Here is a 64691-nt window from a genome sequence, read left to right as displayed (position 1 = left end):
AATAACTGATAAACTCATTTTTTTTTTAATTTTGACTTAGACCACTTTCATAATTATGGGCACATATAATTGAGACAAATTTAATTCATTCATTTTTACTAGTCAAAATCCATCCACAAAAATGAAAAGAATTTCGAGGTTCTAATTAGCTGTTGAAAGTCATATAGTTACGACGGAAGTGCCTTACGACGATAACTTTCAGTAGCCAATTTTGTCGTGGCGACAAACAGCAACCACTGAGCGAAGCGAATTGCCCCCCTCCATTTTGTTTCAGTTATTACATTTTCAGCTGGGCTACACTTCCTTGCACCAGTGTTGCATGAATGTAGAGTGAGTGTCATGAGCCTTTGAACGTAGGGGATTAGGCATAAAGTCGTAATTTAGACCAGGGGGGTGAAGCCACGGGATGGGACGGGGGGGGGCAGCCATATTACCACGTCCGAACGTGGCGCGAGATTTGAATAGGTCTTTCCATCTTTTACACTGGGACTAAAATGAAAAAGAAAGACTTTAAGATAAAAACTGTAGCAGCTTTAAAACTGGTAGTAATTAAGCACTTACAAAAACTATAAACGCAAAAGTGCATATCATTATCTACAGTTTGGTACCATGACATATGTTACGTGGCAGCCGAGCGGATGCGAGGCCGGGGAAATTTGGGTAGGGATTACCTGGAATTTTCGCGTAACGAATATCTCTTCAAAAAATACTTTCGGTGTAAAAAAATGTTGCCAAATACATTTCTATTTTCGATTTCAATTACAAAAATAGCTCAACAATGGAAATCAATTTTTGTTGCCAAATACAATAGTATTTTCATACTATTAAAATCTCTAATCAGTTGTTTTTCCCAAATGTCACTGCATATATTGCCCCATATAGTACAAGTACATCCATTCCAAAAATTGTGTTTCGTCTCTAAATAATATGTCTAGGAAAATGTACAGTTTTCTATTTCATCTAATAAAATAAAACATAAATATAAACTAAACCTAACCATATGAATAAAATTAGAAACTCAATTTGAAAGCAACATTTTATTTGGCGAGCTCTGGAAGTATACTCATACAAGAATGTTGTTTTCAAATTGAGCTTCTAATTTTATTTATATGGTTAGATTTAGTTTATATTTTTGTTTTATTTTATTAGATGAAATAGAAAACTGTACATTTTCTTAGACATATTATTTAGAGGCGAAACACAATTTTTGGAATGGATTTACTTGTATTATATAGGGCAAAATATGCAGTGACATTTGGGAAAAACAACTGATTAGAATTTTTAATAGTATGAAAACACTATTGTATTTGGCACAAATAATTGATTTCCATTGTTGAGCTATTTTTGTAATTGAAATCGTAAATAGAAATGTATTTGGCAAAGTTTTTTTAACACCGAAGGTGTTTTTTGAAGACGTTTAGAGCTTTATTTTAATCAACAGAGTACAGTGACGGGTTAATGGTTACTATGCATTTTTTTGGCGGTCCAGCCACACTCGTCGCATCGTGCGCAGTCATTACCGTTTTGTCTGCTGCGCGCGCATCGAGAGCACAAGGCTACCATCCTACGAATCTTAAAATTTCCTAGGCTTACATTTGTTTCAATATCCAACACTTTCCCTTTGAAACAAAAAACAATAAGAACAACGAGGCAAATAGCCCGCTACGATCTAAGTCCTAAATCCTGGATACATTTTTGGTGCTTGGTTACAGGCAATGCCTCCTTAGTCAGTACATCCGCAGACATGTCTTCGGTTCGCATATATGCAATGGTTTGTTATGCCTTGGGGTGATATTCTTGTTTCGAAAATTATTACAATTTCGTTGCACTCACTTTCTTTATTTAATTCGTGAAGTACCTTTAGTTCGGAGGGACAAATGACGACTGACTGTCCTCGGGAGCCGACAGAGTCGTGTCACAGTGAAACAGAGATGTTCTTAGGAGGCGATATGATTCTGCTGACCAGGGAACTACCGCTGTGAAGCGCTGTCCGGCAGAGTTCCCAGGGTCCGGCAAATGGCAGAAGATCAAAAGAATATTATAATATTAGGGCATAACAGGTATAGCACCGTTTTCAATCGCTTCTCGCACAAAATGATGCCTTAAATCTATGTGCTTAGTTCTACGGTGGTACATGGAATTTTCGGCTAACCGTTTGGCTCCTAAATTATCGTTATATATAGTTATTTGCGTTAGTTCTGTCAATCCGATTTCTAATAGAAAATTCCTTAAATACAGGCCTTCCGTCGCTGCATCCGTTAATCCCATGTACTCAGCTTCTGTTGATGACAAAGCTACAGTCTTTTGCTTACGGGACTCAAACGAAATCGGTGCAGCACTCAAGATAGAAACAGATCCCGTATAAGAGTGCCTATCATTTATGCAATTACCCCAGTCGGCATCAACATAACCCTTTATAGATTCACCATTAGGCTTGAACTCCAAATGATAATCCATAGTCCCCTTAAGGTAACGCAATACTCGCTTGGCTGCATCCCAATGAGCTCTACCATAGCAATCATTAAATTGACTTAACGAACTTATTGCATACGCTATATCGAGTCGAGTCGTCACGGCTAGATACATCAAACATCCAAGTAGTAATGCTATGGTAATTTCTCACATTCCTTTTCTTCAATTTGACTTAATTTTAGGCCGAGTTCCATTGGTGTTCGTATCGGATTTGCATCATTCATGTTGTACTTCTCCAACAGTCTTTCAATATAGTTTCTTTGACTAAGGATATACTTGTCTTCTTCCTTTCTAAAGTCTATACCTAAGCAATACTTTACTATCCCTAGGTCTCTTAATTCGACTTTACGCGATAGCTTTTCCTTAATACGTGATATATCAACACTGTTGCACGCGATAAGAATGTCATCTACATATATTATGATTAACAGTAATGTATTATTTTCACGCTTATAATAAATGCAAGGATTCGACCTTGATTGAGACATTCCTAATTGTTTCAGAGCTTTGTTGAGCATCAGATTCCACTGCCGTCCCGCTCATTTTAAACCATATATAGCTGTTTTAAGTAAACATACCTTGTTTCAGAGCTTTAATTCCTTTAACATTTTACTTGCCCGATTCGTAATTTCGGCTGATTCTCTCATTGATATTATTCTTTCAAGAGACTATTTGAACGCGTCCGGGACCTTCATGTATATAGGTACATCCAATCGACTGTTTAAGTATGCCGTTGTCACATCTACCTGGTGTACCTCCATCCTGAAACGAGTGGCTAACGCAACTAATAAACGTATAGAGCTTAATCGTGCCACAGGGGCGAACGTCTCATTGTAATCAAATCCGGGACGCTGACTTACATAGCTGCACTTTGTCTAGTCCACCCAGCATTACCTTCTACGATATATTGAGGATTCCTGTCAAACAATATGAATTAAGCTTAGAATTTGTAACATACACAGTAAGAAGGAAAATACAAACATTTTACATGTACAACACAAATTGTAATACTAACTTGAATTTACAGAAAGTTGTATTTATAAGAAAATATATTATAAATAACCTCTTCAATCCGGCTATCAAATTCGATCACCGACCACTGAATATGTATTATCTAAATGCAAACGACTCTTGGGTATTGACCGTATTCCTTAAATTACATTCCATTTGAATGTGCAATATAGGACGATTCAGAAAATGATTATTTTAACATGATTAAGAGTACACTGTACAAGTTCAACGTACATTCAATATTTACTCACAATCTGCACTTCTCTGCTTAATGACGATGCTGACAAATCATTCATCCTTCCTTCTTGTGCGTTTTTGGTCGTAGAATAAATAATAAAATTACGATCCATGCGTTCATTGGTGGTACGTGATCCACGTCTTATTTAATTTATTCATTCGTAGCATATTCCACTACATATTTGTACTACGTCTGTTTCAATAACTCTTTCAGTTTCTCATCCTTTGCTGAGGGCCTGGTACTATTATTCACTCCATCTGTAATAAATAATTCTCACAAAGAATCAATACTATAAAATCTTTATCTTTATAACAAATATCATACTTATCTAATAATTTTAAAGATAATTGGATACTTTTTTCCTCTTTACTTTTTTGTAAAAACACGTTCGTCCCCCAAATTTGGTTAGCAATCAATGATTGGTCTAGTACCTACGGTTTCTCCTAACCTTGTAAATGAACTTTATTCCATTTTGACAGCTCGGGCTGTTTTGAAAAGTTCATACTAATGTAGCACTTATACCAACTAATCTGAAGGAGATAAGATACTGCGGCACTCAGTGCCGCGGTTCGTTTTCACTCCGCGAGGGTCGCTGTAGAATGTCGTACCAAAAGTCGTACGAAGGTTGCCCTATCATGTGAGTGCGAAAATGGTAGTCCGTGACCGAAGGGACGACGATGACGATATCAGAACAACGATTCTGAGAGTGCTGAAAACATTACCATGCTATATCTTCACATAGGTAGCAGCAATTAGAGTCGGGTAAATTTTAAAAAATTCTTGATTTTTTTAGTTGGTCAGACGTTCATTTCTTTTTCTATAGCAACGAAGAAATTATATTTCTACTTCCCCCACTCCTGAAATCCTGATCCTTACTGTATATAACTCTGTAGCGTCTCGCTGGTATTCAACGCGCAGGGCGCGTTTCTCGCACCGCACAACGCAACGAGTTTCTTGATGTGAATCTTGTGAGGAGATGATCCGAGCGGCTAGATCAACTCTGGTTGGATCTGCGGAAATGAGGACTGGAGGAGAGTCCCAATGAGGGGCAATATGGGCTAGTGTGCTATGATTGTTATATTTATTCGTCAGCAAGGTTTCGTTTATAATCAGCTGTGAGGGGCACCCGAGGTGCCTTGACCTAATTTTCTCTGGGTTATTGTACTTCCACGTCGTGGCGGTTAAGTTATCGCAATAGCGTGGTTTAGTGGCGGTAGGTTACTGAACGCCCGGAGTGCTGACGCGGAGAATTTTTGCTGTTAGAATGGCGGACTAGGCGGGATTCTAATCTATCCCGCAATGCTGAGATTTCGAGCTCAGCTGTTCCAAGGGAGTTGACGAAGTAAGATTAGAATGAAGTGAAGATGAGTCGAGCTTGCGAAGCATCCTCTACTTGGCTTGATCAGTGGCCGAATTCGGTGACACTCTCCTTTGATCGACCCAGCCAGATGACTGCAGGGGGTCGACACTGCCATGTATTGGGGTGTAACGCTTTATGCACTACCGCCATCTTCGGTTGGAGTAAACCTTCTTCGCGAACTAAATTATTTGGCGGGCTATTCAAATTCATTTATTAAACGAAGGGATATTTTCGGGATTTAAAAAGAGACTTGCAATGATTAAAACAGGCGTTGCTTAAACTGACACACACAAATGTAAGAAAACAGTATATTGAACATAAAATAAGTAACAAAAGTGTCAGTGGTGCAATGCCTGTTTTAAATCACTGTAAGAACTGAAATAATTACATTAAACATTAGTTAAAAAGTCACATTTATTAAGAGAAAAATATTAATTATTATGAATGTATAAATGTACAAATTCTATACAAATTTAATTTTTGTTATGATTACTTGCATGATCTATAGATCGCATTTAATCCATTCAATTATTACAATTATTATAGTAAGAAACTACAAACTGTTCTTGATTTACACTATTACTGACAAACTCACGTTCGCGATTTAATACTCGAGGTAATCGAAACTTGTGAAAATATTGCCACTAATCGAGGTTAGGTTCACTTTGGTTCAGTTGTCCCGACTATTTTTATGCGCATCTACGCTGCGCCTCCTGGAGTCTCTTGCTATTGGTTAGACAATTTTTTCTCTGTTCTTCTCTTTCTATTAGACTGAAAAATCACGACACCAGCGCAGTCTTTGCTTGGAGTAGGTGAACTAACTTCAGCGTTACACCTCTCCCATAAGGAGTGTCGACCCCCTGGATGACTGCGCGTGAATACCTTCATCCCGTGGTGTGCCCTAAGGTTGGAGGTCTAGAAGCCTCCTGTCCAACGGAAGTCGCAGTGCCGCCATCTGTTTGTGGCTCGGTGCGCTTGGATCGCCGGAGTACCAAATTGCACTGGATGACACTACTGCGGCTCGCGGATTGCATCATCTTCGACGGGGAGTGCGATGGTCTCGGTCTCTGACTGGCTAGGAATGAAGTACCGAAGATCAGGAGTTCCGCTCGAAATCGTCGACTGACGTCGACGTTGACTAGCTTGTGGCGAACTTACAAAAAAAAAAAAAACATCTGCCGGGTTAAAGGCCGAAAAGCCGTTTTATAGACAGGGTGTTCCAATTGGTGAGAGGTCCGAGGGCCCAGGTAAAGGTGACGTTTCTGGGGCGCTCAGTGGGCTAGTATCCCAAAATCCTGGCCAAAAATCGAAAAACCAAGTTCGTTATATTCTGTTTTAATTCACATAGTTTTGTAAAGCCGGGTTTCCTGCGTGTAATACTGGACCTACAGCTACCTACGTTTTATACCTGCAGTTCTACCTTAGTCGGAACTTGGCCACCTTCGAGCGAGTAACGGTATGAGAATCGGTCCCGAAATACTCAACGTTCGTGTGTTGTGAATTTTTGTTGTCACCGGGTGTGTTTTTGACTACAAAAAATGAAGGCTACTTCTGAAGGTATGTAAAATATTATCTATGCATTGAAATTCAATTTTTTGTATTTCTTATTATGGAAAATAAGTATTAACTCTGCGCTTGTAGTACAAACGAGCGTGCTAATGTAGCGAAACAAAAGTAGAAAGATGGTTTGTATCTAAAGAGATCTAACTCTAATTTACAATTTAACATGTAGGAGATGTTTGTGGAATAAGAAATTCATAAAAATTGGCTGCCAGAAACTGCTTATTTCAGTGAAATATGCAAAAATAGAAACGCGCGTTCAATAGAGCGTTTTCGGAGCGATTCTATCTGTACCTGCGTCAAAGCAGGTATTCACTCCCGATACAATAGTAAGTTCCAACCAAGGGGGGAAATGTATATACCAGGTGTACACTATTGACCAGTGGAAGGGGAAATATAGGGTGTCCCAATTTTTCGTGAAATATATTTTTTTAGTTTATAATAGTTGAACTGTTTTGTAGTCATTTAATCTCAGGTTTTTGTTTTGATTTTCAGAATCACGTACCACGGAATATACACGTACAAAAAACACGTATACCTACATTGCTAGAAGAGCATATTAAAAAGCAAACGTGAGCATTTTTCTGTTTTACTGAAAACACAAAAAAACGATTAAGAAAATTCCTTTCCTACATAAAAAATGAATGGCATGAATCACGTCGAATAACGAACCAATTTTTAAATAAAAAAGAAAATTGATTAAATACTTGTATGACTGTTCAGGTGAATATATTTTCTTCTGAGTTTTTATTGCTGCCTTTGTTTTTATAAATATTTATAATATTCCGTTCAATTGCTCATTTATTCTGTGCTGAACGAAGAATCTTCATCGAGTGAACGAGGACGACCTTCAACATCTTTTGAAGACTCCAGTGAGCGAACAAAAAGAAGGAAAACCGCCAAAATTTGTGGTTCGACCAGTGTAGCAGAATTAACTTATGCTACTCAAATGGGTCTCCGTTCGCCAGGAGCCAATGACGCTGCTAATATTATCAAGGACATCACAATATCATCAATGAGAGTTTCAAAATATAAAGCTGCTATGAAATTGGCAAGCTTACCTTGCCCAACTGAGATGTCTGGAGATGAAGCCCTCGTGGATATTGTCGGATTGAAATTGACAAAACAGCAGTATTTAGATATTAGAAGTTCTCTGAGACGAAAACATTTCGATGCTTATCGCGCCTACGAAAAAGTTGCCGCTGCTAAAACCTGTTGTTATCTTACAGATGTTTCAATAACTGAGACATCAGCCGAAGTCAAAATAGTCTTTGTTAAACCATACGGGTGATAGAATTTTGATGGTTCAAACTGGTTATAAATTTATTAAGTCCTAAAGTTGCAAAAACGCTGAAAATGATATGCAAATGAGGCTGCAATGGTAGCTCAGGTCACAGCGAATACAAACAAAGTTTTTCTAAGGAGGAAAGTTCAGATAGCAATGTTTTCTTTACTTCAATGGTTCCATTACAAATTTTGGGCTCAGATGAATCCAATGAAGAAATAGTTGTTTGGAAAAGTCCCAGGCCTTCTTCCACGCGATTTTGTCGTCCAATTTGCGTTCAATTTTTGAAAGAAACTGTATCCTCTACGCTCAACGAAAAGCAGTATATTACAAATCAAATCGAATCTCTTGAGCTTTTTAAGGTAAAGTGAAACACGTCGAGGAAATTGATCAACGTCGATAAAGAAGATTTTTCTAAGTGCCTACGTTGCCGACGTTCGTTTTTATATTGACAGCTATGTCGAATTAAATTGGATATTGTACTAAATGGCATACTCCACCTGTCGTTTTTGTACAATAAATATCAAGAAATCGAAGTAAAACTTCAGAAATCCTCTGTATTCATGCTTTCTGGGGCCTTAATTGACTGCAGAGGGACCCCCTGCGCCATCTGTGATTACCAGGTCAATTAAATTTTCACTCCGAGACCTCGTATTTCCATCGTTTTAGCAAAGAAGCGCATACAACACTTTTTTTGCCTTTATCCCATTCAACTGCGAGTTTATCGATTACCAGAATGTTCTAAATTGTCGTAAAATTGTCCTGACCCTTTCGATTCTCATATTGGGGCCTTCGATAATTGTATATTGATCGAAATATGAGAGCTCGACGCCATTTTGGTTCTGGTCTGGATTGAGTTATACGCTTTTTTTGAAAAATCCAAATTTTTAATGTGTCAGGACAATTCTTAGATGATCAGGAGTGACGTGTCAAAGTTTCGGACAGTTTGGTCTAATACCCTCAATAAAAAAAAGTGTTGTACTCGAATCGACTGATTTGAAGGATGTTTCACTTCTCCTTAATACAATTATCGATGGGAAAGAAGTAACAGTCTTATTTGAACTTTTCTTTCCTATGATTGATGGGAAAGTTTGCAATTCAGTAACATATAACATCAGTCATGCGCTGATATTTGTGTAATTGTACGTCGAAACAGTTTAATGACCTTGACTTAATGAAAAAAGTGATGTAGAAAGACGACCTGGGATTATCAACGCTGCACACGTGGATACGTTGTTTTGAATGCTTATTGCACATGGGCTATAAACTTGGACTTCATAAGTGGCAAGCTCGAAATAGCAATGAAAAATCTTTGGGTGCTGAACGAAAGCGCATAATTCAAGCGGCATTCAAAAAGGATTTACATTTAATTGTAGACAAGACAAAAGAAGGGTTTGGCAGCAGTAACGACGGAAATACTGCAAGAATTTGTTTGAAAACACGACAGTTTCTGCGAGATTATTAGGAGTCGATGAAAATTTAATGAAAAGATTTCACACTATATTGCAAGTAATGTCCAGTTGTTTTACTGTAAATGTGAGTGCATTTAAGGAGTATTGTTTTGAGACAACTGAGATTTTCGTTGATCTTTATTCTTGGTATACCATGACAACAACAATTCATAGCTCATTAACCCTTTCGTTACCTTGGACGAGATATCTCGCGACCCAATACTGGCTGATTAACGCTTTTGACGAGATATCTCGCGACCCGATACTGGCCGATCAACGCTTTTGACAAGATATCTCGCAATCAGGTAGTAGCGGATTAACGCTTTTGACGATAATCTAGCTTTCTAGCACCAATATTTTGACATTCTAGATGAATATATTTTATAACTAATTCTATTCGTATAGCTAAAAGGAAGAAATAAATACAGCTACTACCGGATCGCGAGATATCTCGTCAAAAGCGTTGATCGGCTAGTATCGGGTCGCGAGATATCTCGTCGAAAGCGTTGATCGGCTAGTATCGGGTCGCGAGATATCTCGTCGAAAGCGTTGATCGGCCAGTATCGGTTCGCGAGATATCTCGTCAAAAGCGTTGATCGGCCAGTATTGGGTCGCGAGATATCTCGTCCAAGGTAACGAAAGGGTTAATAATAGAGTGGTCCTCGCTTCCAATCGGGCAAATGTCTGAAGACGCCCAAGAGGATCGTAATAAAGATATTAAAAATACGATGAGAGCTTTTCCCGCAAGTGTTCAAGGACCGCGACAATGCAAGATGTATTTCTTCATCGCCTTCTTGTAACGTCTGACCCTCTTGTATCTAGTTTAATTAGGAAATATACTAAAAAAATGCCATGAAATATACTAAAAAAAAGCCTATCACCGGAAGCTGTGAAACTTTTGATTCCCTCGAAAGGCTTCTCATCAGTGGTGTATCGTTTAAACGAATCTGCGGAATCTTCCTATGATGAAGCATTGAGTTCCACTGATAACGACGAAGATTTTGACTAATTGTAATCTTAACGTACTATTTTTCTTTCCCTGTGCACATGTTTAATAAACACTTATCAACTAACACAGGTTTCATTATTATCATACTTTCATGTTTATTGTTCGAGCCGAATGAACAAGGGCTCAATCGAGAACGAATTTCTTTATCTCAGATAGCAATTATCATGTCACGTGTGGTTTTCAAGCCAATACGTAAATTTCAATTATTTATTGCAAATACGGTCTAATCCATAATTTAATAATTATAACGCTAGAATTATTTGGAATGCTCTCTGCAACGGTCTGGGTGTTCTATTTCTTCCGTATTTCAAGTTCCGTTTATTCTTTCTCGTGTCTCTCATGTCATATAGCACCATTGATTCAGTCACGTATTATGCTCATAATTTAAATGGATGTCTAAACAGAAACTCTAGCGCTTCGCTCTCTTATCTACTACCGCGGTCCTTTAGCCCATGATTCGTTTACTTCTAGTCCTATAGCCCATTTTTGTTATTCCCCACCTAAGCCTTCTTAAACAACATTAACTTTTCCCCTTCTCAGTCCTCATGAACCAATCACTTTCGATTATCGATCCCACTTTAATTTCTCTACGCCTATCAGTAAACGCTTTGTAAAAAACTCCGCCCTAGAGGACAGCATCCGAAAGCGTTCTGGACCAAAGTTCCTCTGGGCATCTTCAGAATCAAATCTTCCACCGCGAGAGACGGACATCTCCTGCTCTCAGAGACAATCAAGTCTCTCCGCGACTCCAAATAGCCACCCGCGAATTTGTACCGTGCGACCGCCGCCGTTCATAGTGTCATATTTTACAATTGTTATCGAACTTACTCGTTATTGTTAATAAACTGTTTCTGTTACGAATTCAAGTCATGTGCCCGAACTCATAAAACAGACCTGACTTGAGATTTCGTCGAGAATTAATCAGTCCTCAAAATTTCTCTCACATCCAGTGCAACCCGCGTTCAGACTTTCTTTCGAACATCCGCAACATTTATATAACGTTTTTATATTAACGCAGCCAACATTTTTAATGGCGCCATAATTTATCCACCAACGGGAATTTTGAAGTTCTAGTATCAAAATTGGATTTAGCGACCACGAAATCCGTGAGAAATCCATTTTTATAAAAATCCTACTACTTTTACATTTTTTTTTGCCACATTAGGTCGGCTATTTTCAATCATTAAATTCTGTTTCCAGAATTGGGTTCAGCAAACTTTTGAAATCTTGGAAAAAAAAAAGGAAATCTTGAGAAACCCGTTTTTTTTTTTTTAATGAAAAGTGCAACAATTTTGTAATTTCTTGTCCGCCATTTTGAAATTCGGGATTTTGTTGTCAGATTTGAATTCAGCTACCACCACTACCGTGCGAAACTCATTTTTATAAAAACCCAACGATTTTTTACATTTTTCTTCACCATATTGGTCCACCATTTTGCATTTTAAAATTTTGTTTCCAGATTTGGAATCAATGACCCTAAAGATCTTGAGAAGCAATTTTTTCGAACAAAAGCCTAGTCATGATTAAATTGTTTACCCGTCATTTTGAGTTTTAAAATTCTGTTACCAGATTTGAATTCAGCCACCTCAAAAATCTGCAAAACACCTTTTTTCTTATAAAAATACAGTCATTTTGTGATTTCGTGTCCACCATTTTAAAATTCGAAAATATGTTGTCAGATTTTGATTCAGTGGCCACAACTACCGCGAGAAACTTATTTTTATAAAAATTCTACCGTTTATATATTTTAATCCACTGTTACGGGGCGGCCAAGCGGATGCGATGCCGGGGTAATTCAGATGGAGATTACCCAAATCTTGCGCGTAACGATTATTTTAAGTTTGTGAGGAGATTGATCCGAGCGGCTAGATCAATTCCTCTGGTGGGATCTAGGGGAGTGAGGAATAAAAAGGGGTGCGAACGAATGGCTATGTGGCTAGTGTATTTAGATTTGCATTTATTCGTACGTGAGGTCTGAACTACAGTCAGCTGGAAGGGCAGCCGAGGTGCCTTGACCTAATTTCTCTAGATTAATATACTTCCGCGTCGCGGCGGTTCGGGTGTCGCGATAGCGCGCTTTAGCGGCGGCAGGTTACTGGACGCCGGTGTGCTGACGCGGGAATTCTTACTATTTTAATGGTGGTCTGCGCGTGATTCTATTTCGCGATGCTGAGATTCGAGCTCAACTGTTTAATGGAAGTCGATGGATTCTTAATCTATCCGGTTAACCGGAGCAAGGCATGGAAATCGCGATAGTGGTTAGAATTCGGTTTTGGTCGGAGAGGAAGGGTTAATAAATAAACTAGAATGAAAATGAGGATGAATCGAGCTTGCGAAGGATCCTCTACCTGGCTTGTTCAGCGGCCGTAATCGGTGACAGTTTCTTTTGATCGACTCGGTCGGATGACAGTGCGTGAACACCTTCGTCCCGTGGCGTGCCCTAGGGTTGGAGGTCTCCTAGAAGCCTCCCGTCCGACGGAAGTCGCAGTGCCGCCGTCTAGTCCCGACTCGGAGGTTGGATCGCTGGAGTACCGGATGGCGCTACTGCAGCTCGCAGGATAGTGGTCCTTGGCAGGGAGTCCTTTGGTCTCGGTCTCTGACTCGCTAGGAACGGAGTACCGGGGACCAGGAGCTCCACTCGAAGTTTCAATAACGACTGACGTTGACTTATTGACAATTGACTAAAGACTTTCGACTAATGACATGCCGTCTTGATCGGACTGCTGGTTTTATTAGCAGGATGTTCCAATTGGTGGGGGTTTCCTAGGGCCCAGGTGAGGGTGGCGTTTCTGAGTCGTGCTGATGCGTTGCGGAGTCATCAGGTTGTTTGCCCCGGGTCGGTCGATGACTTTTGGAGCCGTTTGGCCGATGAACTCGTTGGATCCTTTCGCAAGAGTTTCCTAATCGCGTTTCTGTACTCAGATTTCCATGGCTAGCTCCGGTGATTGAAAAATAGGGTTTTTCCCTACGTTAGGGTACGGAAGGTGCCTACGTAACAAATCCCAAAATACAAATTTCATTTTTGAGGTTTTGGCCCGCTTTTTCGTCATTTTCTCCACTGTGCGGCGGCGGCGATTATGGTGGTCGACATTTGGTAGAGTTTTCCGTTAAATACACACAATTACAATAAGATGTGAAATCATGTAAAAAAACACCTTCATCGGGTGAGAAAAATTTCGCAGAACACAGATGTGCCCGTCACAATCTGTTCCGATTATAATTTCGGTTACATTATATTATTTATAAACTTAATTATTTAAATGGATACAAAACGCCTGAGATTAGTTACTATGTACCAAACACAAAAAATATCTCAATTCTGGTTCATTACTAACTTTTCTAATATAAAGTATTGAAATACAGAATGTATGATATAAAAAATATAAACAGTTTTTAAAACATTTTTATAGAACCTCATAATAACCTTTTAATAATGATAGGAATATAATAATTTTATGAAAGTATTATAACACGTGTGTTATTATAGCATGTTGAAAGAGGGGGGGAGAACACAAATATTATGAATATACCATAAGATTTACGCGAAGTCAGGTTTACGATCGTCAATAGAAAGTCGTATATTTGGTGACATTGACACAGTAAAGTTCCAATATCTTCAAGGTTATTTTTTATGTTTTTATGCTGTTTGCCAAAAAATGTTTAAAAACTATTTATATATTCTGTGTTTTAATATTCCAGCTTAAAAAAGTTATTAAGGGGATGTGAATGTGGAATCCGAAAGCTCAATCGTTCATAAAACTTTTCTACGAACTGGGTGTCTCAAATCGTTTCATACTTTAAATCGTGAATATGGAGGCCCTAAGGCAGGTCCTGAAACTCGCGAAATTTCATTTTTATAAACTATTTTCGAATACCTATAAACATATTTGAAAAGAATTGAAATTTCATGAGTTCCAGGACCTTTCTTATGGTCTCCCTATTCACGTTGTAACGTTTCAAACTATTTGGTAAATCGAGTTGGGAGAAAAGTTTTATAAACAAAGCCTCTTTGACGCCACTTTCACGTCACCTTAATGTTATTTATCAAAAGTGAGAAAGTACTCTTCCTGTATCTCTTCATTTTGGATTCCAAGCCTTCAAAAAGCGTGAAACATAAAAAACTAGAACGGAGGAAATCATGTTGGCTTTAGTCCATGATAAATAAAAAAGGTTTTATACAGAAAATGAAATCTCATGAGTTCCAGGACCTACTTTAGAGCCTCCTTGTTCACACGGTAAAATTTGAAACTAATCGGTACACCCATTTCGGTGAATACTTTCATGAAAGATCTGACCTTTCATATATACAGGGTGTAACAGTCTAAACTGGTAGTTTACGGTTTATACAGCGCTATCCTTGTTGAAAAAGTAGTCGAAAAGTCCTGTACTATTTTTTTTTTTCTACAGTGCATACATTTTCTGTAACAACTACTTAAATGAGGCACAGCCAGTCAATCGCGTTCTTGAAAAGAAGGCATAGCGGAGACGACGCCGGCAAGACTGCTACGCCGCAGACAGCGAACGCAGCCCTACCGACGTCCGCTCCGCTATGCCTTCTGTTCGAAAACTCGATTGATTGAATGTACTTATATTAGTTATTACAGGAACTTTATGCTCAATAGGAAAAAGTAGTACAGGACGTTTCGATTCCTTTTTCAACGAGGATAGCGCTGTATAAACCGTGACTACGAGTTCTATTATTCCCTGTATATAGGCTGACTCTTGCATATCACGTTAAGGTGAAGTAAAACACGTCGAGGAACTTGATCAACGTTGATAAAGAAGATTTTTCTAAATGCCTACATTGCCGACGTTCGTTTTTATATTGACAGCTGGGTCGAATTATATTGTGTATTGTACCAAATGGCATACTCCACCTGTCGTTTTCGTACAATAATTATAAAGAAATCGAAGTCAAACTCCAGAAATCCTTTGGATTCATGCCTTCTGGGGCCCTAATTGACTGCGGAGGGACCCCCTGCGCCATCTGTGATTTCCAGGTCAATTAAATTTGCACTCCGAGACGTAGTATTCCCATCGTTTTAGCATAGAAGCGCATACAATACTTTTTTTGCATTTATCCCGTTCAAATGCGAGTTTATCGATTACCAGAGTGTTCTAAATTGTCGTAAAATTGTCCTGACCCTTTCGTTTCTCATATCAAAACCTTCGATAATTGTATATTGATCGAAATATGAGAGCTCGACGCCATTTTGGTTCTGGTCTAGACTGAGTTAAACAATTTTTAAGAAAAATCCAAATTTTTAATGTGTAGGGACAATTCTTAGATGATCAGGAGTGACGTGTCATAGTTTCGGACAATTTGGTCTAATACCCTTAAAAAAAAGTGTTGTATTCGAATCGACTGATATGAAGGATGTTTCACTTAATCTTAAGGGAATGTGAAAGTGGCATCAAAGGGGTCTCGTTTATGAAACTTTCCTCCGAACTGAGTGTGCCGAATCATTCCAAACTTGACAATGTGACTATGGAGGCTATAAGGAAGGTTCTGACACCCATAAAATTTGAATTTTAGCAAAATTTATGTTTGATATTTTCCAAATTTTGTATAAAAAAATATAATTTCATGAGTGTCGGGACCTTCCTTATAGTCTCCATGTTCAGTTTGTAAAATTTGAAACGTTTGGCACACCCAGTTCACAGAGAAGTTTCATGAACGAGGCCCCTTTGATGCCATCTTCATATCCCCTTAACGCCATCTGGACCCCTCCACTCAATGTTAAGCGGGTATAACCATTCCATAAAACTTTTGGCACCTTAAAACCTTGGTCTAAAACTTCTTTCTCAAAAATGATCGAATTCAAATATTAGACCGTTTCCGGACTATCTTGACACCCTGTACATACGGGTCAAATTGAAATCTTTCTCCGTTTTTGAAGTCTGTTAAGGTGAAGTGAAACACGTCGAGGAACTTGATCGACGTCGATAAAGAAGATTTTTCTAAATGCCTACGTTGCTGACGTTCGTTTTTATATTGACAGCTGTGCCGAATTATATTGGATATTGTACCAAATGGTATACTCCACCTGTCGTTTTCGTACAATAATTATAATGAAATCGAAGTAAAACTCCAGAAATCATCTGAATTCATGCTTTCTAGGGGTCCTAATTGACTGTAGAGAGGCCCCCTACGCCATCTGTGATTACCAGGTCAATTAAATTTTCACTCCGAGACCTCGTATTACCATCGTTTCAGCACAGAAGCGCATACAACACTTTCTTTGCCTTTATCCCGTTCAAATGCGAGTTTATCAATTACCAGAGTGCTCTAAATTGTCGTAAAATTGTCCTGACTCTTTCGTTTCTCATATCAGAGTCTTCGATAATTGTATATTGATCGAAATGTGAGAGCTCGACGCCATTTTGGTTCTGGTCTGGGCTAAGTTAAAAAATGTTGTCCAAAAATCTTAATTTTAAATGTGTCAGGACAATTCTTAGATGATCAGGAGTGATGTGTCAAAGTTTCGGACCGTTTGGTCTAATACCCTTAAAAAAAAAGTGTTGTATTCGAATCGACTGATTTGAAGGGGGTTTCACTTCACCTTAACACGTTCGTGCCGTGTGGGACGTATACGCCCCACGGTCCATTTACGACAGCGTACTCGTCATTTGTTTCGGCACTAAACGTGTTAAAAGTGTTGCGTGCCTTTTTTAGTTTTATATTTTATAGAATTACTTCATCGTTTTTACTGTGTAGAACAAAATGGCCAGAGGAATTGAGGCATGCAGGAAGGAAATGAAAAATAATTTGCGACGACAATCATCGTATTCAATGACGTTCTTTTTCGTGGCAAGCTTTGCTGCTGGACCCATGATTGTTGATTAGATGGTCTCCTGTAGTTGATCGGCATTTTTTGCGATCGCTTGCAGAAGAAAAGCATACATTAATTAGCGAAATTGTCTTTACTATATAAATGTATATTATTATGTAATATTTATTATTATTCCAAATTTATAAACTGAAGTTTAGTAATAAATATGTAAAGTGGATAAAGTAGTCACGAGACTAGAAGGTTGCCATCATGGAAGCCTTTAAATATAACATATAAGTTTGACTTCAACCTGTTAGTACAGAAAAGAGCATTAGCGCTTTCTTGTACTAACGTTGTACTAACAGGTTAAAGTCAAACGTTCTACGGCACATACATTTAATGTTTAAAACATACCTTTAAGGTGATGTGAAAAGGTTATTCTACATATGTAAAACGTAAAAATATTTATAAAACTTTTCTCCAAATTGGGTGCACCGAATCGTTGGAAACTTCAGCATATGATTATGAAGGCCCTAAGGAAGAACGTGGTGCTCATGAAATTTTATTTTTAAAAACAATTTTTTTTATTTACCCCAGATGAGAATCAAGAATACATTTTTTTTAATAAAATTTCATGAGCACCACATTTTTTCTTAGGGCTTTCATAATCACGTGCTGAAGTTTCAAATGATTCGGTGCATCCGGTATGGAGAAAAGTTTTATAAATATTTTTATATTATACAGGGTGCCCCATAATAGATAATAAAACTCTCAAGAGGTGAAAGAGGGTGAATTTTTAACTAGAAGTTCCTTTTCCATTTTTTGCTCGGGACATATTTCATCGAATTATTAGTAGTAAAAGTTGACCAACGAGGCGACGCGCGGCCGAAGTCCGCAGGGGCGTGGCTCGCCGCAGGGCCCCTCGCTCATGCCTGACGTTCCTCCAGAAAAATGTCATTTTAATATGTCAAATTATTTAATAAATAAATAAGAATAAAAACAGTTATAAATCGATCAAATAATTAGTTTAAAAATCATTCTTTACATAATTAATCAACAAATTACTGAATGATCGACTAATTGTCTAATTAATTAATTAAGTCATTCAAAGCAGGGTGACGGATAAAAGGTTTCAAAACAAATTTGTTGTTTAAAAACAATTTATTTTTGCGAAAATTTTCGTGTTGGAAAAATTAATTGCTATTTAACAATAAATTTGCTTTGAAACTTTTCACCTGCCTCTCCACTTTCTCAAAAAATGAAATGTTTTCACGTTGAATTAAGCAAGGAATTGATTAATTAACCAACCAGTGAATAAATGGATGACAATTAATTATTTGATCGATTTAGAACTGTTTTTATTCTTATTTATTTATTTATTCATTCGTTTATTTAATAATTTGACATATTAAAATGACATTTTTCTGCAGGAACGTCAGGCATGAGCGAGGGGCTCTGTCGCCCGCTACGCCCCTGCGGACTTCGGTCGCGCGTCACCTCGTTAGTCAAGTTTAACTACTAATAACTCGATAAAAAATGTTCTGAGCAAAAAATAGAAAAGCAAATACTAGTTCAAAATTTCACCCTCTTTCATCCCTTCAGAGGTTTACTATCTATTACGGGGCACCCTGTATATACATAGAATGACCCTTTCATATGTGCCCATAATTATGAAAGTGGTCTAAGTCATATATTTTTTGTTTCGAAAGTACTTTGAATTAATTTATTATAGTTTAAAATAATGTGGCGTGAAATAACTGATAAACTCATTTTTTTTTTTCAATTTTGACTTAGACCACTTTCATAATTATGGGCACATATCACCTTAAGCAAGTTATTCAGTAACAAATACCATTCACCCTGTAACTTAAATTTATGTATCATTTTAAGGCACTTGCCTTAGATTTACTGCTATGCAAATCAAGAAAATCTGCAAAGAACATGTATCACATATGACTGCGAGCTTAAACGTCGAAAAATAATTGAAAACTACATTTTGGATTAGTTTTTCGAGTTACTACAAGATTGCAACAGCAATTAATTATTTTGGCAACCGGTGGTCACTTTGACCTCCTTTCCCCTACTCTTGGTAATCCTAGCATATTTTCTCAAAATTTTACGGACGTTTGTTCGAGTTACAAATCTTTGAAATTCATAGGCATTTTTATGAATATGGAACATGCTACCAAGCACAGAATTTGGGAATTTTTCATTCTAAAAGGATGTAAAAAACAGCACCATCGCGCTTGTTCGATTTACAAATCTATAAAGGGCATTAGCATTTTGATGAATATTTCTAACGTATACAGAATTACAAGATTCTGACTTCTGAAGGGATGTACAGAATAACGCATCGGAGTATCAGAAATCCTACTGAATCAACCTTTAAGGTGATATGAAAGAGTCATTCTACATATATAAAATGTTAAAATATTTATAAAACTTTTCTCCAAATTGGATGCACCGAATCTTTGGAAACTTCAGCGTGTGATTATGGAGGCCCTAAGGAAGAACGTGGTGCTCATGAAATTTCATTTGTAATAAAAAAAAATAGTCTATCTCAGACTAGAACCACTCGTACATTGTTTTTTTTTTAATTCCATGGGCACCACTTTCTTCCTTAGGACCTCCATAATCATGTGCTGAAGTTTCAAGTGATCCGGTGCAGCCAGTTTGGAGAAAAGTTTTATAAATGTAGAGTGTCACTTTCATATCACCATGAGTAGATCGTAATTTTTGGGTTTGTTCTTTCTTCAGAAGAACCAGTATACGACATTTAAGAAGAATTTCCAGATGAGTAATTTCTCGGTAATAATGTCGAAGGAAATTCTAAGTCAGAAGGATGAGCTGATGAACGTAAAGCGAATAAGAAACGTCAACGACAACACGGCATTAAGAAGATGGCGTCTTCTGGCAAAAGCTCTCACCTGTTCCCCACGGCTGATGAGCCAGACCAAGGATGATATATCCATACGTCGATTTACTACTTTCGGTTTGGTCTCCCCATTAGTCCTAGTGAACGTGGTCACCGATCCGGGGTCCACGTGGTGCGAGTATTCCACGGTGATCAACGACAAATTTTACGACGTACAGATCAGGCGAATTAATAAGAACTTTACGGCTAATGAACTGATCGGATTCAATAACACCGGAAATGTCTGCGTCTGGCCATCCGAAGAGTGCCTGGCCTATTATCTTCTGAAGAACGAGTGGATCTGTAGAAACAAGATGGTGTTGGAACTTGGTGGTGGAATGAGCTGTTTGGCTGGCATTTTTGCTGCTAAATATTGTAATCCCAGCGGTGTTGCCTTGACCGATGGCAATGTCACCAGTGTAGATAATACCAGGTGCATTGTCGCTAGAAACAACATGGCGGACTTCGTCAAGTGTGGCGTAGTGCAGTGGGCTAGAGCGGCCAGAGCACTCAGACAAACTGAGTATAGTGACAAGAGTGCACAGGTGATTCCTTGTTTCCGTTATAAAGCCTGCACACTTCCATTCGACTAAAATTTAATGAAAAAAATGGAGCTATTTACTTTGCTATAAGAAGACTAATATATTATTAAATTTTTTAAGGTGAAGTGAAGCCCGTCTCAATCGAATCGATTCGAATAAAACGCGTTTTTTGAAGGGTATTCCACTGAATTAGCTGGAATTGTAGTACACAACTTGTGAGCACCTGAGGAATATACTGACGCTTTCAAAATTTGTGTTACCAGAGAAACTTGTTTACTCAGTCCAGACCAGAACAAAAATGGCGTCATGCTTTCATATTTCCATCAATATACAATCGTATTACGGCCGTAATGTTACAAACGGAGGTCTCAGGACCGTCGGTTACTAATGTAGAACGATTTAAAGTAGGGTGAAAGGCTCTGAGAAATTTAATCGACGCCGATGAAGTAAAATCCATTTATACCCTTTTTGATGGTAATGCCATTTTGGACACTCAAGTGATAACATAAGCCGGCGCGCCACTTTACCGACATTTATATTTATGTTGAAGTCTGTTAATCTACGTTGAGAATTATACGAAATGAAGCGATATCTCATTTCGGTAAAGCAATGCTAAAGAAATCGATGTAAAATTGTCGAAATGCAGTAGATTTGTGATTTTTTATACTCTAATTTCCTGTAATAACTAATTGAAATACAGTCAATCAATGGCGTTCCCCTATGGGACGCATTGCGGAGAAAACGCCGGTAGGGCTGCGTTTGACTATCTGCAGCGTAACAGCCGTAAGATGTCCTCTCCAATATGCCTTCTATTCGAGAACGCGATTAATCGGCTGTGCCTCATTTAGTTGTTACGCAAAAGTTATGCTCTATAGGACGAAGCAGTACAGGACTTTTCGATTCCTTTTTCAATAAGGTTAGCGCTGTATAAACCGTAACTACGAGTTCTGTTATACCCTCTATAGGCTAGCCCTTAACCCTTTCGTTACCTTGAACGAGATATCTCGCGACCCAATGCTGGCCGATTAACGTTTTTGACGAGATATCTCGCGACCCGATACTGGCCGATCAACGCTTTTGACGAGATATCTCNACCGGATCGCGAGATATCTCGTCAAAAGCGTTAATCGGCCAGTATTTGGTCGCGAGATATGTCGTCCAAGGTAACGAAAGGGTTAATAATCGAGAACGTACATTCGAATGTGATAAAGGCAAAAGAATTGTCGTACAAGCGTCTGTGCTAAGATGAAGGTAAAACGTGTACTGCGCGAGATCTTGGAGAGAAAATTTAGTTCTCAGTGAATTCAACAGATGACGTTCAACAGGTTGGCGTCCTACCATCGATTAGAGTATCGGAAATTATAAATTCAGGAGATTTCCTGGTTATTTATCGATCAATTTATAATCATTGTACTGAAATGACATAGCGTATGCCGTTGCAAAAAATACTTAATGTAATACTGCACAGCTGTGGATGTAGATATGAACGTCGGTATCGTAGAACGCTGTTCCAGATAGTATGTTCGTAGAAGAAATTGGTGTTACCGACAACAATTAAGGTGAAGTGAAACACGTCGAAGAACTTGATCGATGTCGATAAAGAAGATTTTTCTAAATATCTACGTTCCCGATGTTCGTTTTTATTGACAGCTATGTCGAATTATATTGGGTCTTGCACTAAATGACATACTCCACCTGTCGTTTTCGTACAATAACTATAAAAAAAATCGAAGGAAAACTCCAGAAACCCTCTGGATTCATGCTTTCTGAGGCCATAATTGACTGCAGAGGGACCCCCTGCGCCATCTGTGATTTCCAGGTCAATTAAATTTGCACTCCGAGACCTAGTATTCCCATCGTTTTAGCATAGAAGCGCATACAATACTTTTTTTGCATTTATCCCGTTCAAATGCGAGTTTATCGATTACCAGAGTGTTCTAAATTGTCGTAAAATTGTCCTGACCCTTTCGTTTCTTATATCAGAGCCTTCGGTAATTGTATATTGATCGAAATATGAGAGCTCGACGCCATTTTGGTTCTGGTCTGGGCTGAATTAAACATTTTTTTCCAAAAATCCAAATTATGAATGTATCAGGAGAATTCCTAGATGATCACGAGTCATGTGTCAAAGTTTCGGACAGTTTGGTGCAATATCCTGAAAAAAAAAGTGTTGTATTCGAATCGACTGATTTGAAGGGGGTTTCACTTCACCTTAAGTTTCTTGATGAGTTTCATTTCATCTTACGAGGTTACGCCATAATGAGTGTCTGAAAATTATTACGACGTTTTGCAATTTTTGACGAAAATAAGCAAAATTAAATTCAATTCTTCTCGATGGATTTTTGCTATACCAGGATAAAAGGACATGTTAATATCTTTTTTTAAACACAAGGTGACGGCTGTAGAGGAGTTTTTTCGTTAATACTACTTCGGGCAACCCTCGTTGTGGTGACGTCGCACAGTGGCGAAAATGGCAAAAAAGTTGATTAAAAGTATTTGTTTGCCAGAATGTGAAATTGTTGCATTCTAATATTATATTTCATCACTTTTACCTTCCGTTTTTAATTCTTCAGAAGAAAAAATTACAAAAAATGTTTAAAATAAAACAAAGAAGAATGCACTAACGAAATGTATGCATATTTACAGTAAAATTCTTTTAATTTTTTTAATTACTTATTTTACAGCTATTTTGCACATTTTTTAGTTCTAAAACTACATTGCTAAATGTAAAACTGTGCGCGCATGAAACATAAGAAGTACAAAAAAGAACATACATATAGTAAAAGAAGATCTTTAATTAGGAATAATTTCTTGCTCTTTCAGAAGTCCAATCATGGAACCAACAATGTGCATTATGAAGATATCTTACTTCTCTCTACTCGTACAAGTAGAACGCCAGATATCAGCAGCCAATTCTTTTTAATTTCAACGAACAATAGTACAAGCTAACGATTCTCATTTGAAACACCGCGGAATATTACGAGATTCATAACTATTTCAGTAATTGAAAATAAAGTGTAAGAATATCTCATTGGAGAAAAAGAATAATTTCATGCAATATTTAAAATTTTTGAACCTATGTAAAATAAACTGTCAAAGTCTTAAAATATCCTACAATTTACAGAATTGGGAAGATATATTTCCTTAAAAAAATCACCCTTAAACTCGGTAAAATCTTCCTTCTTAGTGACCGATTCCAGTAATTCGTAGGAATGTCATTTTTAGATCGACTTACAGAACCGTACGTAATAATTACGCTTCCGTCCTTTTGGCGATAAATGTCCGAATCAGCCCTCTGCCCAATCTGGCAATCAATAATCCTAAAATCCGAATTTCTTTTTTCATATTTTAGCCAGCTTTTTCGTCATTTTCGCCACTGTGCGCCGATTACGGGCCACTCTTTAAGGTGGAACGGAAAAACAAAAATATCATGTTTCTATACAGGGTGTAATAGAACTCTTCACGGTTTATACAGTGCTATCCTTGTTTAAAAAGGAGTCGAAAAGTCCTGTACTATTTTTTCCTACAGTGCATAAATTCCCTGTAATAACTAATAGAAGTACAGCCAATCAATCACGTTCCCCTACGGAACGCATAGCGGAGAGAACGCTGATAGAGCTGCGTTCGGCTGTCTGCGGCGTAGTAGCCTGTAATAGTACGGATTAGGCCGTGCAATATGCACCGTCTTTTCCACACTGTCGTGAGTCCGAGCCGCTTCAGAATTTTCCGGGAAAATTAAATCACCGATTTCCGAGGTGCGAAGACCCGAGTAAGAGAGAAGCAGGCGTGCGAATTAGAGAAGGATCGCGACGTCTCGTGCCGCGCAGACAATGTTTCGGTTTCTTATGCGTCTAGGCTTCGCTCGCTCAGCTGATCGAGGCCGAAGTTCCGAATCGAGTTCGTGTTTCGATATCTCGAACGCTCCAAGATTCTTAATCACCTTTGATTACGGATTATCTAATCGTTTTCACTGTTGAGATGGATTTAAGTTGGATAGGAATTGAGCTCTCAGATTGACGATTTATCTCACAAGAGTACGCCAACTGCTCATCATCGAATCCGGATAAAAAGGATTCAAGGTGTGGGTGCAAATGAGTTGGTTTCCTTCGTATTTCGGAATCCCGTTAATCCCGTAATTTCTTATTTTGTTCAATTCTCAAATTGAGTTGAATTAATTTATTAGATTCCTGGAGCACTGCTCTACAGGTTTAGTCTCAACTTAACTTGGGTTATCTTGCTTCGGATATTCACTGGCTTACGGTTTTTTAGGTTTGGTAGGATGTTTTGTCGTAGGTTTTTATTCACTTCTTCGTACCGCGATTCTTTTATTCAACTGGGAAAGCTGGGCAGATCGGAGGCAATCACAATGATAGAGTCCGAGCTGTCTTTCACAATTGAAAATAGTGTTAGTTCCTGCTTCAGAGTTGTCGCATTGACAAGGCCGAAGGTACGGATCTACACTTCCTTTCTACTCTTTTCATCTCAATCTGCTTCGATTGATTTCTGTCATGTATGGCTCTTTTCTTCTTATTTTCACGTTCTAATTTTCGTATTTTTGGGAGATGCTGCAATAGCACAGTCCCAGGATTGTGTTTAAAAGGACTAAGAATTAGGGATGCGATGGCTACAACAATGGCAGAGATCGCTGGTTTTGGGATTTATTTTAGAATTTTTCCTCTCTGTGAATTTTATTTCATAAAAGATCGTCGGATTCCGACTTACTCCGGTTTTTCCTCTATCTGCTCGCGCTTCTAACTCTTGTCCAATTTAGGGACTTGAATTTCTCCTAGTGCTATTCGAATTCTGGTATGTCTATTCCTATTGAAAATCAAATCTAATCTGTCTTTGTTAGTGTTTTTGTTACGTTCCGCTCCACGACCCGGCTCAAAGGACCAGAAAATGATGTTGCGGATGTTCGAAAGAAAGTCTGAACGCGGGTTGCACTGGATGTGAGAGCCAAATTTTGAGGACTGATTAATTCTCGACGAAATCTCGAGTCAGGTCGGTTTTATGAGTTCGGGCACATGACTTGAATTCGTAACAGAAACAGTTTATTAACAATAATGAGTAAGTCCGATAACAATTGTAAAATATGACACTATGATCGGCGGCGGTCGCACGGTACAAGTTCGCTGGTGACTATTTGGAGTCGCGGTGAGACTTGATTGTCTCTGATAGCAGGAGTTGTCCGTCTCTCGCGGTGGAAGATTTGATTCTCTTGATGCCCAGAGGAACTTTGATCCAGAGCGCTTTCGGATGTTGTCCTCTAGGGCGGAGTTTTTTACAAAGCGTTTACTGATAGGCGTAGAGAAATTAAAGTGGGATCGATAATCGAAAGTGATTGGTTCATGAGGACTGAGAAGGGGAAAAGTTAATGTTGTTTAAGAAGGCTTAGGTGGGGAATAACAAAAATGGGCTATAGGACTAGAAGTAAACGAATCATGGGCTAAAGGACCGCGGTAGTAGATAAGAGAGCGAAGCGCTAGAGTTTCTGTTTAGACATCCGTTTAAATTATGAGCATAATACGTGACTGAATCAATGGTGCTATATGACATGAGAGACACGAGAAAGAATAAACGGAACTTGAAAATACGGAAGAAATAGAACGCCCAGACCGTTGCATAGAGCATTCCAAATGATTCTAGCGTTATAATTATTACATTATGGATTAGTCCGTATTTGCAATAAATAATTGAAATTTACGTATTGGCTTGAAAACCACACGTGACATGATAATTGCTATCTGAGATAAAGAAATTCGTTCTCGATTGAACCCTTGTTCATTCGGCTCGAACAGTCTTTTATACTTTGACTCGGAGTCTCGCGGTCTCTCCCTACTTCTGGGCCTCTTCCTACTTCTCGGCCTTTTCGCACCGCCTAATTCTTTGGTTATTGCGCACGCGTCGATTTCGGTATCGCGCAGGCGCTCCCAATTCGCCCCGTTACAAGCCTTACCGTCGTCCTTTCCGCAATGCCTGTTGTAGCGGGTAAAGCAAATGGATAGAGGCGTCGTACTCGATCAGAAAAACGAGAAAGGCCAAATTTATTTACAAACCTTTACTACGGTAATAAAACAAGCCACTCGCTGGGGCGAGTGGAGGCGTCCTTCGGTGATAAATATATAGGGAGTAAAAATTATACCGCGAGGTTTATATTCGCATTCGATAATATGGAACCTCACGGTGTAAAAAACATCTGGATAAAACACCTGCTGTTCGGAAACGCGATTGATTGGCTGTGTTTCACTTAATTATTACAGGAAATTAATGCATTGTAGGAAAGAATTTTATACGACGTTTCGACTCCATTTTCAACAAGGCTAGCGCTCTATGAACCGGGACTACGAGTTATGTTACACCCTGTATAGCATTTGCAAGATCGATAGCGTAAAGTGAAACCCCCCTCAAATCAGTCAATTCGAATAAAACACTTTTTTTAAAGGGTATTGGATAGAACTGACTGAAATTTTGACACATGACTTGAGAGCACCAAGGATTTATTCTGACACTTTCAAAATTTGAATCTTTGAAGAAAATGTTTTAACTTAGTCCAGACTAGAACCAAAATGGCGTAGAGCTCTAATATTTCGGTCAATGTACAATTACTGAAGGCTCTTATATAAAAAACGAAAATGTCAGGACAGTTGTACGACAATTTAGAACACTCTGGTAATAATCTTGCATTTGAACGGGATTACGGCTAAAAAGTATATTATGCACTGCTATGCTAAAACGATGGTAATACGAGATCTTGGATGAGGATGGAGATGATTGATGGAGAAAATTTAGACGCGGAATTCAGATGGCGCAGGGTGCCACTCTGCAGTCAATTAGGGGTTCACATACCATGAACCCAAAGGATTTCTGGAATTTTACTTAGATTTCTTTATAATTGTTGTACGTACACGACATTTGGAGTATGTCACTTAGTACAGTACCCAATACAATTCGACAAAGCTGTCAATATAAATACGAACGTCAGTAATGCAGGAATTTAGAAAAATCTTTTTTACCGACGTCGATCAAGTTTCTCGACGTGTTTCACTTCACCTTAACAAGGATATTTTAAAATATTGATTTTTATAGGCACAAGATGAGATTAAACGAAAAATTTCATTTATTTTCAAAAGAATCTTGTATAAACATATCTACAACAAACGCAGTTTTAAATATATCGCGAAACTACTTTGTACCAACCCAGATAATTTAAAAAGAAAGATCATTTGAACGTTTCAAGTAAGCCGGATAGAAATTATAAGTGAGGTCGACTCTACTGACATTAAAAATGGTGTTTTTAGAGTGTTACATAGCGGCCGAGCGAACGCAAGGCCGGGGAGATTCGGGTAGGAATTACCTGAATTTTGCGCATAACGAGTATTCTAATCTTGCGAGGAGATTGATCCGAGCAGCTAGATCAATTCCTCTAGGAGGATCTAGGGAAGTGAGGACTGAAAAGGGGGGTTGAATGAATGGCAATGTGGGCTAGTGTGCTATGATGGTTACATTTATTCGTTCGTGAGGTTTAGGTTATAATCAGCTGGGAGGGGCACGCGAGGTGCCTTGACCTAATTTTCTCTGGGTTATTATACTTCCGCGTCGCGGCGGTTCGGATGTTGCGATAGCGGGCTTTAGCGGCGGCAGGTTACTGATCGCCGGAGTGCTGACACGGGAATTCTTTGCTGTTTAATGGCGGTCTACGCATGACTCTAATTTATCTCTCGATGCTGAGATTTCGAGCTCAACTGTTCGAAGGAATTTAATGAGGTCTTAATCTATCCGGTTAACCGGAGCAAGGTATGGAAATCGCGATAACGGTTAGAATTCGGTTTGATCGGAAATGAGAGGTTAAGAAGTAAACTAGAGTGAAAAATGGAGATGAGTCGAGTTTGCGAAGGATCCTCTACGTGGCTTGGTCAGCGGCCGAATTCGGTGGCACTCTCTTTTGGTCGACCCAGCCGGATGACTGCGCGTGGACATCTTCGACCCGTGGCGTGACCTAGGGTTGGAGGTCTAGAAGCCTCCCGTCCAACGGCAGTCGCAGTGCCGCTGTCTGTTCCTGACTCAGTGCGTTGGGATCGCCAGAGTACCGGGTGGCACTACTGCGGCTCGCAGGATAGATGGTCTTCGACAGGGAGTCCTCCGGTCTCGGTCTCTGACTCGCTAGGAACAGAGTACCGAGGACCAGGAGCTCCACTCGAGATTGTCGACAAACGTCGACGTTGACTTAACTTGACGAAATTAACTGGACTGACTCAATGACATACCGCCCCGAGCCGAAGACTGGTTTTATTGGCAGGGTATTCCAATTGGTGGGAGGTCATAGGGCTCAGGTGAGGGTGGCGCTTCTGGGTCGTGCTGACGCGTTGTGTGGTCATCAGGTTATTCGCCTCGAGTCGATCGATAACTTTTGGAGTCGTCTTGGCCAATGAACTTGTCGTGTCAGGTGATTTAGTGTTGGATCCTTTCGCACGAGTTTCCTAATCGCTTTTCCGTACTCGGATTTCCATGGCTAGCTTCCGGAGATCGGAAAACCGCTTTTTACTTAGGTTAGGGTACGGAGGGTGCCTACGTAACAAGAGTAATGCATTTAGTTTTTTTTTTTTTATTTAGTCTATAAGATGTAAGAAAAATTGATATTTACGTTTAATCTAAATCCATTGAACAGTGAGAATTTTCTTTTAAAATCGATTGTTTGTAAAAGAAAATTATATTTTTACAACATTTATTATGGTGTAACCCCTTAAATGAAGACATCGCGTCTTAATACATGTACGTTTAGTTCATTGACCAAATAGGGTATTGAACATATTGGAAAAGGTTTATACCGCTTGATATTTTATTTCTGTTAGCACACTCTGTTAGCTAGGTATATCTTCCTATTTTCTATTGAATGATTTCATTACATGAATGAGTTTTGCCTAATCGTGGGTGCTTGAGTGTAAATGTATTTCTCCGACAGTTGCAGGCACTTAGGCACGTAGAGATAGCAAATGAAATGAATTTTCCGGTTGCGTACGAAAGAAATTTGCATCTCTTGCCTCCCTCCTAGCATTACATAACTTACACTACTCTTTTGACTTTAGCAAACCGCAGCTTATGCAGTCGCGGTGTTCGATACCTTTTATATTTATTTTTAAGTTTGTATGTATTTACAAACATTTCTTAACATTTTTTCAAACTTTTCTATGATTATAATGTTTATTTTTTCCACATTATATTGTCTATATTTTTATTTTTATTATTCTATTTATGTACAGATTGTACCGAAATAAATCTACTGAAATCAGACAAAATGTATTTGTGGTATTGTTTCCTTTTACAAAATGTTTACATTGTTCATCGAATTATATGAAAACGAAACATATTTACGACTACCTAATAAACCACGGATTTTATTTATACATGAATTTATACAAGGTGTCCCAGATCATTCTTTCACTTCTATGAAAATGAAGAAGAATGGTTTATATGAAAATCCCCCAAAATTCAGATAAATAAATTCGATATGCTCTGGCGAATAGTGATAATTTCAAGTTCCAGTACTGAACGGAAATGAGATGTCGGTACCGGAAGTCGAGTGTTTCAAATGGTATTTAGTATTTTTCATTGTAGTTTCAGAGTCTACGTATGAAAATAACGATAAAAGGTTATCATTATTACATTAAAATATTTTTTCGAGCAATTTGCCTTTCAATGATTGAACTAAACTTGTCTCACCAATTACAGAAAAGTTTCAATCTCCAGTTAACCAATTTGGATTACCGAAATCATTTGTTTAATTTATCAGTGTATTGCACCTATATGCTGCAACAAATGACATGAATGAGGGGGATAGGTTCCGGGCCTGCAGCGCCCGCACGATCGCTCGTCACCTTCTCCCGATCGTATAAATGGATCAAAGTGGATCAAAATGGATCGGATAAATGGAGACAAAGAACGCTGAAGTTTCGCGGCCAAACCATAGAAAACTTGTAATTATGCGCTCCTACTGAAAATGGCGCGACACAAACTTACCGGGACCTGGAAAATGATGGGACACGACGCAAAAAGAAAAATTGCTTTTGTGTCCGCTCGAGGAGTCCCGTGGCTTCCCGAGAGGCTAACCCAAAGCCCGATTTTCGTCCGCCGTAGTCCCCACTAGGGAAAACCAGAAGATCGCCCGTGTGAGACTTCTCAAGACCGACTCTGTGGTACGCTTTCGCTCACCGGCGCGACACTATCCGGACCCTACGGCTTCACGAAATTTTCTTGGTGATTCTAACTAATCTCCCTACGATGGGAGTCCTCGACCGGACACGTGGCAGTTACTCTTGTTCATATAATTCGCCGCCGATCGCCGGCCCCCCGGCTGTAGTCCCTTGCTGAACCGGGAAGTTCTTCGGTTCTCGGCGACGAAAGACAATTAGACAAGGTTCAGACAATCACAGGTTGAATAGAATTGCTTGAAGCGTGGATCCGGTCGGTCCGACGGTTGAAGGCAGAGAAGATCGGAGCTCTTCGTGCGCTGTCCTAAGTAGGGATTCGGCTGGCCAGCCCGAATCCTAATCGGCGCCGTTAATTGGTTGAGACGCTCCTTAATTTCCCGATTTTGGGGGACTCGGCGTTGCGCTGGCCCAGTTCCTGGGGCTGGGGGTTGCGGTAGCGTGGTTGCTGGGTAACGGCGCAAGTCCTGCGCGCGTCGAGACGCCGGCGATGCCACGGCCATCGCGAGCGGTGGTCCATCGGGCTCCGACGCGCCGAGATGTCCGCGGCGGTCGAAATTGTCCCCTCTGGGTACTCCGCTGGAATGTGGTCGGGTCCTGGCCCGGAAGCCGGTGCTCCTTCTTGGGGCATGGCGTTCCATTCTCTCCCTGTCGTTGGCAGCCAGGGTTCTCTCGGGAGCTCCCGCCTCCTGACCGGGTAATCCTGGGGCTCCTGCGGGCGGCCGTACCTGAGCCGCCAGCGCCCGTCTACGACTCACCCCCGGAGGCAACGCCTCCAGGGGATATAACGCGGCCCACACCACCCTCCGAGTGAGCCCGACGGGCTGGCCGTGGAACCTCAGTCGGTGTTGCCAGTCTTCGTCTTGTTCCTCGCGGACTTCTTCGACGGCTTCGCTCTTGAAGCCGGGGCGACGAGCGGTAGCGCGTGCGCACGACCTTCGAGATATCGACGGTGTTTGATACTTCGGCCTGACGACCGGAGTCTCGCCATGCATTACAGAAATTTTGCGAGCTCTCGAACACTTCGCCAAATATTCATTTCAAACATTCCTGGGAGTGCTCGAGAACGCGCCCGGGAACTCAGAAAATGTATGGATAATTCCCTTACAGAAAATTGGGGAGAGTTCCCGTGAATTGTTAAATTAACCTGCAACAAAAGATGCAATTAAAATTAATTAATAATAGGTTTGCTTTCCCTCTCCCCCGGGTCGGCGACCGTCAGACCTTGGATCCTGTAATTCGCGAAAAAGCAACTGTAACGATAGAACACGGGGTGCGCGGGTTAGGTGGCGTCCTCGTGCGCTGCGGTCCACATTCAGGTTTCCTCTCGCGACAGTGGCCCGCTCGGAGCGTTTGAGTATCCCTGAGGAGTAAGATCTGAGTGCAGCAAAGTCTGCAAGGTTTAGTAACGATAACAATATTTATTCTTGGACGGTCGACGGTTGCCGGTCGGCGTCAGTTGGTTGAGGTCTGAAAGCGAAACGTTGGAAGCAGACCGGATAGACACAGTATCGTACTTAATTCTAATTGTCACGGAATCTCTACTTAGTTAATAGAAGATACAAATATCGGTTAAGTACTATTGGTTTACAGTATGGCTTATCAGTTAATTATGGTAATGACTCTAATCCTACTGTTCAAACTCCCGGGTCGGAGAGGCGACACGACGGTACAGGTCTGGTTCGTGTCGTCTCTGTCGGAATTGTTTTTGGAGATGCAAATTCGCGCTTACAGTGATTCAAGGTCTCGTCCTGCGAATCGGTTTTGAGAGTCAATGTGGTGGCGCGTTCCTTCCCTTCCTACGACTCTGCCTTGCTTTATTTTCCCGGACCTCTTATAGTGCTCAGGGGGCTCGGGCGCCTGCGAGAGAGCGGAAGCCGTGGGTCGCCGCGTAGCAGCCGCGGTGCTCACCATCCCGTCGACGCCGCGCTCGCGGGGGCTGGGCGCCGTACTGCGGGGCCCGGCGGTAATGCTGTGCGAGTCGTGTGGCTCGGCCTCGGACGCCCTGGTCCAAGGCACACGGCTCGTTACAGAACCATCGGCATAAAGTATGCGGCCGTCGTGAAGCGGCAATAATTGACCACGTCACGATGTATATCTTTCATCTTCACTTTTTTTATTTCCCAAATAATTACTTACCAGTCCCGAATTCATGTTTTGAATTAATAAATTTGATTTCCGAATTTATATACCTAATCCATCGATGTATCGCGCCTCCCCCCTCCCTGTATTTATATTTTAGTGTGGTATTTCTCGTTTTAGAATTGTTTCTGTAATTAAGTAAGTCATGCCCCACGTTTTACATCTATTTTTATAGCAAAATTTTCCAGTGTACAATTAACTTGGTTTATTGGATAATTGCAAATGTAGAAGGGTACAAACTGTGATCGAGTGCGCGTGTGTTTCGCGGTGTGAGTATTCTAAATACCTTGATACGATATTCTGCGGTGCTGTTTTCCTCAGTGTCGAGCGCGCAAAATGGCGCAGTTCCGCAGAGATCTAAGAATTGTGACTGCGAGAAGTATTTGAACTTTTAATATTATACTTTGATAGTCGAAACAGAGGTTGTAGTTGAACTTTGAATATTTCACGTCGAAGATGGATAATAGAAAAAAAGCTACTACGCTGCTTAGGTTCTACCTTACATATGTTTTCCGCCCCCGACGTTTGAGTCCCAAAATTCTGGTAGTGGCAAGAAAACCTACTTGGTCCCTGATAGTGGGGTTCGGAGAGAATTTCTCATTGGAGAAATGAGTTGCAGTGGGGTTTGGAATAGCGTCCGATAGGAGAGATGAGTTGAAGCGGGGTTTGGAAAAATCTCTCATTGGACAGAGGAAATTGGAGGGAAGAATTTGAGGAAGTTTCCTTAAGGGAGGAAGGTTAGTTTTACTTTTTTGAGAAAAACTACTAATGCCACCTTTACACCGGAATTTATGAGCTGATAGTGAGGTTTGGAGAGAATTTCTCATTGGAAAAATGAGTTGCAGTGGGGTTTGGAATAGCGTCCGATAGGAGAGATGAGTTGAAGCGGGGTTTGGAAAAATCTCTCATTGGACAGAGGAAATTGGAGGGAAGAATTTGAGGAAGTTTCCTTAAGGGAGGAAGGCTAGTTTTACTTTTCTGAGAAAAACTACTAATGCCACCTTTGCACCGGAATTTATGAGCTCGCCCTTGCAGGCGTGGTTTCGGATATCGCGAGCGTGCTTTTTCCTAACTTATTGAGTGTGGTCCAAACTATCGAGAACCCGCTCTTATTTATTATCTTACGGTTGGATCGATTAGCCGCGGGGATCGAGGTAGAGTGACCATTGGCTATTTGAAGCTAAGCAAAAAATGTAAGTTATGGTCCCTTTTGAACAGCATGGGCCTCCCGGTCCTAGTCCAGCGAGCCGATGCACCTGCAGGGAGCGTTACGCGGGACGTAACAACTGGAACTCCCGAAATTTCATTTTTATCAAAAATGTATTTATTTTTCGTGGACTAAAACCAACGTGGTCCGTGCACGTTTTCGCTGTTTTACGCTTCTTGGAGGCTTAGAATCGAAAATGAAGAGTTTCAGGACCTAGCTGGAACACTATAGAATACCGTAGAAATGCAATATTACAATGGCAGATGGGAAAATATGGAAAATACTTTCACCAATGATTGCAAGAGAAGGCTGGCTTGTCTCGCGACTAATCTGTGTTTTTAGAACAAAAATCTAGTTGCAGCTAAACGTCACACATGGCGACGTTAATGCCAAATAGTCGTTAGAATAATGAATTCACAAGATTTCGACAGTTTTCCATCGCTCTTCATCATTACTTTATTGAAAAGACATATGGATCGCTTCAGTTCGTATAATTATTATGGTGAAGTGAAACACGTCGAGGAACTTGATCGACGTCGATAAAGAAGATTTTTCTAAATGCCTACGTTGCCGACGTTCGTTTTTATATTGACAGCTGTGTCAAATTATATTGGGTATTGTACCAAATGGCATATTTCGCTTGTCGTTTTCATACAATGATTATAAAGAAATCGAAGTAAAACTCCAGAAATCCTCTGGATTCATGCTTTCTGCGGCCCTAAATGACTGCAGAGGAACGCCCCGCTCCATCTGTAATGTTCAGGTCAATTAAATTTTCACTCCGAGACCTCGTATTACCATCGTTTTAGCATAGAAGCGCATACAACACTTTTTTTGCCCTTATCCCGTTCAAATGCGAGTTTATCGATTACCAGAGTGTTCTAGATTGTCGTAAAATTGTCCTGACCCTTTCGATTCTTATATCAGAGCCTTTGATAATTGTATATTGGTCGAAATATGAGAGCTGGATGCTATTTGGGTTCTGGTCTGGGCTGAGTTAAAAATTTTTTTTGAAAAACCCAAATTTTGAATGTGTCAGGACAATTGTTAAATGATCAGGAGTGACGTGTCAAAGTTTCGGATAGTTTGGTCTAATATCCTTGAAAAGAAGTGTTGTATTCGAATCGACTAATTTGAAGGGGGTTTTACTTCACCTTAACGTGGACTGTGAAAGACTTCAAGATGAACATAAATGTCTGTAATGGGACGCGCCAGCTTATGTTCCCACTTGAGTATTCAAAATGACGTTACTACCAAAAAGGGTATAGATAAATTTTAATTTACCGACCTCGATTAAATTTCTCAGCGCCTTTCATATCATCTTAAGGGCGTTCACCACTCCAGCGATTTCGTAGGGGACAACGATTCCGACGTATTTTTCAACCGTCCGAGTTCAACGAGTGCTTATATTAAACATAAAACGTTGATTCGTGTTCACATGGGAGCAATTTTCGATAAGTGGTCATTTCCAACTAAAAAAAATGCAACAACATAATTTGAATGCTCTTTTAACTAGGAAGGAGTCGCTTCAGCGAAACTCGCTGCCATGTAAACACGCGTCAACATTTTATCTTTAAAACGAGCACTCGTTGTACTCGATCGATTTAGAAATATGTTCACAATCGGTGTTTCTGTGGAGCACCTGTCATGATTTTCGGGTTCCTTGCGAGTAATTGGAACTCTCCTTAACAACCGTTGCCGAATCAAGGCGGATCGTCCAACTGGCAGGTGCGTTCGTGCATGTGTCAACGCACGCTTCTGCGCCTAGTCCAGAGCCGTCTCACCGTTGTGAGCGCCATGTATATCTAAGGCAACGCACCCATTTTATGACAGTCGCCTAACACCGACCATTGCGCGTCGCGTCTCACTCCTCCGAGCGAGAAAGTACGTTTTGGTTATCTCCCACTGAATTCGATGCTAATGCCATCTAGCGGTTGAAGTCATCGTCCCCACTTTGGTGGTGAATCCCCTAAGCGTGGGTCTGTTCAGATCCTATTTTCATTCTCCCAGTAGACGCTGGTTCTCGAGGGATTAACCAGTGGAGAGTGAAAGGTCCCGAAGGCGTAGTTCTCTTCTTGTGGTGCCAATGGGAGAATGGCCTAGACGGGTAACCAAGGACAGGTCCGTCCCACAGGAAATGATAAATGCAGCGACTTTAGACCTTCCCTGGGTGCATCCCAATGCCCTTACAGGCAAGCGACCAAACCGATCAGCACCCAAGGATCGTTGTTTTACTATTTGATATATCGCGGAGATGTCCGAAAATTTGGGACTGAAAAAGGGTAATGAGTAAATGTAGAGTAAGGCGATATGAAAGACGCTGAGAAATCCATGTCGATAAAATAGGATTCATCCATGCCATTTTTTGTGATAACGTCATTTTGAAAACTCAAGTGGTAACACAAGCTGACGCGTTATGTTATCGATATTTATACTTATGTTGAAGTTTGTCACCCTCTACATTGAAAATTATACGGAATGAATACTCCATGAGTCGTGTAATAAAATGGTGCAGGCGCCAACGTTTGGAAAATGTATATCTCTCACCCAAGTTTGAAAGTGAACTGTAATTATGTATACTGCGACGGGATTCACCCTTCCGACCGTCAAATAGTCCTACGCCCGGTATCAAGTCCTGACCAGGGGTCGAGCCCGGTCTTCGGCCCTTCCGACAGCCCGATTTGTTTAGGGCGCCAGGTGCGCGCCCGCACCTCAGGCTGTCGGGACCAGGTAGCCTGGAGCACGATGACCCCGCCTGCTGGTACCGGCCCCCGGGCGTAGCCAACCGGCCACTCAGCCTCGCGAGGACCTTACGCCCTTCGCGGCACGGCAGTGGCGAGGTGTTCGCCGCGGTACTCGTCGAGTGCGAAGGTGTCCCTTCAGGCCCTGCGGCTTGCGACGGGAATCACGGAAACGGCAAAAGAAAAGGTCGCGGTGGGTGAGGATAGGGCGCCGCCCCGCGGTCGGCACCCTATCCTCACCCACCGCGATCTGCACGCATGCAGCCTCTAACTCACGCTCGGTACGGGGCTCGGAACTATAGGCGGGCGAGGATCTCTTCCCGACGTTCGCACGGAAGCTAACCCCGGTACGCGACCCCGAACTCCTTCGGCCCGTGCGGACCGGAAGGTGCCGCCCGGCATGAAACTGGCGGCTCAAACCCGGCCCGCCACGCGGTCGCCGGTCGGCCGAACGCACCGAAACCCGGGGTGTCGACACCCTCCGCCCGACGTCGGGATTCCGGCTTACAAACGAGACTTATTAATTGGCACGAGACGGACGCGGAAAATGACGGGAATGACTCGCGGCACGATAGGCGGGATTTAAAAATGGCGCGACTTAAGAGGCCCCCTGGGCAGGCTCGGGCTCATCGGTCGTCGGTCGTTTTGGGACGGGACCTCTCTCCACGTGACGGCGGTGCAGCGGTTGTTCGACAGTGGGCCCCCTTCGGGACGGGACGATTCCTTTCGACAGCAGGCGGCGGAACGGGACGGCTCCTTACGACGGCAGGCGACGGAACGGGACGAGACGGGACGGTCCTGATCGGGACGGATCCGAGTGTGTAATCCGCTGTCACCGGGAGGTCCTCACTCGTGGCTGGTCCCCTTGGCAATGGCGGTGTCGTTGACCGGACTTCCGCTCCCGCCTTGATGTCCTCCTAGCGGGCTCCACCGAACCTAAGCCCGGGAGCCGACCTGCCCGCTGGCCCCGCCGAAGTGGGTCACTAGGCCGACTAATTAGGTCGGCCACCGGCCGGCAGCAGATCCTCCTATTTGCGGGACGCTTCACGCGTCTCCTTGGGATCGTTCAACCGTCGGTGCTCCTCAGCCGACGCGCAGTGTCCCCGTACCTAATGTCCTATTGCCACCTTTTCCATCATTTTCTTATTTCCAGTCTTAACCTAATGATTACCAAGGGGACCCCTCCGCACTCCGGCTTTACATACACCCCTTGTGACGTGTGGGGGAAATTCACCACGTCACAATACATATTTTTAAAGATAATGTAGTATACCAGTGCGAGTGCTGTATACAGTTCAAATTTTGACAATTTTTCAGTACCTGATGTTAATTTTCCAGATTTAGAAACGGTAACATATACATTATTAGGCCTGAATAATGTTTCTTGTACTATTGGATCGAATTCATCGCTTTCTTCCTTAAGAACAATATAAAGCGGCTATAGAAATTTACAATCACCTGAAATTAGTGGCTGAATTGTGTAACTATGTGTGGTAAAAGCAACTGATTGTACCAAGTATTGAATTTGGTTTTCTCCTTCAACTGCTAGTGTTCGTCCAGAATGTATTTATAACGAAAACCCACTTTAATCAGAATTAAAAACATTTTCTATTCCTTTTTCATAAATTAGCTGTTTCATGTCATCAGTGAAATCATGAGCGGTTTTCATCAAGTATTCCGCGTCTTCTAAAGTTTTTTTTTGTAATAAATTTATTTATCCTCCTACTTACAATTCTGTGAGCTTTTTTAAGATTATTTACCCAATATTTTGAGGCTTTAAAACGAAAACTTTCATGTCCAATTTCTTTTTGAGCTTGTAAAGCCCACTTCGATAACACTATGTCATAAATTATAAGACCAGATTCCACCGCAGTTTTAAAATTTTGAAGAACATAAAAATGAATTCTTCCAATTTTTTCTCGGTCGGTACCTTCTTTATTTAATATATGCGCCCAACGTTTTAATTGCGTTATAGACTGAACATTCCGAAATCTGTTTTGAACCGTTTTTAGAACCAGATTTCTTGTTATTTCACTACTCCAGAATTTTACAACTCTGGTCTTATAGCCATAATTTAATCCTTCATCATCTGACGTGCATTGTTGTAAATCTCCGTCGGTAATCCAAATTTTTCCATTATCTTCAATAATTTGCTTTTCAACATTTTTATACAGTTTGTAATGTTTAGGGTTCTAACGAACTAAAATACGCCAATATACTTATCGAAGTCAGTCGATTTATTACAAGAAAATGCGGCCTGTTGGTGGGTCGTTTGGGGGAGTCGCGAATGGGTTGGTCGGATGTTAGCGGACTTGCCGATTTCGGAGAATCCCGTGGAGGTGTGTTACGTCTGGGAGGGAAGAAATGAATTGATTATTTTTATGAAGTAGATAAAGATGATTTTATTTCATTCTATGGTTATAACAATTGGCTTGGAGTTTCTGGGGTCCCCTGGTACCAACGCCTGGGCGTTATAGTCGCTAGATTCGGGAATGTCTATGGGGATAAGTTTAGAGGGGAAACCAGGCAAAGGTCCGGTTTCCTTTTTATATTGGAGGATAGGAGTTAGATGAAGAGGGGAAGCTAGACCAAGCCCCGCGCCCTCTTATATCAAGGAGATAGTAGGAGTTAGATTTAGAGGGGAAGCTAGGCCAAGCCCCGCGCCCTCTTATGTCAAGGAGATAGTAGGAGTTAGATATAGAGGGGAAGGTAGATCAAGCCCCGCGCCCTCTTATATCAAGGAGATAGTAGGAGTTAGATTTAGAGGGGAAGCTAGACCAAGCCCCGCGCCCTCTTATATCGAAAGGAATAGTAGGAATTGGATATTGTTGTTGTTTCTCCTTTCAAAAGAGAGAAGAAAAGAAAAAGTTCGTATAAGTGTGAATGATTGATTTTTTAAAACATAGAAAAAATATAGTACCTTGAATAATAAGACTGATTTTTCTTCCTCGCTTGTACTTGTAAAGAAACTGGAACTTTGCGAAACGCTCGTCGTCTATCGATAAACTGTTACTGAACTCAACTGAACACTAAGGACAAGTGTGCATAATAGGTGCGTTCCTTTTTATACTGTTCCTAAACTGCATTGTCTCAAAATTTTCGTAGAGGGAGGACACTGCCCTCAACTTAACATTATCCACTTCTATGAGTTTTCTTACTTGTTTTAACAATGTAGGTTCGAAGCCCTAAGTTGGGCTACCACTGGCCCGGGTCATCGTTGTCCTAGAGAATTAAGAACAAGGGATTCTCGTTCTTATCACCTTTCGCATGGTGACGGTTACCTATTTTGAGCACGTTGCCAACACGTGTTCGGTAGAAAATTGACAGACGAGCGAGGACGATATAACACGATATTAGTAACATAGTATTTGAGAAAAGTAATAATTACGACGCTTAACTTAATTAATATATGTAGTTGGAGGGGTGACGTTACGTGGGACGTAACAGGTGACGGTGGCCATGGTATCGGCCCCTGGTGGCTCTGCTTGGTCGTATGTCGGCCCCTTGGGACCCAGTCGGAGGTCGAACCTTTGGCGGATATCGGCGTCATGCGATCCTCAGCTTCGGCTCCGGCATTGGTCATCGCCAGGTCAGGTGTTGAGCGGTCAGCGATCCAGGAGGCGAGAGAGATAAATTCCGCGATTTCGCTAATATGAGGATACTCCCTACCGAGCGCTTCCCTTCCCGATTATATAGTGCCGTGTCGATTACGAATGGCCGCAATCCTTACAATCATTATAAGTTCTTGAAAATCTAATGTTTCATCTTCGATTATTTCAATCTCATTAAATTCTTTAATAACGTTAGGGAGAATTTTTGTATGCTGTTTTTTAAATCGATTTCTTGCTGCGTTATTCAAGTATCTGCTATATTTAGCGTTTGAAATGAAACTAACAGTAAATTTAGCACGTTGATTGGGTTGACAATCATTTTAACAAAAAATATGTTGTCGACTCGTGGGTGCGCGATGGAACCGCGTCGGGGTGAGTCGAGAGGGTTGTGGTTGCCAGAAAATAACTAGTACTCGGAATAGTGAGTTAAGCTAAAGGTTTATTTGTAAAGAGGTGCTCGTGAACCTATCCCTGAGACCAACCTGCCCGTTTCAGCTTTCGATATGGACTGTTGATTTTCCCGGTTGTAATTGCCAAGGTTGATGTCCCTGCGTCTGCAGTTTCGCTGCCATGGCCATATATGGTCATGCCGCCCAGCTCTTATTGTTAGTACCATGTCCACCTTGTCCATTATGCCCATTGACTTATTATAGTCTATAACGTATACAGGCTTCTGGACAGTCTGTTCCCCTCCATATTTCGATACTGCTTAAAAATATACAGTATGCATAGTTGAAATCATATAAACTTCCTTCTTATCCATCCACTTCATCACTAACAAGTTTTTTGCTGTACGAAAACATGCCTCTCCTTTTTTCAATCGCTCTTCCATCTTCGGCATTCCCTGTCGTCTTTTTTTCACAGTGCCGCATGCATTGGTACAGTTATCGTATATAAAGTTGAATAACGCTGGACTTGAATAAAAATAGTCTGTGTAAAGTGTATGACCTTTCCCTAAGTACGGTTGCAAGAATGATAAAACTATTGCACCCGATTTTCCAAATCCGGTGATTGCGCTTTCTGTAATCGTTGACTTTCCTTCTTAAACTATCAGGTCTTGGACATAACCTGTTTTGCAGTCACAGAGCATATACGATTTTATATCAAATCGATTCCTTTTCGAGGGAATGTACTGCTTCAAAGACAGGCGGCCTTTGTACAGCATTAAGTTTTCATCAATGCAAACCTTTTCATAGGGATTAAATGTGTCGCAGAATGACTTTCGCAGCATGTTTATCAGGTCACTTATTTTATATAGACGATCATCAGCGCGCCCTTGTCGACGGGTAAAATGTATCATCTGTAATATCCAAAGATAGCGATCTCTGGTCATTATTTAATTGAAAATATTACTGCGTAAATATTTATCTGTACTCCAGTACTCGTGTAATGCTAGTTTTTTGTTACATGTCAAGGAGTAATGACGCAAAGAAACAGTACATTTCGTCTAGTGTCGTGTTTTTTTAGTATCCTCGTTGTTATTGCTCTTCTGAGCCCAGTAATAATTTGTCTCATCTACAATGTATTCTACAAGTTCCTGATAAATGAATAGCTCAAAGTAGTCGATAATTTTCGAGGATCTTCCTATTTTCTTTTTCAGTCCCGAATTTCTTGAGGAAAATTGATGGATCTTTGGTATGAAATTTTTCGATGTCCATGTTATGTTGCACTGGGTGTCCTTGGCATTATCTTCAATTGACTCTGTTTCCGATTCTGATGTGCTGCATATATTTCTTCGTCGTCTTTTACACCGGCGGAAATTATTTCCATTTTCTGAATCAGTTCCCTCAGTTTCAAACATAATACTTTTTTTATGCTTTGTATTCATTCTGAAAGGGCCTAAACTATTTTTGTAAATACATTTTTAAACAAAACCCTAACTTAAAAATTCGAATTTTTAAGAGATTATGAATTATACCTCAAGCCGATCTATTCCTAATTCCTGTAAAAACCTAATATGAAAAATCGTTTTACTGTCAAATGGATTTGATAGATTATTTGATATAAAACAGTAAACGATCGTTTTGATGTTTGAAGTTTATTGTGAAATACGTTTTGATGTTGTTTCAACAAGGAACAGTTTTAAGAAGTGATTAATCCAATACGTCAATAAAATCAACATAAAATGTTCAGCTGATAACGAAAAATGTTGTCATCGACTACAGATGGCACTTGTATACACATCATTTCAATGCCGCATCTATGCGGCGCTCATACCCACAGGTCGTGGCGTGGATGCCGCATATATGCGGCGCTCGGCGCGAAAGGGTTAAAGCATAGGCGATGACAAAAAAACTAATAGCAACGCACCGCCAAGAGCTTGTAGGTCAACTTGCCCCGCATGAAGTAAGTCAATTTGTCCCGAAGGTCATTTTAACAATCGAAAGTATATTGACAAATGACAAACAATTTTATTAGAAAATATATAAACGGCAATGCAAAATGAAATAGATGCTCTTTTAATTTGCCATATTTTCAAAATTTTAAAAAGCAATGTATTATCCTAAAAAAGAAAAAAAGTGGGACTGAACAAATTTACTTCCCATCGTACTTTTTGTGTTTTATTGTTGTGTAACTCAATGATGTTGCAAAAAATGATGTTCAGTACTGACAAAAGTGTGGGACACAAGTCAATCAATTGCGTTCTCCAACGGAAGGCATAGCGGAGAGGACTCCGGCTGCGGCTGCTACCCCGCAGACAGCCGAATGCAGCTGTTACGTCCTACGTAACGCTCCCTGCGCGTGCATCGGCCCGCGTATCGAACTAGCCCGGAAGGCCCAAGATTTTTCTTCTCCAAAGTAATAGACTCATCGAGTCTGAAACTCGTTCTTTTCAATCCAGACAACCGAGGGCCCCCCCATTTTAGTTCTCGCGACAGGCTGTCGCCACGCTACGTAATTAGTAGATAAGTCGAACGGGGGTCCCGAAGACCTCGAGCCTAGCTGCTCCCCGTAATATTCAAAATATTTAAGAAAAGGGGACCCCGCGACGACGGACACCACCCTTGCATGGGCGAGCTCGTGAGTTCCAGCAGAACAGCGACATTAACAATCTATTCCCAGAAAAGTAAACATTAACTTCCGTCTCCGGAGGACACTTCTCCCAAATTCTTCGCTCCGAACCACATTCCCTAAAAACATATTCTTCGACCCCTTCCTCCAACAGGAGATTTTTCCTAATCGTACTCCTCTCCCTAGAACATATTCTTTAACTCCTTCCTCCAATAAGAGATTTTTTCCTAACCCTACTCCTTTCCCTAAAACATGGTTTTAACTCTTTCCTCCAATTGGAGATTCTTTCCAAGCCCCACCATTGGGGACTTAAGTCATTTTCATGCCCCACTGCCGGAATTTCGGGAGTCAAACGTCGGAGGTGGAAATCCTATGTAAGTTAGAATTCAAGCAGCGAGCGTCACTTAACTTATAGACTACTTCTTGCTTATTACGTATTTCCTATTCCGTTAGATTTTTCAGTCAAGTTTTGGACTCATAGTTATTCAGTTCAATTTCCGAGACTTACACATTATTACTTATCCGCCAGATTCTTCAGTCAAATTTTCGAGACTACTCGAGTCACTTTTACTTCGCGCGCTCACGCATCTCAAACTTAGTGCGACGCCAGCAAACGGACAGCAAATCCAGAAAACGAATTAAAGTATTTAGAAATATACACGCACACACACATGCAGACGCGCCTAATTTGTTGTTTTTTATAAATCTTTCATAACTTTTATCCAATAAACTAAGTAAATTGTACCCCAGATTCTTTATTTCGTAATGTTCATCCCCATCAATATCAACAAGTCCGCATAGGATTCGCTGAGAGGCCCACAAAATTTCCATTTCCACAATTCCTTTCGACTTCACCGAGGGCGCGGGGGCTAGGTCTCGCCTCCCCTTCCACATACGAATATTATATCACAAAATATTCCTTCCACTCCGTACCCGAGACGTAACACAGCCCTACCGGCGTCCTCTCCACTATGTCTTCCGTTGGGGAACGCGATTGAATCGCCGTGCTTCAATCAGTTAATACAAGAAATTTATGCATCGTAGGAAAAAATTGTACAGGACTTTTCAACTCCTTTTTCAACAAGGACACCGCTGTATAAACTGTGACTACTAATTCCGTTACATCCTGTATGTGGGCTGAATCTCTCATGTCACTTTAAGGGGATATGAAAGTGGCATTTGAAGAGTCAATCGTTCATGAAACTTTCCTCTGAATTGGGTGTACCGAAACGTTTCAAACTTTACAACGTAAATGTAGAGGCTATAATAAAGATCCTGACACTCATGAAATTTCATTTTTGTAGCCAATTTTAAAAATATGAACAATGAAATATAAATTGAAATTTTATGAGTTTCTGGACCTTCATTATAACCTGCATATTTATATTGTAATGTTTGAATCGATTCAGTACACCTAGTTTGGAGAAAAATTTCATGACCAACTCTTTGACGTCACTTTTACATCACCTTCAGTCGAACTCCCTGCCTCTACCATACCAGGAATGGTCTTGTGCGATCCTCGCGGGACTGAATGGCAGTCGTTCATTGGTGATTAGCACTCGTTCGCGAATGATTCCAAATTTGAGGTTAGAATAATTCGTTAGGATAATTCACAAGCCCTGGCGCTTTAAATAAATAAAAGGTTGCGTCTAAATTTTAGAGCCAGGTACCACCGTCTCGATTTTCTGAAAATGCTGAGCAGACCTTATCCGTAATGTCTCCAGATATTTCTCGTTGCACCTGCAATTTTGTAATACTTTTAATTCTACCCGTTTCATCACTATTAATATTAGCAGACATTTTCAGCTACACTTACAGCTGTCTCTTATAGAAATGTTTTCGGTAATTGTTCATGTAAGAAAATTAACTGAATTAGTCCGTTAATGGGACAGTTTTTAACCGTACCGTAAACAGTTTCCAACAGATAGGCTTCTGTAACTCTAAGGGGCTATGAAAGTGTCATATATACATACTAAAAAGTCAAAATATTTATTAAACTTTTCTCCAAACTGAGTGTACCGAATTATCTGAAACTTCATCGCGAGATTATGGAGGCCCTAAGGAAGAACGCGATGCTCGAGAAATTTCATTTTTCGAACAAAAAAAATTGTATTTATCTCAACGAGAATCAAAAAAGAAATTTTTTTCAAAAAATGTAATTTCCCGAGCATCGCGTTCTTCCTTAGGGCCTCCATAATCACGTGTGAAAGTTTCAGATAATTCAGTACATCTAATTTGCAGGAAAGCTGTAAAAATATTGTCACGTTTTGATGTATATACAATGACCCTTTCATATTTCCTTGAGGTAATGTGACAGTGACGTCGAAGAGGTCTCGATTATGAAACTTTTCTCCGAATTGTATGGAACTTCACGACTTGATTATGGAGACTATAAAGAAGGTCTTGATACCCATGAAATTTCAATTTTTAAAAAATTTGTTAGAAAAAATGAAATATCTCTGGTGTTAGGACCTTCCACATAGCTTCCACATTCACACTGTAAAGTGTGAAACGATTCGGTACATCCAGTTCGGAGAAAAGTTTCATGAAAGATTGACCCCTCGAATTCCACTTTCACATTCCGTTAAGACCTCTTATTTTTTTTCGTGTTTGATAACCATGTACAACCGAAAAGTAATGACGAGAAATATAACACTTTATTTAAGTTATAATAAGATAAAGTGGCAAGCTGAGCGTGGTTCCTTCTGCGCAGTGTTGGACCACGGAAAGCGGCGATGAGTCACGAAGGACGGAAGGCCTCTACAACGTCATTCTGAGTGCCGATTGCCTTTTCTTCGACGACACCAGAATTGACCTTGTCGAAACGATTTACGGATGGCTCGACGATGACGGTATCGCTCTAGTGATGGCACCGAAACGCGGTACAACGTTTCAAAAGTTTACAGAAGCTGCTATCAAACGAGGCTTCATCGTTAAAATAAAGGAACGTTACGACTCCGAAGTGTGGTCATGTCATCTTGATCAACTCGTCAATAATCCAGAATACGCTCCAGATTTACATTATCCTGTTCTGATGGAACTTACTAAAAAATAAATTTGTAATATTCCGACACTTTCAACACACCAGATAATAAATATATAGTTCGTGATTGAAAAACCCAATCTGGACTCATCTCGGACTGTTCACCAACAAATAGACTGTTGAATTGTACCAACAGATGAATCCGTATTCAATTTTAACTGACTCATTTCAGTTAGCAAACATGTAGAATTTAGAAAATACCTACGTGTGAATTTGTTTCCTTCGTTGCGTTATAGTCAATCGAAAATAATATTTGGACTGTATCAGTGGTTATAAGAATCCTTGTAAGTTTTATATAAAACTAGACATTTTATTTTTAAAAAGTACATAATTGCAGGCCACATGGAAAGTAAATTCCAATAGAAAATCCATGTTTGGATTTTCAATCCGGCCTGCCCAGCAATGCGAAATATTTTTCTAACTTCTAACCGTACTTTTGTTTAAATATTATCTTGTTTAAGTTGATAACATTTTATTTTCGAAATGAATATTTCTAATTTGAACGACTGATTTTGTTTGAGCTTGCTTTCAATTTCTCAATAATATAGTTTAAAATATTTTTCGTGCATGTATTATAGCGTAATAGAAAGTAAAAATTCGTCAAGGATTTGGTTGTCATGAATACATTAAATCATTATACGGTACAAAACTTGAAAGTATTCAACTTCTTTTGATCGATACCAAATATTGTCCAACAATGCCTTATCACGCATACATGGAACACAGTAACAAGACCTTCGTTATCTGAATCTGGTTATCTGTTAATACACCATCACTTACAGTAATCGTTTCATATGTTTCTAATGAAGTTCTAAATGTACAATATTTGTATTTCCTTCACTTAACTTGTGCATCTGAAATATTTGAGTAGACTTATATTTGTTTTTAAATAAGCGAACATTCAGTTATTGGAAACTTAGACAGGAGGGAGGAGAACTGTAAATAAGAAAAATCGTTTGTCAATCATTATATTTTTGAAAGGTAATATGCTATTTTAAAGAAAATGAAAGAGCAACAAATAAAAGCACCGAATGTGAGAAGATATTTCCTTAACCTTTTCGTTATAACAATTCTCCGCGACAGAGCACTACCTCTGAACAAGTTGCCACGTGGTGGTCCAGATTATGAATATACCCTCGTAGCACAGAATAATTTCTAAATATTTTTTTGTAATCTNAATATAATAAAATTACATATTTTGCTATACGATTATTATCAGTTCATTTGGTGCCAAAACACACGACAAATTTTTGCAATACTTTCGTTCCGCTATTTCATTATGGTAGCAAAACGTATGATTTTGATTTTAATTATATTTAAACTTGGTATTAGTTATCGCGGGGTCCCATTTTTCTAAATATTATGAATGTTACGAGGAGCAGCTGGGCTTAAAGTCTTCGGGACCCCTTTCTACTTATTTACTATTTACATAATGGTCGGGTCAGCCGGTCACGAAAACTAAGATGGGAGGCCCCCGGTTATCTGGACTGAAAAGGAAGTGTTATAGACTCGATAAGTTTATTAGTTTGAGGAAAAAAAAATCCTGGGCCTCCAGGACTAGTTCGATACGTGATCCGATGCACGTGCAGGCCACAGATGTACACGCAGGGAGCGTTACGTGGGACGTAACTCAATAATGAATACTGAACGGTGTTCAGTATTCATTATGAAAAGCACCTACGATAATATGCGAATTAACACTATGACGTCCGGTGGCTCCACGTTTGTGCCGTGCAAAAACTATCGGGTAAGTGCCGGTGGCTCCACGTTGGTGCCACAAGGAAGTGTAAGTCAGTTGCACCGGCACGACACGAAAAAATCTAGATTAGACGCGCGGACGGCATAGTGTTAATATCGGGGCGGTCTCTCCCTCGATGCCCTTGATCGGGCGTATCGAGGGCCTGATACAATGTTTGGCCCTCCCTCTCCCTGGTTAGGTCTCCGGTTTCTGGAAATCGGTAGGGGGCGCGGTTGGCACGGTTCCGCATTCGACGCTTGGGCTCGATATTCGTTTCTCCCGTTCGCGACGGCGGAAACGTGGGAGTGCATCCAACAATGATACACGGTACTACCGATCGTAACCATGCATTGGACAACATGCGTGGTTACGAATTCTTTGACTTGTAATAATTGAATGGTTCTGTTCGTCTGCGCCGGTTCTACGGTCGGAATATCGCAGTTCCCTACGTCCAGGAGAGAGAGAGAGTGGTATAGTTTAGATGAGTCAATCCAGAATCATACGCAATCATTCCGCTGGCTGTGGCCCATACGCAAAGGCTGACGGTGAGCAGTCCTGTTCGCATGGTTCCTGTAATACAATCTTGTTAATGATCGCGACGTGGGGAATTATGAGAATGGGAAAGTTAACAGGGGAAGTTTTAATAAATTATGTTCATTTTATATATGGGTTTAAAGTATTTTATTGGATGACGGGGGTTCGGTAATGCTTACGAGGTCTCCTCCGGAATCCACCCACTGTTTGTTTTCCTCTTCCTTTATGTAATAATGGGTGCACTGGAGGCAGGTGAATGCAGGTTTGTTAATAATTAACAGGATCCTGCAATCCCGGCATCGGAGGGTTCTCCTTGAGAGGGGCTTTATCTAGTGGTTTTCCGTCACCACAGAGTAGAGTTGGTGGTCTTTCTATGGTAGTTTTTCGAAGCATTCGAGGCACAATGACCAATCTCCCGATGCGTGTTAGAATAGGGTGTCGTCGGCCGGGCTGTTTTGGTAACAATCCATCTTCAGCAGTCCGTCGTAAATTTCGGGGTGCTTATAGGAAATCACCCCGCCTAGAGCGTCGACTCCAACAGGTACTTCTTTCAGGTTGCTGGTGGTCGGGATTGGCACCTGTTCAGGTTTTTATTTAAATTAGGTCGTGCTTTAGCACGTTCCCGCCGGCGCCAATTTTCATTTGATTCCCCCCAACGGCGGCACACAAATCTATGTCGCGCTTCATCTGGCGGCGCGCATTTCTCGCGTGTTCAGACTTGCACGCGCTTCTTGTTTCTTCAGTATTACATTGAGCGCTTACTTTGCAAATTATGTGACTCGTGCCGTTTTTTATATCCTAACCACAGATTTCTGTTAGTAAAAATAACTAAAAGGTGGTTAGAATATTTTTTTAAATTTTGCCCTNAAAAAGTTGTCCAAAACGAAGGGCAGAGATTATGCCACTGCCAAAACAACAAGAGTAAAGACGTTTTGTGGTTGTTGCGAGGGTCAGCCAGCGCTTTGCTTGGAATGTTTCAACAAATTGCACAAAAAATAATAAATCATTAAGTTACAAATAAAATAATATTGAATTATTATGTTAATTTTATCGAATTTAAGTTACATTTATAATACTGAATTTTTATGTGCGTGTTATTAAGCAAAATTGATGTTCATAATACGTTATTAATTATAATTTTTATTCAAAATACACGTTTTTATGTATGTACGTTAAATTATCAGTGTCTAATAGCACAATCGAATGCGAAACACAGGTAGTACACGCCGCCCGATGATGCGTCTAGCGCGAGCCACCGGTGGTACACGCCGCCCGATGGCACAATCAAGCGCGAGCCACCGGTGGTACGCGCCGCCCGATGGCGCAATCAAGCGCGAGCCACCGGTGGTACGCGCCGGCGTGAACGTGTTAATCACGATTTATGCCTCGTGGGTGTTTGAGTTGTTTATGATTTGTAAGTATGTTTTACACGTCATGTAGGGCGTAGCTATGTATTTGTTTCATTGTGTGCTTGTTTGTGTGCGTGCGTGCGTGCGTGCGTGCGTGCGTGCGTGCGTGCGTGCGTGCGTGCGTGCGTGCGTGCGTGCGCGCGTGTGTGTTTATACGCATGTGTCGTCTTGTGTATTTCATGGATTCGTGGGTTGATCATCGTTTTTGAGACGTTTTCACCCTTTTTAAGCGATTGGGGAGAACAAGTTGGAATTTTTTGGAGGAAATTTGTATTTCCACGTTTCCGTTTTCCATAATTTACGTGACCTCGTGTGGGCCGGTATATTGGTAATCGAGTTTTCCTTTTCGCTTACCCTTTAACCAGGTATACTTGATCTACTTGAAGGGTTTCGGGGTGGATTTTCTGATCGTAATACATTTTTTTATTTCTATGTTGATTTTATTAACCGATTCCTGGCTTCCGTTTGATTTTCGTCGGTTCGAGGTTTTCAATGAGGTCCGTCAGGTATTCATTGAAGGTTTTGAATGAGCCTTCTATTAATGAAAAAGTAAATGGGTGCCTAGCAGGGGTGCCATAAAGTAGCTCGTGCCGTGTACAATTTGTCCCTTCTTGTCGGCTAGTATTGTACGAAAAACATGCTAAATCCAGCCAATCGTCCCATTTCTTCATTTTGCGACGTAGTGCTTCAAGTATTCGGTTAATACGCGATGCGATCTTTCAGCTTAGCTGTTAGACTGAGGATGACAAGGCGGTAGTTTGAAGCGTTTTGATTCGAAAATGTTTGGCAAGCGATTTCATTACCGCGCTAGTTAAATTCGCCCCTTGATCGGTTAAAATTGTCTTTGGGGTTCCATGTCGGCAAATAAAATTCTTGACCAGTACTTGGGCTATTGTTCTCGAAGAGCTCCCGGCTAATAATATTGCGGTTAGGTGTTTAGTGAAGTCGTCCTGTATTATTAACCCTTTGCACTCGAGGGCTTTTTCGCTCGGAAGAACCAGCTACTCGAGGCGATTTTCCGCATTCTTGGTAAATTTCATCCAACTAACTTAAAATGATTTCACATACAAATTAACGCATAAAACTGTTATATTTTAATATTTTATGTATCCTTACATCTGCAAGAAGAAAATTTGTTGAATATTAAGGACTGTATTGTTGCTTTGTATGGTATTTTATAAAAAAATCGCCAAGATGCATCCTCGGCTTGTCGGGGCAATTATTGCAGTAATATGTTGTTCGATATCTTTCGTCTGGCTTATTTCGTTGAGAGCAAACCTTGCAATCTTTCTTAACTTCTGTTAGAATGACATGTAGCTTTCCATTCAATCGAATTGCGTCGAAACTAAAGGTCGCAGTAGAAGCCCGACTATTATTATATATATTTCGTTGGGAGCAAACCTTGCAATCCTTCTTAACTCCTGTTAGAATGACATGTAGCTTTCCATTCAATAGAATTTCGTCGAAACGAAAGGTCGAAGTAGAAGCTCGACTACGAATCTGGCGTAAATCTTCTCTCAATTGGTCAACTAAAGTGTTTTCCATCCTGCAGATGACTAAGCAGCTGTTTGTTTCTCTGCTTTTTAATTGATTTGTAAAGAATATAAGAATTAACTGAACAAATCTCTAAACCCCCCAAAAATAGCTTAAGCCACCGTTTTAAGGACTTTCATAGAAAACAGTATGTTGAGGCATATTGGTCCGTTCGATTAAAGCCGTCCATATATTAGGGGGACCGAAATGTAATCAAAATTTCTTTAGTGAGCTCATTCACGATTAGTATGTGTCGGATTTTTGTTACTTTTCGGTCCCCCTAATATTTTATATAGCTTATGATAACATTGGGTTTTTTAATAGTAAGTTCAACATCACCTGGTAAAATCCTTTTTACGGCAGTTATTCTCGCATTATTCCAAGTGGTCAAAGATGTGACGATCCTTTTGTTTTTCCATGCTAGAACTAAAGTATTACCTTTGCGGTATGTTCCCGTGGATTCCTTGTGGATATTTTTTTTTTTTTAGACATGGAAACTCGTTTCTATTTGTTAGGATCGTCCCAGTTAAATGGCAAGGGGTATCATTCTACCCTTCGCCAAGTCATGTAAACATATATATATATATATTGTTGTCGATTGGGTTTCCGTATCAAACTAAATGGTGATAAAGAGTCACCTCTCGAGTTGCCGCATCGGACCAAGTGGTGACTTAGAGTCACCTCTCGAGGGCGAAGGGTTAAGATCTATTCGTGTCCCTTCGTTGTTTGAGGTAAAGGTCCCATTATGTCCATGGATACCTTGCCAAAGGGTTTTAAAGGGGTATCGGTTATGATCATGGGCTGTTTCGTTTTCACCCGTGTCAGTTTCTTCATCTGACAACTCGAGCACGTCCATATATATGCTTGGACGTCGAATTTGAGTGTATTCCAGTAATAATCCTGGCGAATACGATTGTAAGTTTTATTTACTCCTTTATGTCCTCGGAGTGGTGTATCGTGGTATTCCCGAATTATGTCGTACCGTTGCTCGACCGAAGGTTCGATAATTCGATTCTCACAAATGAAGATTTCTGTAGCCGAATTGATAAAGTGTATCCGTATTAAATTTTCGATTGTCTGCCATTGGACTCCTTCAATGGCAGATGACTTCGAGATGCTGAATTGTTTAATCTCCATGGATACGGTCGGTATCGTTGCGTAATGATTCCAGTAACTTATTGATATCGGTAGTCTTCATAACTCTATTAGGTAGTACTCGTTGGAAAATGAAATATTTTCCTTCCCGAGAGATTAAAATTGATTCCTCGTCGCCTTCTAATATGGGAGGTAATCAATCTCTTTCGAATAGTCTACTCGATCCTTCATCGGCAGGTTCTCAGGACCACGTTACGAAGCATACGATGTTATCCTTTCGAAGAGTAACATTGTCCGTAACCATTGTTAATTTCGATTGGGATTTTATATGTTCGCGGATTTGTGGCGGATCGCGATTTATCGGAATCGGAACAACTTCCTTTATTGCGTCCTCTACGCCCGAAATTGATTCGTCTCCATCTTCTCTTTCCTTTCCTGAAAATTCCGATCCTTCGTCGGAGGATTCATCGGATATTTCTTCATGACAGTCGGGTGTGATTGTTTCCTCGGCAGGTGAAGGATCCGATTCGGAGGATGATCGGCTCGGCGACCTCCGGCAGTCAGTCGGTTCTTCGGTATTCATCCTGAAGTCTCGGCGATCCTTCCTTGGCCGACCGCGGGGTCGTTTACTTAGTCCGAGGGGATGGGATCCGTTTTCTTCGGGGCGATTGTCCCTGAATTTAGCAATTGCTTTTGGTCGATGCAGGTACTTACATCCTTGCGCTAAGGTGCTCGTTCTTCGAGTATTTTATTTTCGCGCAGCGGTGGCTTCCAGTCCTCGTCTCGGTAGCACTTATCCATACGCTTTGATTTTTGTGATTTATTCTATTCTTCCTTTTCCTCTTCCTCTTCAGGGTGCGGCGATATTTCGTCATATTGGGGCGCAGTAGATCTACAACGGATTCTGTTGCTTCTTCTGAGTGGTTATTCGAACGACATTCGATGGAACTCATAATGACCGTGGGAGGTTGTGAAAGTCGTTTTATGACGGTCTTTCGGGTCCATGGGTATCTGGTGGAAACTGGACGCGTAGTCAAAAACTGAGAAGTACTTTGCGCCTTCCAGCTGGTCGAGGATTTCAGTGATGTTTAGGAGAGGATAGCGTCTCCGATAGTCTTTTCGTTTAGATTCCGTACTCTATGACCATTGACCATTGTTTACTCCCTTGTGAGTCTGATTTTTTGGATACAATCCAAAGCGGAGAATTGTAGGGGGATGACAAAGGTTTGACAATACCTTGATCGATTAAACCTCCAACTTGGCGTAGGATCTCTTCTTTGTGGATCGAAGGATAGCGATATTGCTTCGTATTGATTGGTATATTATCGATGGTCGGAATTTGATGCGTTAGCACGGTTGTTGTTCCCAGAGGTTTTTCGGGGATATGGAAGCCGTCTACGTTCTCGCGAATTAGAGTTTCTACGCTTCATCGTTCATCCTCGTTAAGGTGATCTAATCGCAGGATATCGAGGATGCTTTGCTCATTGTCTTCGGAGGATAATGGCTTGTGAGCACCATTGGAAAAAGAAAGAATGGAGCGACTTCCTCGTGCCCTCGGGTCGAGGTGGAATCGTACGATACAGTGGATTTTTCGCGAGACAGAATTGGCGTGATAATTTTCATCGCCATTATAGTGGAACTTCAGTCTGATATTTTTCCCGTATTTAAGAGATGGGACCGAGTTCTTGAGGTCGCGACGGGCGGTTTCGTTCGCGGAGATAGTAGATACAGAAGATACAGTGAATACGGTGAACACAGTGGCTTTATCAGATTTAGTAGATTTAGTAGATTTAGTAGATTTAGTAGATTTAGTAGATTTAGTAGATTTAGTAGATTTAGTAGATTTAGTAGATTTCATCGATCTCATGGACTTGATAGATTCAACGGACCTAGTAGACTTTGCAGGTCCTAGTGGTCGACCAGGTCCGGTCGGCTCGGATACCGAATCGAACTCCCCGGTGGAAGTCCGAACAGGGTACAACACCCCAGCGAGCGGACCACTTACTTGCCCCTAGGACCTCGGTAAGAGCCCGGTACCTTCGGTAACTGCGCACGAAGGGATTCGGCACAGGCTCGCGATATGGCCCTACACCTCCCACCCATTCCGACCTACTCACCAGCAGCCAGGATAACAAATACAAATTACAACAAATACAGGAAAACGCGGTACAGGGCGCGATACAACCGAGCGGGTGGGAGTCTCCGCACGTCGGAATTTCACAATAAAAAATTTGAACGCTTTCCGCGATCTGCCACGCTCGTGGGAGGCGGAAATCGGGACCCGGAATTTCCTCCCTAGATGAAAGATCTGTCCGCGACGATGTTCGTGAGTTGCGCGCGGAAGCAACCGGGATCAAGACCTAAATTACCCGGATTTAAACAGACTCACGGCAATCACGGCGCGGTATCGGCGCACGTGAACAATAGCGGTCAAAGAGGCCCCCTGGGCAGATTCGGGCTCACCAGTACAAAGTCCTTACAGGGCCGGTAGGGTTCCTCTCTCTCGACGGCTGCGCTTCGATGCCCTTCGGGCCGAGTCGGGATGGCGCCCTTCGGGAAGTATCGGCCGACGCGCAGTCGTTGACGGGACGGGACGACGGGAGATGCGATCTGTACGACGATCCCTCTGGCAATGCCGGATACGCCAGAAGATCCTGCATTCCGGCTCCGATGTCCTAGTGGGCCTCGCGGAACTTCTTACCGGGCATCGATTCGCCATCTCGCCTAGTTTAAATAGGTCACTAGGCCGCCTAATTAGGGTGGCCGTCGACCGATGGCAGCAGGACCAACCAAATTCGGGGCCCCGCTCGCTATCCGTGAGCCTGTAGAAATTATCTCCGCGCGCACGATGCGCCCGGCACAGGCGCACCGCTGGGCCTATCGCAAGTTTCACATATCTTTTAAAATAACAAAACTTATTCTAACGATGGCCAGAGGGACTCCTCCTCGTTCCGGCACCGAGAATCCCCTGTGACGAGCAAAGGCTTTTGCTACGTCACAATGTATGTATTCCTTTATTAATTCCTTTTATTTTAAGTCGATTACTTCGGGCTCAGGCTCCCTGGGGTCGCCTGGCAGGAACTTTCGGGGACGTACACTCTTGTCCTTGATGGGTGGTAGGTCCATTGCAACCAATCTCCAACATGGAAGGCGAATTTCCTCACTGGCCAAGCCGTGCAGAACAGAATGAGCCGCCGTCCTCGGGAGGGGCGCCTGAACCAACGCCTTGATACTCACGACGCTGCGGGGAGAATTTTATAAATTCCCCCTGAGAGCAGGGTCGGCTTGGCAATTCCGGGCCCGTTTCTCGTTTCGCCGGTGAGGCCTTCGCCGAGTGGGAATCTTAGGACATCCCTCTGCCTGGGCGAAGGTCTTTAAAAGATACACTCTTTTTCCGGCCCGCTTGACCATTTAAGGGGACGGTATTTGGGATTTGATCGGGGGGTTGCAAGCAATAGAACGGTGTTTTGGTGTGAAAATTTGTCTACAGAGGGGGAGGCGAGATGTAGCTCTCGCGCCGTTGTATAAATGAAAGGGACATTTCGTGTTCGGGAGAAGAAGCGAAACCTAACCCCCGCGCCTTCCATGCAATTAAGGAGGATCTAGAGAATGGATTCGTATACAAAAGGGGAAGCGAAGCCTAGCCCCCGCGGTTACTGTATAATCTAAGGGATATTAGGAATGTTCGCGTATGGAAGACCTACCCTCCGCGCCTTCCTTACGATCAAAAGATTTATAGGAAAGACTTTGCGGGAATTCGTACACGGGGGGGGGGGGGGGTGTTACGTCTCGGGTACGGAGTGGAAGGGATATTTTGTGATATAATATTCGTATGTGGAAGGGGAGGGGGGGGCTAGCCCCCGCGCCCTCGGTGAAGGCGAAAGGAGTTATGCGAGAGAACTCGGACAGATTCGTGTACAGAATGGGAGGCAATACCTAGCCCCCGCGCCTACTGTATAATTAAAAGGATAATGGGAATAGCTCCCGAGGTGTACTCCTAGCATATGATCATTTTGGTACTCGCCAAATAAAATATTGTTTTCAAACTTAGATCCTAATTATTTTATTTGTTTCGATATAGTTTTTAATATTTGTCTTAGGTTTGAGGAAGCAGAAAATCTTGTACATACAAAATACGTGAAACCAAATGTACCGTGACATTTGGCAAAAAGATTTTAGCTGAGACTTTAATGGAATGAATGTTCTACTATATTTGGCAAAAATAGTTAATTTGAGCTTTTCAGGGGAAGGAAGCAGTTTGAGCTATTTTTACTATTAATTGGATAAAGATAAATGTATTTAGCTAAATTTTTGTACATCGAAGGTATTTTGAGGGGACTGAAACGACGCATTGCATTGTATCGCTCTTCCAACATATCGCGCTGTTTACACTCCGAGTCTCGAAGTCTCTTGTGCCCCGGGAGAAACTCTACCGATTTCCGCTGGGCGTTCAACGTGTTAAAGACGACGCGGAAAATAAGGGATCGCTCGCACGCGAATCTCTACACGGAACTAAATCAAATTGGGGGGATTAAAGATGAGCTAAATCCGTAAGAAGAGTATCGACCGCAACGGACGGATCGCTCCTAAATTATGCAAACATAACGCATTACGGATTTCGACATTTGGAGTTCGGCTCATTTAAGACAGTAAATAAACGAAAGAAACGGAATGCGCAAAAAAAAGGCAGCAATTCGAGATTTATCGGCGCTCCCTGCTAACCCGAGATACGCGAGAATTTCAGTCGCAGTTGAATTCAAACAAATTTTCTCCGGTCGATAAAAATTAGGTTCGACATGTGTTCGAGTTAGGCTGTAAGAAGCTTTTACGATTTGTAATCGGACTACAATAAAGTTCACGATTTCGAACCGAATATTGAAATTGAAGGCAGGCCCTGTTCATTACAAGAATTTCCAATATTGGGAACTTCGTTAGTCTACAGAACAAATCACATATACAAAAAAATGTCCACGGTAAGTCACTTAAGGTAGCATTCCAACTCGCTGACTCGCATTCGACAGCCAAAAATGATTAACTCAAAAGAGGTTTCGCACTGCGCGAAAGAGGGGATTCAAACTCCAAGAATATTCGCACTTCGCAAAAGAATTACACTAGGTTAGGCCCACACATCGCGAAAACGGAATTTTAACGTGCCGATCGTGCAAGACACCATTCCTGCGTACGGGTCGACAAAGCTTCCTGGTTCTACCGAGGAGCAACGCGATTAATTTGAAACAAAAGTCCGTTCACACGAGACTCGGTAAGACTTAAACCTCGGGCTCGGCGAGTGCGGCGATGCTCCCTCGGCGAGGAGGCCACCAGATGCGGCGATCCTCCACAGGTACATCTTGGGACGAATTGCGGCAACGATGGAAATCTCGAAGTTCTCGAAGGCAGCGAAGAAAATTCGATCGCGTCTATACAGTTCGACGCTCGTAGACCAAGAAGATCGGGTCCTCACCGTGGTCCACCGGGCAGGCTCGGTGCGGTTCCTCGGCGGCGACTCGAAGTCCTTGATAATTGGCAGCTATCAGCTGCCAAGTTGCGTCGGCCAATTGACAGCGGTCAAGCTTGGAATTTTCCAAATTTCGAGCGATGTCAGCTGCGTCGTGCGCCTGCGCGGCGCGTTTATTCGCGCGCTGGATTAGCGCCTGCGGTCCAATTCGGGTGTGAGGCTGGACCGTAACGTCATCGGGATGACGGCGGGTGCTATCCAGGGGCGTAGCTTCTCGGGGATCCAGCGACGCCGGTCCTAGCCTGCTTTGAGCCAACTTTTTCTCTCGCTGTGCCTTGGAGGACCGGCATCTCCTGATGCGACGCCTCTAAAGTGAGGGGACCGGTAGGCCCTTCCGCCCTGGGGTCACTGCGCCCTGACCTTAGCCCATAAGAGCGACGAAAATGGGACCCCCCGTCACAGCCCTTTAGGGACTCTCTTGAGTCAAAGGTCGGGGGGGGGGGGGCACGGCCTGCGGCAATGAGCCCTCCTCCCGCCATCGGTGAGGGACCGGAAAACCAGGTACGGACGCGGTGACCCAACGGCGCCGTCATGGATCGGCCACGCTGTAAAGCATGGGGCCGCCGGTGGCTCAAGACGGCCCTGCTCAGCTCGACCCCAGCATCCATAGGCGGTGGCGGGGCGAGGCTCCTTTACCACCGTCTCTTCTTCGCCCGTGGTCCCTCGAAGGCACCCTTGTTCCGCGATGGTTGTGTTGGATGTTGATCATCGCAACATCCGCTCTCGCCTCACCGCGAAGGCGTCCTAACGTCTAACCAATGCGCAACTTATGATTACAAAAAAATGTAAGGTAGCGCAATTAATCCTAAGCCTCCTCAGTTCCTCGGCCTCGAGCGTCGAGCGTGCTGAAAGGAGATATGGATGAAATAAATTCAAATTAAATACAATTTCACTACCTTCGAAAATTGGTTTACTGTTTTGCAAATCTAGACAATAACATTTTGTCCCTGGGACATTTGCCCACTGGTTGCATCGTCACAGTGGAATGTTTCATTTTGCATAATTCTCAACGTAGAGTGTAACAGACTTCAACGTAAATACAAATGTCGATAACATGGTGCATCAGCTTATGTTGTCATTTGTGTCTAAAATGGCGTTACCACCAAAAATGATATACGTGAATTTTATTTTATCCAAGCCAATTAAATTTTTCAGTGCCTTTCATATCACTTTAAGGTGATATGAATGTGGCATCCGAGAGGCCAATGATTTGTGAAACTTTTCTCCGAACTAGGTGTATCGAATTGTTTCAAACTTTCGAACGTGAATGTGAAGTCTGTAAAGAAGACTCTGGCCATGGAGACTAGAAGGACAAACACAATTCTGTGGAAGATTCCGCAGAATCAGGGCAAGATCTTCCTTTCTTAGGCAGCGCTACATTTCCTTGGGATTCACCACTTGAATAAACACCAGCATGGATTTAAAGACAAATAATTGCAATACAGCTATATTATCCAACTAAAATCAAGTAAAATATTCTACGAATATTTTAGCCGTAAATTATTTCCAAGAATATTCATTTGTGCCATTATTTCAAGTAGATTTCAACTTAGGTAGTAAGAACGTGGAGTATTTAATGCAATAACTCGGATTTGATTCTTATTTTACAATTTTTCTCTTTGTACAAATGTACGTTATGATTTATTAGTATTAGCTTTTGAGGAAAGAACAAGAAGGACGACAACAAAGCTACCAATTTTATCTCAATTTATTTATTTTAAATATTAACTTTACAATTAAGAGTTTGGTACCAAGTTATTATTCGTTATCGTATTTCACAATCCAACTCAATTTTGTATCATGATGCTCTGATGCTGATAATTGACTGGAAAGAAGTTAGAATTAATTTCGGTATTTACAAGGTATACAAATCTTTGAGCCTATTTATTTTAACGCAGTCAAATTTTACAGATCCAACGTTAACGGAATTTTGCAAGAACTCTGTACTCCATACTGATCTTCGCCCTATAGGACTGACACCTACAAAGCAATCTTCAAAAAATGTTCTGTGCCCTTTTTACGGACGCGTGCTCCCATAAGAGATCTTATGCAGTTCGTCCTCTTGGTCTGTAGTGTTACGGAGCGGCCGAGCGGATGCGAGGCCGGGGTAATTCGGATGAAGAATACCCAAATCTTGCGCGTAACGATTATTTTAAGTTTGTGAGGAGATTGATCCGAGCGGCTAGATCAATTCCTCTGGTGGGATCTAGGGGAATGAGGAATAGAAAAGGGGTGCGGACGAATGGCTATGTAGCTTAAGATTTGCGTTTATTCGTACGTGAGGTCAACTACAATCAGCTGGAAGGGCACCCGAGGTGCCTTGACCTAATTTCTCTAGATTAATATACTTCCACGTCGCGGCGGTTCGGGTGTCGCGATAGCGCGCTTTAGCGGCGGCAGGTTACTGGACGCCAGTGTGCTGACGCGGGAATTCTTACTGTTTTAATGGCGGTCTGCGCGTGATTCTATTTCGCGATGCTGAGATTCGAGCTCAGCTGTTAAAAGTAAATCGATGGGTTCTTAATCTATCCGGTTAACCGGAGCAAGGCATGGAAATCGCGATAATGGTTAGTATTCGGTTTTGGTCGGAGATGAAGGGTTAATAAGTAAACTAGAATGAAAATGAGGATGAATCGAGCTTGCGAAGAATCCTCTACCTGGCTTGTTCAGCGGCCGTAATCGGTGACAGTCTCTTTTGATCGACCCGGTCGGATGACAGTGCGTGAACACCTTCGTCCCGTGGCGTGCCCTAGGGTTGGAGGTCTCCTAGAAGCCTCCCGTCCAACGGAAGTCGCAGTGCCGCCGTCTAGTCCTGACTCGGTGGCTGGATCGCTGGAGTACCGGATGGCGCTACTGCAGCTCGCAGGATAGTGGTCCTTGGCAGGGAGTCCAATGGTCTCGGTCTCTGACTCGCTAGGAACGGAGTACCGGGGACCAGGAGCTCCACTCGAAGTTTCGATGACGACTGACGTTGACTTATGTCAAATTGACTAAAGTTTCGACTAATGACTTATGACTCCCGTCTTGATCGGACTGCTGGTTTTATTAGCAGGATGTTCCAATTGGTGGGGGCTTCCTAGGGCCCAGGTGAGGGTGGCGTTTCTGAGTCGTGCTGATGCGTTGCGGAGTCATCAGGTTGTTTGCCCCGGGTCGGTCGATGACTTTTGGAGCTGTTTGGCCGATGAACTCGTTGGATTCTTTCGCAAGAGTTTCGCGTTTCTGTACTCGGATTTCCATGGCTAGCTCCGGTGATTGAAAAATAGGGTTTTTCCCTATATTAAGGTATGGAAGGTGCCTACGTAACAGTAGTTTCCATGGTCTTGAAACTTATGAAATTTTATGGATATCAGGACCTTCATAGCCTCCATGTTCACGTTGTCAAATTTTCATACCTGAGGTATACTAATAGGTTACGATCATTTTGATGCTTTCCAAACAAAATATTGCTAGCAAATTTGGTTTCTAATTTTTTTTATTTAGTTCTATATAGTTTTTAATATTTGTCTTTGGTTTGAGGAAGTATAAAATCTTGTACCTGCAAAATAAGTGAAAGAAAATGTACTGTGACATTCGGGAAAAAGATTGCAGCTGGGATTTCAATGGCATGAATGTTCTACTATTTTTGGGAAAAATAGTTCATTTGAGCTTTTCATGGGAAGGCAGCGATTTGAGCTACTTTTGCAATTAATTGAGTAAAGATACATGTATTTGGCTAAGTTTTTGTACACCGAAGGTGTGTTTGGAGAAGTTAATATTTTACGCTAGATACTCGAAACAATAGGTAATTAATAATGTCTAAAAAAAATTGCGATACAAAAGAAACGGTAAAAAATCGGTTCATGAAAATTGCGAGACTCAAAATAATACACAGAAAAAAAAAGATTTATTTGCCATTACCAGAAAATTACTATTTTCTTCAGTGAAATACGACGTCAATCAAATTTCTTCAGTTAAGTGGAAACAAATCTTTCCTCATCAGAACAACAGAAAAAGTCACGTCAACTTATTCTTTAAAAATATGCATAAAGTTATAGTAATTATAAGATGTTTCAAAATATACAAAGTTACAAGAACAGAATATTTTAATGTGTTGTAATTAAATGTAATATTACACTGAGGAATAAGTTTAGTAAAACTAACTTATTTTTGGGACTATAAAATGTATTGTTACATAACCAAAGCGAACAGCGACGGCTCTGAATTTTCAGAACGAAATTCAGAGTAAGAAATTCCGGAAAGAAATGGATTATTAAAATTCAGACCGATGATTCTGAAACCCGAGTAGGTATGCTATTCTTAGATTGACGCCTGAAACGATGCAGTGCGAATGTTAAAAGAATATCCCGAACGACTGAGATATTCTTATCGAGGATCCGTTTCTTTTTCAGAGTGCTTTGTACACCTTATTTCAGACCCTCGCGGTCATACCTCAGGAAAGACAAGATGAAGTGTGTTCAAGGCAGTCGTACCGTGTGACAGCTGTATTTGTTCGCTTTCTTTGTGAATTTTTTGTTACGAACTATGAAAATACCCCATTCTTGGAATTTTTACAATATATATTAACATTTATACACTCACTCAGAATTTTTTGAAGCCAAAATATAAATTGGAATCGACTTTACAACGTTCGAAAGACACATGTGAAAAATAAGTAGCTTGACGGTTAACATGATTCCGGCTATTCTGTTCTGAAATCAAAAAATGCTATTTGGAAATAGTATTTTAATCCACAGACCTGCATCTATAGCCGGAACTAGGATCGAACGAAAATATTGAAAATTAAATTTTTGGCATGGTTTTGAAAATTTAGTTCCGATTTTTGTCTTTTTTTACTTTATAAGCTTGTTAAAAAAAACTATGACAGATATCACAATTATCCTAGTTCGAGCGTGAACATACCATATAAATTGGAGCAATATCGATTCAGGAGTTTTTGAGAAATCGTGTCAGCCAATTTAAAAAATGCACTTTTGAAATTTATACCGCTCGAACGCCAAGCCAAAACTAAACTGATCGTTACTGTAGCGTCTCACTTAACATAGTGTTACGTTCTCAAGCTAACAATAAGGAAATTCGCGGGTTCGTTACGGTCGCCGAGTCGGAAATTGAATTGCGGAGGTCTGTTCTCTTCAGAGTCGAAAATGGAAGTGCCGATGTCTTTTTAGAATTTCGTAGTCTCGGAGGTCTCGCTGTTGCTATGGTCCGGAATAATCGTAGTGGGGGAGAATATTTTCCCATCGAGTGCAGTCGAAACGACGGAAACCCGAATCTGCTGATGCGCGGATAGACAGGAAGTCGCGATTCCGAGCCTTCGCTAAGATACATGAATCTCCTGATGCGCGGGTAGACAGGAAATCGCGTTTCCGAGTCTTCGCTAATATACATGAGACGGCGGACGTAACACCTCCCCCCCTAGGGGCGTTGATGCTCCCGCGTCGAATTCGTTACGGGAAATGATGAATACTAGTTTGCTAATAGGCTAATAAATACATGAACATTTTCGTGAGGATGACTCTATACAATGCAGAAAAATCGAGAGCTTATTAAAGAAGGGAGGAAAACAAAAATGTCGATATAGTATAGATTAATTAGTTTCGATAGAATCGCATGCTCGATGGATTCTTCCGGGCTGCTCTGGTCCGACGAGGAGGCCTCAGTTCCATAGGGAGGGGCAGTATGTCCTTCAATAGGTCCCGCGTGTCTTTCTTGCAGGTATCGTCCTTAGAAGAACGCGTGGATGGCTTCTGCATTTTCCGGGAGGCCGGGTTGTCGGAGGATTCGTTCGTTGTAGATCGTCCTCTTACCAGGTTTGCTTTCCTTATTGCGAATACGTCTGCTGGGCTCTGCTGCCTTGGGTCGTCAGATTTTGTCGGATTTCGCGAAAGGGCGTCAGCGTTTAAATTGTACCTTCCGGGTTTGTGAATTATTTCGTATTCATACTCGTTTAGTTTTAGGGCCCATCGTATCAGTTTGGACGATGGATCTTTAAAGTTTTTGAGCCAAGTAAGAGGTTTGTGATCGGTTACCAGTGTGAATCTTTTTCCATATAGGTACGGCCTGAAATGGTCTACGGCGTATACTATCGCTAGCAATTCCTTTTCGGTTGTGCAGTAATTCGTTTCCGCATTATTTAAGACTTGATGCATACGCCACTGGGAGATCTTTTCCTAAGGGGCCTTGGCTAAGGACGGCACCGAGTGCGAAATCCGATGCGTCAGTTGTTAGCATGAATGGTCGCGAAAAGTCAGGGTATTGCAGTATGGGCGACTCGCACAATTTGCCGCGCAAAGTTTG

The 64691-nt window shown here is 41.4% G+C and overlaps 1 protein-coding gene across 1 annotated transcript; it reads left to right on the top strand.

Annotated features, from left to right (window-relative positions):
- The first annotated feature begins 19920 nt into the window (after positions 1-19920).
- Positions 19921-47615, top strand: LOC111673840 (calmodulin-lysine N-methyltransferase). Its single transcript, XM_023432632.1, has 2 exons — positions 19921-20618; positions 46244-47615. Exons 1-2 carry the CDS (start codon positions 19953-19955, stop codon positions 46583-46585), a joined length of 1008 nt encoding a protein of 335 aa, XP_023288400.1. The 5' UTR covers positions 19921-19952; the 3' UTR covers positions 46586-47615.
- Positions 47616-64691: the final 17076 nt, after the last annotated feature.

This window comes from Orussus abietinus, unplaced genomic scaffold (assembly GCF_000612105.2).
Source record: "Orussus abietinus isolate OABI.00-Male unplaced genomic scaffold, Oabi_2.0 scaffold334, whole genome shotgun sequence".
Lineage (NCBI taxonomy): Eukaryota > Metazoa > Arthropoda > Insecta > Hymenoptera > Orussidae > Orussus > Orussus abietinus.
This window is presented reverse-complemented; position numbering and strand designations above follow the sequence as displayed.

Coding starts and splice junctions, on each gene's coding strand:
- LOC111673840 (XM_023432632.1), top strand. CDS start 19,953: ATGAGTAATTTCTCGGTAATAATGTCGAAGGAAATTCTAAGTCAGAAG. Junction 20,619..46,243: donor ATAGTGACAAGAGTGCACAG/GTGATTCCTTGT, acceptor CCTTCTGCGCAG/TGTTGGACCACGGAAAGCGG.